The 51,844-nt window shown below is 42.3% G+C and overlaps 3 protein-coding genes across 5 annotated transcripts; 2 read left to right on the top strand and 1 right to left on the bottom strand.

Moving 5' to 3' along the window:
* The first annotated feature begins 1,320 nt into the window (after positions 1–1,320).
* LOC112570558 (WD repeat-containing protein 64-like) lies at positions 1,321–30,444 on the top strand. 2 transcript variants are annotated; one of them, XM_025249068.1, is made up of 33 exons: positions 1,321–1,832; positions 4,203–4,561; positions 9,312–9,442; positions 10,136–10,241; positions 10,377–10,483; positions 12,010–12,039; positions 12,377–12,487; positions 12,683–12,903; positions 13,121–13,163; positions 13,700–13,797; positions 14,321–14,454; positions 14,669–14,796; positions 15,296–15,380; positions 15,710–15,798; positions 15,889–15,948; positions 16,512–16,635; positions 16,940–17,103; positions 17,368–17,538; positions 17,769–17,893; positions 18,327–18,458; positions 18,873–18,996; positions 19,300–19,456; positions 19,648–19,832; positions 20,262–20,370; positions 20,740–20,801; positions 21,366–21,478; positions 21,907–22,024; positions 22,641–22,732; positions 23,027–23,123; positions 23,788–23,868; positions 23,972–24,085; positions 26,246–26,287; positions 28,180–30,444. In XM_025249068.1, the coding sequence occupies exons 2-33, from the start codon at positions 4,405–4,407 to the stop codon at positions 28,300–28,302; spliced, it is 3,633 nt and encodes a 1,210-aa protein (XP_025104853.1). In that variant the 5' UTR covers positions 1,321–1,832; positions 4,203–4,404; the 3' UTR covers positions 28,303–30,444. The 2 variants fall into 2 exon arrangements, with proteins under 2 accessions (XP_025104853.1, XP_025104854.1); XM_025249069.1 differs by lacking the exon at positions 26,246–26,287 and having other exon boundaries at positions 1,325–1,832.
* A 647-nt stretch (positions 30,445–31,091) lies between these two features.
* Positions 31,092–36,395, bottom strand: LOC112570560 (testis-specific serine/threonine-protein kinase 3-like). 2 transcript variants are annotated; one of them, XM_025249071.1, is made up of 6 exons: positions 36,106–36,395; positions 34,504–34,733; positions 34,154–34,373; positions 33,828–33,973; positions 33,503–33,726; positions 31,092–32,068 (listed from the first exon to the last, which is right to left on the bottom strand). In XM_025249071.1, exons 2-6 carry the CDS (start codon positions 34,716–34,718, stop codon positions 31,797–31,799), a joined length of 1,077 nt encoding a protein of 358 aa, XP_025104856.1. In that variant the 5' UTR covers positions 34,719–34,733; positions 36,106–36,395; the 3' UTR covers positions 31,092–31,796. The 2 variants fall into 2 exon arrangements, with proteins under 2 accessions (XP_025104856.1, XP_025104855.1); XM_025249070.1 differs by having other exon boundaries at positions 36,148–36,395.
* Positions 36,396–36,431: 36 nt separating this feature from the next.
* On the top strand, positions 36,432–39,880 carry LOC112570561 (testis-specific serine/threonine-protein kinase 1-like). Its single transcript, XM_025249072.1, has 4 exons — positions 36,432–36,896; positions 37,408–37,556; positions 38,078–38,285; positions 38,772–39,880. Exons 1-4 carry the CDS (start codon positions 36,600–36,602, stop codon positions 39,153–39,155), a joined length of 1,038 nt encoding a protein of 345 aa, XP_025104857.1. The 5' UTR covers positions 36,432–36,599; the 3' UTR covers positions 39,156–39,880.
* The last annotated feature ends 11,964 nt before the right edge of the window (positions 39,881–51,844 follow it).

Here is a 51,844-nt window from a genome sequence, read left to right as displayed (position 1 = left end):
CCAGAATGATCGACAGTTATAAAGAATTAAGCTTGGTGGTAGGGTAGAAAAGCTTGCATCCCCCGTCTTCTAAGAATACCTGGGGCCGATTGTAGCAGCATTTTGAAACTTGTCGTTTCCTGGAATACTTGTAGTTCTCTTTCTTTCGGCTGATCTGGGTTTATATCTCGTCTCGGGCACCCCAATTTTTTTATTTGCGTGTGACGCCTGTATACAGGGCTTTGACTTAACTGCTGGCTTTTCGTAAAACATTAAAACTTGCTCCCCCACCCTATCTTTTACACCCCGTCTCATACCAGTGCTTTTTTTCCTAATTAGTTATTTGATACGAAATAACAGATGCTAAACTTTTTAAGCACATATGCTCACAAAAAAGAGCTAAATGACAGATGAGTTATGAAGCAAGAGGAAGAGAGCAACACAGTACACATTTACACACAGGCAGTGATTGTACTTAGTTACATAGATATTTAGTCTCTCTGTCTCTCTCTCTGTCTCACACAACACACAGGCTCACGGACAAAAAACTCATATTATATTGACAGATATAAAAACACTTGAAAAACATGAGTACAAAGATTCAGAAATGAATATACACACAAGACGAAGAAACGCAAATGCTCACACGTAGGAACACAGACATATAGACAAACTACATACAGGATCGCAGACGCATGAACATTTAGGAGTACACGCAGGGCATTACTATCAAATAATAAAAAATAGTCGAGCTCGGACGTGTCAGGCACAAAGCAACAACAACAAGGTTGTGTTTTCTGAACAAGTCTTACAAACCGGGATTTAGGGTCAACGACGAGTGTATGACTTTTCTAAGGCACTGTGTTATTTGGGTTAGGGTAGCTCTATAAATAGGGCGATAGTAGGTACATGGATAATAGATATGTACTGACACCTACACACAGACAGCGACACAAGACATCAAGTAGGTAGATATACACACCTAGTTCATAGTTCCTATTGTCACCACTATGTCTGTGAGTTAAGACACACATCTCACAGTCAGAGACTTGAGGTAAGGTCAGATTTACGATGCACCAAGTCTGTTTTCCAGGAGAGGCTTTAATTTTATTACAACAGGTGAATGTACTTGAGCAGTCTTCAAAAATAGGTGAACAGGTGCTAATATCTTTGAAAAAAAAAATGCGAACACATGTATTGATAGTGTTTTTGCTGTGGGTGTGCACTACAGCCATTCATTGCTGTAACCTACTGTAGTTTGTAAGTCTGTGTTCAATGCTCGGTGGAGCCCGACAGGAAACTGTCTTCTGAATTGTTTTTGTACCTGCGCAAATATGCGGTCAAGGTTGTGGCTGGGCGGTCACAATATTACCTGTCCTTTCACCTTTCTCGCCTGTCGGTCGTTTCTGCCAAAAGACAGCCTCGCGTACGTTAAGGCCCGGCGGTTGCTAGGTGCGCTGTGCCACGACGTTGACAACGCGACAGCGGCTGCGCACTCGGCGACTTCCGTCGAATCAAAGCCATGCGAAAGGCTGTCGTAAACTAATCAGCCAAGGAACACTGTTAAGCCCCTGCGATGCAGGTGAGCGGCTCACACCTGTCAGGTACATCAATAACCAGCGCTTGCCCTCCTGGGCGGCGGGACTAACAGATGGCGGCGACGACGAGCAAGGAAAGGACAACAAGAAGACAACAACAGCGGAGGGTTCACAGCCGGCCATCGCCCCGTTGATTATCGAGCTTCGTGACCTCCGTCAAACCAAAACAGACCGACAGGTGGTCGTGTACCCGGGGGTGGATTCTATTGTGCGACGCTGATAAGTGAACGGGGAAGTGTTGAAGACTTGTGACAGGTAAGGCTCACAGGTGACTGCCCGCCCGTAGTGTAGGTGACACTTGCAGGTGACACGACCGACTGCCAATTGTTAGACACGTGTGTCGTGTGTCATGTATCCTGTATCCTGTGTCATGTATCCTGTATCGTGTGTCGTGTTTAGGCACAGCCATTGTCATGCACCGTTCACACCAGGTTGTATGGTGTTGTGACTATATGTTATATATAACAAATATTAATTACATGAAAAACAAGAACAATCATTTAAAAACCAACCATTTAGCCTGCCAACTACGAGGATAAGTAACGGAGCGTGGTGTAGTAGAGACCAACACCCCACGAGGCTGACATTCATGTACGGGTGCACGCAAGTGTTAGGTAAACACCCACCTCTATCCCCACCCACCTTCGAGTAGTGAGTGACAGCGGAGGCCCGTCCCCAGGTGGTACTAGTCTCCTCCCTGCTGCTGTGCGATTTCATTTCTGACACGTGATTGACAGCCCGGTGCTGTCAAAACTCGGCTCCGCCCACTGACGCTCGCAGTCGAGTTTTAAAGTGCGGGAGTGTGCTCACGCCCACCGTCAACAATGGCATGCACTCACACCGGGAAAATGAGTCCACACGTGTACACATGTCTGAGATGATATTTTCCACATTCTGTGAAATAAATGCGACCAATGTGGTAAATGTGAAAAATCTCTATTCTTCAATCTTAAAACTAGTCTGAATATATATTTTTTAAATTCTCGTCTTTGTAACTCTAAACCCTCCCACCCATAAAAGAAAAAAAAAAATACCCCTCCCAACAAACTGTCAAAGTGCTTCACTGGTGAAAGTCCACAGTCAAAGTGTTTTGTCGATCTAAGACAACAAACACAGCTGTGAACTTTTTCTGACCTCGGTATCGATCACCTCCTCTACTCTCGTCCCTCGATGAGACGGTCGTCTGTGGTCAGTCATGTCCAGTTCAAACAAATGCTCTTTGACCTTTAGGACTCATTAGTCAGATTAGTCCACGTTCCAAGGAGCCAACACTCTTGTTTCTAAGCTCGTGTGGTCTTAATGATATTAGAAGCAGCTGGTTTGGACAATTGTAATTTATTGACGAAACCAAAATTAGCAGCTGATGTCAGCTGGTGTATACATGCACGCAGCTAACAAGTCACAACTGTTTTTAATTTTTTTTTTAAAGCATCGTCTCTTAACCTGTCAAAAAGGAAGTAACCACCTCGGAATAATTTGAAGGTGTGGATTTCTCCAGTTTTTTTTATATCTAAAGAACTTTCATCGCCCGCTGGAACCTTAGGCCATCGCTCAAGATGTAATACATATCTCTATTCCTATATTACTAAGTTGAAATATGTATAAACATGTCGCATTGATGCATACATTGCACAGTGTTGCTTACTGCTGACAGTGCACATTACTACAACTTTTCTTCGATTGTTGCTCAGGTTATTGGTGGTTTATTTTACGAAAATTTCATATCACACTTGTTTTCCATGTTTCATATTCAAATTAAAATTCCGATATCCAGATATAATCACTATCACTAAGCAACCGTTGCTATGGTGATCATCCAGACTTGGCTGCAGGTTAGTCGTGTAACAGTTAGCCACCAGACTTGGCACCAGTGTTAGTCGTGTCAATCGGATGTGTGCTACAGTTTGGTACCCTGGAATAATACCGGAAGTTCTAGACAGATAAACCACCATCATCGTATTAATTGGCATTACTCAGTAACTGCTACTCCAGGTTAATATCTGTGAGTTCCACCTTGAAAAACCACCTGAGTCGCGTTAATTCCCAGTAACTGGTAATCACGGTTAATGGCTGCGACTTCGACTGAATTTCCTCTCAGTAATCGGCTTTGTGGAGCATCTGGTAATCAGGGTTAATAGCCGCGAGTTCAAGATGGACACGCCGTCACGGTCGTGCAAGGCCAGCTCGTGTGCAAAGTTTGCATGACTGCTTGCAGTGACGTCTTGCCGCAAGGCACGTAGTGGCGATAATAACCTCGTCAAACCGCCTCGTTACGGGCCGCAGTCATACGAGTTATTAACAACCTCTACTGGTAATCACCTTCGCCCCAGGATTGTGCGCTGGAACATGGTCTGCTTCCTGGGCTCAGCCGCCATATTCATAACCACACATCCTTCCTCGTGTTTAAGAAAACAGCAGCATGTTCTTTCTGCCCCTAATTTGTTGGAAAGCCTTGCTAAGGGGGGGTTAGGAGGAGGAATGGTAATTAGCGGGAGTCGATTAACGATCCTGTCTTCATTGTGCATGTTTAATTGATCCCTTCAATGTAAATTGTCGCGTTGGCCTGTCGGCAGGTACACTCTTTAATGTGCGCGCTGGCTTGTTTAATTAACGCGTCGTCTGCAGGCTCATCAACAGAGATACCTTGGAGTGATGGCGGGCCACGACAGCCACCAATATCCTTGATCACACCGTCGTCCTCGGACAAACCGCAATTTGTGCCAAGAAAACCTCTTCAGCTCTCGGCTCGCGGATCAAAGACTTTTGGGAGGGGCTTGGTAACCCCCAACCCCTTGATCGACAGAAGGTGCTGGACTAGACTTCCAACATGGAGGCCGCTCGCGAACTAACAGGGGATGACCCTCAGAGACCTTACACCATGGGTACCTTCGAGTCCAAGCTGAACCGCTTTCAAGAACTCATTCGCGACCTCACCTACCAGGACGTGGAGGCAACGCCCGAGGAACGACGTCAGTGGATAACAGGTGAAATTATTCATCATCATCATCATCATCATCATCATCATCATCATCATCATGATGTCCTCGTCGATGTTAAAATTTAACGTCTTTCCATAAGAATTGTAATCACAAAAAAAGTGTGAAAAGACTCCTCACTCCATCACACTTTGGTTTAACTTCTTCTTTCTTCTTCTTCTTCTTCCTGTTGTTCTTGTTGGTTTTTTTGTTTTGTTTTGTTTTTTTGTTGTTGTTCTTGGTGTTGTTCTTGGTGTTGTTCTTGGTGTTGTTCTTGGTGTTGTTCTTGGTGTTGTTCTTGTTGTTGTTGTTTGGGGAGGGGGTTAATGACGAGAATTGTAAATAAAGAACAGCCTAAAGCCAACGGAGACTGCCTGGAGGTGACTTTATAAAATAATTATTACATCGAAAGATGTATTAGAAATAAATAAAAACCGTTTGTAGAGAGACCGCCCCTTGAACTTCAAATAACAAGGGTTAGAGGAAGGGGATGGGTAGCACTAAACACGCGCGAGCACAAGTTGCTGATGAAAACGTAGATGATGAGTTTGAATGCAGTGGTCAGGGAGCAAAGGTCGGACTATGAGTTTGATTGATTTTCATAAGGTTGAAAGAGTGATGACGCACGTGAAATATAGCGTAAGGTAAAAGAAGTCCGGCTGCGCAACGATAAAGTACTTGTTATCAGCGACAGTTAGATGGCTATGGTTCGCATCTCGTTCCAGCCTGCTTCTTTTTTTTTTTTTTTTTTTTTTTTTTTTTTTTTTTTTTTTTTTTTGCATGCGTCACATGTTTACAAACCTTGCTGCTGTCAGCTGTGAGAATTCTCAATGTTCTTTATCAACAGACTTTCCGAGATATGGCATGCAAGGAAGGACTCTCAGAGACCGTGCACCCTGGGTACCTTCGATTAAGCACTTGTTATGCTGGATTAATATTAGGAATGAGAGCTGTTCATTAACACATCACCATACGAACACGCTATCGAAAATCAACAGACATGTATGCGTGTGAGCGTTAAAAAAAAAAAACAACAAAGAAAGTGGTTCAAAAGGCAAGGGACTAATAGAGTCGTCTTTATTTTTTGATGTGTTTATTTTCTTCCTGCGGACTCCTGGTTCAGCTCAGCATCTCGAGCCCCTCTCAGAGTCTGCCCACGGAGCGTCCTCTGCTCCGGGGTGCTTCCCCTTGTCTCGCTTCATTACCCGTACAACGGCACAATTATGAAACTTTTTCCACTCCACCGAACACGGGCGCCAGCAGACAAAGCCAATTTCAGCCCCGCACTTAAGAGAAATTGCGAATTTTAAATTCGTCTTCGTGCAGGAAAAGCAAAACACAGGCGCAGTTTCAAAAACCCCCTCTTGGAAAAATGGGAGGTAATTTTCGAATCACATTCTCCGAGACAGGGAGGGAAAGGGGATGAGGGGAAGGAAGAGAAGAAGAAAAAAATGGAAAATGCACCAGCAGACAAGAACGGTAATCCATAATTAGCAGTGTCGTTGACATGGGTTCAGCCTCCAGGGGATTTTTCAGGGGTGTGGTGGAGTGGAGGAGAGAGAGAGGGAGAATAGCGGGAGGCTGCGAGAAGACTTGGGAGGGATGGTCGGGGGAGGGGATGGAGAGAAGGGAGATGGACGAAGGTCCCAGAAGAGCGCAAGTGCTAAAGGGTAATCAGCCGCTGGACGCAGTGCCGACCGTGCGGCCTATTGTTCCGATTGCTACCTTGTCAACTCGCATGTCTGTTAATCTTCAACAGCTCGCGACACAAAGCTGAAAGTCCTCCGCCGTTATCTGGTCCCCGCAGCTTCTGCAAACGGCCGCACCACTCGCGACTCCTGCGTTCAGATGAAATCAATTACCACCGGAAACTAGAGGCTCTTTGGGGGCCTCTGATTCATTCTTCCATTTCATTAAATATTAATCCGGACGCCATTTCAGTCCGCAGCTGAGACAGTTTTGACTGCTGACTGTGTGTGTGTGCGTGTGTGTGTGGGTGTGTGTGTAGAATGAAGGGGTGTGTGTGTGTGTGGCTGGGTGGAGGGTGCGCCCGAGCGCATGCATCTGATGGTGGGAAGACATCAAATCCGAGATTGCTGCTGGAACAAATTGGGTGAAGGGGAGCGAAGTGGTCAAGATGATAGAGCGGAGCGGTGGCCGGTGGCTGCTGGTGGTGGTGGTGGTGGTGGTGGTGGTGGTGGTGGTGGTGGTGGCCGGTGGCTGGTGGTGGTGGTGGTCGTGGTGGTGGTGGTGTCCTCATTAAATGTGGGCGGAGGACGCGATAAAGACTACCATCACCGTGTTCGGAAAGTTTCTAAACGAATTTCCGGAATTAAGTTTTGCTGTTGGGAACGACGTCGGATATAACAAATCATGGAGAGATTCCCCGGTGGCTGGTCACCGCCCGCGGACCGCTCGGCTCCTCTCTCTGCAGGCCGAGACTGAACCACTGACTACTCAATGACTACCACTACGAGGTGCCTCCGCGTGCCTTAGGGTCACTACTGTACTCTCACTAGTGCTAGGAGATACCTCCGCATACCCTATTACTACGAGGTACCCTCCCCCCTGCATATCAACACGGGGTACTCGTCATATTGGTACGAGGTACCCCGACTTGTCACGTTATGACGAGATACCTCCACTTGTCACATCAGGACAACCCCACCTGCCATTTAGCTAAGAGTTATCGAACTTTTCTTATACCTACCACATGCTGTATCACTGCAGGATGTCTTCACGTGCCATATTTAACGTTTTGTGGTCTTCTATTCTCCAGAATGGGATCATTGGTGTATTTTGTCATTGTCTTAGCTACTTTTAGCTAAAATGTAAAAAAAAAAAAAAAGCGAGAAAAAAAGTATCTGTGGTTGGGATTCTTGATCAGAGGTATCGTGTCTGGTGGTTAATCTTGGCTGGAGGTATCGAATCAATGGTTAATTGTAATGGAAAGGATCTTGGTCAAAGGTGTGACACGAGTTGAAACAGAAAAAGTCGTGATGAAGACTTAATGGACATTGTCTTGATCAGAATCGCTAGTCTCGGTAATGGACAATGTCTTGGTCAGATACGATCTGTGTCCAAGTCAGATGTTCATCAGTCACAGCCGACATCAACGAGGAATCAAATGGATGATCTTTGGAGGACCGAGGCTCTCAGCTATTAAAATTCTTGGAAATTACCAAATATTTGCAGCTTACTAGCTGATATTTTCTCACCTAATTAACACGTTATTGCAAATACGGACGAGCCGAGCAATTTCCCTCTACATCGCACGTGAAGTTAACGAGATTTGTTAGCCGCTCAATTTTATCATGTTTCCTTCTCCATCCTCTGTCTCCCTCTCTTCCCCTCTCAATGCAGGGCGACAGGGGAATGGGGGCTGACCTCACTGAAGGAAACCCGAAACCCCGTACTTAGACAATCTCGGAGGGCCGGGAACCCACGTGCGCTGTCGGAGTCGCACCCGCCGTCCACGAGATTAATTAGCGCTAATCCCGCCCCGCCCCGCCGCCTGTCACCGCAAGGGGTAGGGTTACAGCACGTGCTCGCCTACCTGTCAAGATGTCTGTACCCGGGCTGGGGCTGACAGTTCCGGTGAGGGATGAGGGGGGTGAACCCGAGGTGGCATCAGCTGGGGTGGAGGCTCGGAGGCTGGGAGAGGGAAGAGGTGAGAACATTATGCTAGAATTACGAGATGCTGTGGGACAAGTGGGAGGGGTTGACAACTCACGAACGCAGTGTCGCACGTGCATGCACGCATGCAACCGCAATGGGAGGAAAGGGATGGTTACTCTCGTTTTCTCTCCTGTTCCAAATATGTTGGAAGAAACGAAAAATGCAAAGAGAACTCCGCGAAGCTTTGTCCAACAGCGCGAGATGTGGCACGCACGTGTCCTGATTACATTAGTTATTATTGATGAGACCTCTGAGTAATCATTTTTCATGCCTTTCTCCTCGACTTGACCAATCTGGTCTAATTTGTCATTTAAACAGCGGTGAGACCTCCGACTTTTCTCCTGGCCGGCCAGACTTGGCGGCGGCTAGTGGGCCTCGGGGGTATAGTTCAGTGCTCCCCCTGGTCCCGGCGCCAGACAGTTCAAAGACGATTACAAGAATCGAAGACGAGATACCGTTTCCTTCGGAATTAAGGCGAAATAGCTTGTAATTATTCCACAAGCCTTGTACTTGTGTCTGTTTTTCGCTCTTTTTCTCCTTGAATTTTGTCTTTCTGCTCGTTTTAGTCTTCGGACTGACCACTCACTCACTTTCTCACATACTTCATTCAGTCAGAGGCTGCTGCCTACAGTTTGAGACTGATTTTATTTTTAAGTAATATTCAGTATTAATCCACACCAGTTTATTTTAATAGTTGTTCTTTATCTCTCCACTCGACCTAAATAAACTTCTCACACAACTGAACTAATGAAGAAAATTGCAGCAACAAGAGTTGTCTCGATTTAAAATGTTTATTGTAACCAGATTGTTTTTACTAATATCATATAATTTCATATCATTACTAAACTATTTATTTTGTGACTAACCTTATTATAATCAATCTTCACTGAACTATCAGTTTCTATTCTGTGTTACAAGCCTCCACAAAACCAAATCACACTTAGGGGAAAGAAGTCATTCTTTTCCAAAAATATTACTGAAATATTATCAATAGTTCAAATTTTTGAAATTTTTGGTAAGCATTGTTGTCCTGATTTACCCTGTTTCGTTCTTCATAGAAACTTTTGTTTTCTTTGAACAGAGAATCTCCGCTATGAACAATTTTGTGAGAAAATTCGTGAGTTGTTTGGATCAGACATAAAAAATCAGGACCTGAAGTCTGTTTACCGGAAAATCTCCACAAACCCTGATGCCAAGGTGGACTGGAGCGAAGTTCGTATCTTGTCCCTTCCTTATTATCTTCTTGTTTAATTAACATGTCGTCAACTGTCAACTTCCTTTCTGTTTACTTTACTTAATTAAAGTCGTTTTCGGAATGTGTTGTAGATATCGGTTCCCAGTCACTTAATCCCCAGACACTTCATCCCCGACACTTCATCCCCGACACTTCATCCCCTAGACTTTTAATCCCCAGACACTTCATCCCCAGACACTTAATCCCTAAACTAAATCCTTAACTATAAAAATTATGAAGTCAGCGAAAAATTTAATTGAAATTCAAATTCAAATCATGCTATTGACTTCAACATCATTTGAACATCTACAACATTAGTTAAAGTTCATATAAGCTAGTAAATTTAATGTTCTTCAACAATATGATATGAAAATTGTTCTTGAGTGTTGGGGATGAAGTGTCGGGGATTAAGTGTCTGGGGATTAAAAGTCTAGGGGATGAAGTGTCGGGGATGAAGTGTCGGGGATGAAGTGTCTGGGGATTAAGTGACTGGACACCGTAGATATCTACAGTTCGCCACAGCAGAAAAAACTGTTGAAAAAGTGTTAACACATATTTAATTAAGTTTTCAGTTCTATCCTCGGTGTGAGATTATTATCTTAGTCATATAGAACAGTTACACACGGGTGTTGGAATAATGCAGAATCTGGGGTGGGTGATTTATTTTGCAGCTGTTCGGGTACTTTCAGTCCGGGGTAGAGGAGGAAGATATGACTGTCGGGGAAGAAGTTTCTGTCTTCATGGTGTCCAAACGTCGCAGAGTTGGCGAAGCAGCAGGTAAGATGCCAGTCTGCTACTTTCCTACCTACATGTCGAGACATAATAACTGTATATTATAAATTCAAATCTCGAGTATAGCCCAGTGGAGTAGACATTGCTAATGAGGAATGCCTCTTGTTCCCTGTGTCACAGGTGACCGGAAGCGACGTGACTCGGTGCAGACCCTGAAGTTCGTCCCTTTATTGGATTCTTACCTGGCCGCATCACAGAAAGGCGCCATCACGGTGTGGTCCAGTAAGGTCAGTCGTTCCTAACTTCTCTTATTATATTCTATCATCGTAGTAATTAATTATTTTAATCTTTGATGATCGTACGTGATCACATACACAGTGCTCATACACTTGGGTGAATTCTTGACTTTTTTACAACCGGCTTTTAGTTCCTGGGTCGGGTGCATCGGTCACCCAGGCAATGTTGTGATGAAGCATCTCACTTTAGACACAAAGTCTTATCCCTGGAGGGATGCACAGCTTGTTACTCTTGTTTCTTCTCTCTATATCTTTGTCCCCGGTTCTTTCTCTGTTCTTCTCGCACTGTGCGCGTGTTTCTCGAGCGCTCGGCCTTTCTCGTCATAATTACAGCCATTCGCTGGGCCAACACGAAAAAATAAAAACAACCTTTTGTCACCTGAAGAGAATTCATGGGGTGGAAGAATTATGTCCCCTTTAGAAATGCTGACAAAGGCGACCTAAGATCGATTACTTTTTCGGGTCCGAGCAATAATCAATAATTGATTTGCAGCCTTCGTCGGTACCCGAGGTACTCCGTGTACAAAGCCATTTCTCAGGAGTTGCTAGCGAAGGCGTCGAAAGATACGCAGTGGCTGTCACGAAGACATGACTTATACAGTGTAGGATGTTGCTGACATCATGAAAAAAATATTTTAAAATAGTAGACTATCAGACGGTTGTTCGTCAGCTAACATAATTATTTTAGGTATTAAATAGCTCAAAGTTATATGTATAACACGTAATATTTATGCTACCCAGAACGAATGTTGTTGAATTTCAGAAACAGATGACTGACATTTACAGTCCGTCCTAGTCGAGAAATTGTTTTCTTTTGAACTCTTTCGCTCTTTCTCTCTCTATCTCGAGTTCGATGACCTCAGTGTAATGTATGAGGCGCAGGCTATTGTCGCCCTTGACGATAGACCTATGCACGGTACACATCATCGTTGGTGCGACCAGTGACGTCTTGACAACGGCTGACAGGTGACAGGTTGGCGCAATAAGTTGATCATGAAGCGAGTTCACTAGGGGTTGCCGCCTTACTCCTGTGCAGACTTCCTGTCGCCTTCAATGGTGTCGTGGGGTCGCGATGACCTTTACACTCTACACGTGATAAACGTCACTGAATCTAGACTAAATTTTTTTAAAGGCACTGTGCATGACATGAAAATTACAACTACGCCGTATATAATGAAAACATTCCTCGGGTGGAATTTCTCTATGTCATCAGTTGGGGCTTCTGCCAATTAACGGATATTACCTTTTGCCAAACAAGTGTGTTCAGTCAACCATGACTACGTTTAGTTCTTTTTATTTTTGGTGCTTGGCATTTTGCCCTCTTTCACCCAATGTCATTTTTAAAATAAAATTGAAAATGTTGTTCCTAAATTATTTTAGAAATAAAAAATAGTCTAGAAAAGACTTCGTGATAGTTGATGTCCCTATTTTCCTCGCTCCTTGTGTGTCACCATTTTTATCGTGAAGCATGAGGTTCAATGATTTTTCTTTATTATTTACATGCTGTTTGTTTTCAGCTGCGGCTACAAGCTTGCGTGGATCTGAATGTGAGTTCAGTTTGTTACTACTGTCAACAATCTTTTAGCTGTTTGTTGCTAATATCAACAATTTCTGCAACTGCAGTTTGTTACTAACGTCAACAACGTTAGTAATATTAACGGTCTCTAATATGATGATTGTCATAACTGTCAACAGTCTCTCTATTGTTTGTTGTTACTGCAATGATTCTTTTTTTTCACGAGTGACTATGTAGTGTAATGACCCTCTATCTTTATCACAGAGACCTTTGTCCTACCTTTGTTTTCGCCTGTATTCTTGACGGTTATGTTTACCTGTTGAAGGGTTTTTCGTTATTTGTCAACATCACCGTTATTCAATGTACAGGAGCCGGCCTGGGTGACAGGCTGTGATTTCTTGCCCAACTTGCGCCGAGTTGCCTGCTGCACGGAGCGCAGTCTAGCGGTGTGGGACAACAGGGCAAAGGGCAACTCACAGGTAACACTCCCACACATTACATAGTGTGAAGAACATCATCTACATAGTTCACTGTGCCTGTTTCTGGAGTCTTGAGTGCATATCACATGGCCTGTTGCAATATGCAAAGAACTGCTTGTCCCCGGGATAACTGGATGGTGTGGGCGCCATTGAGAGCCGTGAGGACCATCAACAAGTTTGTTTTATTTTGTGCAGAGTGTCTTCATCCTCAAGCCGATCGAGCACTCGCCCCAGTGCATGACTTACATGCCAGGTCCTCAGTTTTCCGATGAACATGAGGACACCATTTTGTTTGGCGATGACCAGGGGTACATCAACGTCCTGAACCTCGTCGCCAAGGACCTCACGATGAAGAACTCCAAAGGAGAGGGACGCAACTCTTTCAACATGACGATAGAACCGTCCAAGCTTACCCAGTGAGTGGTTGTGAAGTTCTTGATCTCTTATGTCACCTTCTTCCCATAACAAGCTCTTGCAGGCTTTTTTGGTTGGGAGGGTTTGGAGAAATATTATTCACCTTATAGAAGTATCTGACTTTAAACATAAGCATTTCGTAATTAGAAAATATTTTTATAAAATCCGCCCTTTCAGAAAGCATGATGATGATTTGACTTATATCTGCTTTTGTGGCAGCCCAATTGTGAGGCGAAAGATTCACGGAGATTGGGTTTTAAAGGTAACTTATTGGCTGACTTGATGGGTGGATGCGTGAGTGGAATGTGTAAGTGGGATGTGTGGGGAGGATAACTTAGTGTAGCAGAATGAAGATCGGTGATGTTAGCGGGTGAGAAAGTAAAAATCTTTCAAGCCACCTTCATAGACCTAACAAATAAGAAGCAATGCCACCAAAGGGTAGGGCAAAATGACAGGTGCAAAATAAACAAGTGCAAAAAGGTCAAAGAACGAACTATTTTTAACTTCAGCTTGGGACGATGTTTTACCATTAACGAATCAGTCTAATCGATTTGCACAGATTCCTTCACAAATAGTAAAATTGACAAATCTCTTCAGAAGTTCTTTATTTTAAAAAAAGCTACGAGCTTCCTAAACTACACGAGAATACTGACCTCACTTTCTACTTTTGCTCGTTAGTTAATGGGAATGGCGAGGTACCGTGAGGTCAAAGATCATCTCAGTAGGATCTGAGTAGTAGACAGTAGAAGGCAGACCTGCAGATGGCGTTGCTAGGTGACAGGTATTTTGTCTGCGCAGGTGAAATATTTCCCAGATCTTCGCTGCTTCGCGTCTTGCTCTCCTAGCAGTCACGTGTCTTTTGTCTTGGAGGAGCCGGAAAGACTTTACGACAATGGGTACGTGAGTCTTGACAATAACACACACACACACAGAATATATGACAGCCAGCCATAGTGATATGATACAATGCAGGACCACGTGATTCACTCATACAATAAGTACACGTAGGGGCACAACAAACATTCAAACGCCACTGTTTGTGTTTTGTTTTTGTTTTGTTTTTTTGTTTGTTTTGGTTTTGGTTTCTTTTTTTTTTTTTTTGTTTACCGAAAAGACGGGGAGGTGGGACCAAGCAAGGGAGCTAATTTCAACATGTCTAATGAAACAGCTTAATGGAATTGAGAGGAGTTTAGACGCTTAACACTGGTTCCGGCAATCTGCGAGACAAACTCACATTTTTTTTTTCACATACACAAACACACATACGAACACGCACACACGCTCGCCCGCGCGCAGAGAGAGAGAGAAAAGCAATAAGTAGATGTCCAGTTTGAACGAGAGGTAGGGTAGGTAATTTCGGAGCGCTAGTTTATTGTTATCAGGACCTTCAACTTTTTTATTTATTTTGTGTTTGGGCAGGGAAGTGAGGGGTGTGTCTGTACCCAAGGGCGTCAACTGTTTCGACTACTGTGTACGCGCAAACATCATTGCGACGGGTGGGGTTGATAAAATAATCCGAGTGTGGCACCCGCATATCTTCTCCAGACCTACAGGCAAGTTCTGCTAGCATTCCTTTCTTTCTCTCTCTCTCTCTCTCTCGCTTCCCTCTCCCATCCTCCCTCTTGCTCTCTCACAGTACCCGGCTCAGCACTTGTCACTAAGCATCTGAGGATCGTAGGTAATGGATTCCGCTCTCGTGTTCGGCATGTTTTTTTTTTTTGTTTTTTTTTTTTTAGATGTAACACGTTGTTCTGTGTGTGACATCAGGAAAGCTCATGGGTCACCTGTTCACAGTGATCGACATCGTCTGCAACGAGCGAGACCAGCACATCATCAGCCTGTCCACCGCCAGGGTCTTCAGGGTCTGGGACATCCACACGCTCACCTGTCTACAGGTGTGCACGCTCCGCGTCCCTAGCAACAGCTCCTCCTTCCACTGTGTTACGTTTATATGCACTAGAACTCGCCAGATGTAAAAAGCAGAAGCTTCTCGAAGAATAAGATAATATAACAAACACAAAAACATGATGACTGTTCTCTCAAGAGTAAATTCCAAAGTCATTTTATTTGTTGTGAAATATTAACAGTAAATAACTTTAAGTACAAAAAATAAATCTCTAAAATGAGATTTTAAAAAATTTTAATTGTTTCCGGAAACTTGAGATTCGATACGAGTTAAGACTTTTATTATCTTGATCATTTTTATAGAAATGTTTTGACGTGGCAGACATCTTTCTGTCTGGGGTATGTTTTAATAAATAAGTTGTTTATTAATGTCCTCGTGGTGCTGCTGTGATATTGTGAAGAAAGGGGCTAATGGTCATTAATATTTGCTCGCACCCATGAAGAATGTGGTGTTGATATTTACCGGTTTGTCTTTGTGGTGTTTCTTAGGTTTTCACGGATAACGAGGAAAGGCCAGGAGAGAAGAGAATCTACTCCATGTTGTTCGACAACAAAAATGAGCGACTGTTGACAGGTGAAAAATCCTTGTCCGTTTTTTTTTTTTTTGGGTGGGCGAATTTGTGGATTTACTTGTTTCTTTCTTTATTTATTTCTTTTTTCTGTTTGATAGCTTTCTCTTTCTTTCTTTCTTTCTTTCTTTCTTTCTTTCTTTCTTTCTTTCTTTCTTTCTCTCTTTCTCTCTCTTTTTCTCTCTCTCTGTTTCGTTTGTTCGGCTTCAGATTTTTAAATTTAAGAAATCGTCGAGCGTAGATAGGTTTTGTTAACCATGTGTCCTTCGCTCACTATAGCTGATTAATTAACGTTCTCCGCAAAGAATGTCACGTGACAGCGTTCTTCATGCAGGTTCCAGCGTCATTGACGCGTGGCCTCTGACGCGCGCCGTGCAGGACACGATGCAGGTGCCGCACACACACGATCGCCCACTCGTGCAGGTGAGTCGAAGATGAAATTGAAAAGAGGTAGATAAGAGAGATAAGGTAGACATCGTCTCTATCTCTGTTCATGTGTTTTTCTTGCTGCAGATTCTGACCAACAAAGACCTGAACCAGATCGTGTCTGTTTGCACCGAGTCTGTCATCAAGGTAAGAATGATGTGTCCCACACGTACACGCGTAAACGTAAAACTCAGGTTTAAATTCCATTTAATAGCTGCTTTCACTAATTAGCCGCGAAAAAAGGTCATAGGGCATTCGCCGCCCCTTCACCCTACTCCACAGGAAAGAAAGAAAATGAAAAAAAAAATGGATCGCCATCAAAAGACAGATCACATGTCATCGGCAGTCAGACAAACAGTTATTATCCGAGTGAATTGGCCTCACCTGCCACTCCGCGTTTACATTTGATTATGCTTGATTGGAAAAAAGGAAATTTTAAACTTGACAGGCTATAATTAGCATTGGTCACATGACTTGCACGTTGCTGGGAGTCCACAACTTGCATTGACTTCCCATCACAGTTTCCAGAATCATCATGGAAGATCCATGCACTCGTCTCGTACAGGTGTGATGAAAACTCTCTGTTTCAATATTTTTATTTTATTTTATTTAGATAAGCACCGTGATTTTATTGTGTTTTCTTATTTTATCTATTGCTCATCTGATTATTATTGCAGACAATGTGTACTTGGTGATACTTGTATTCTCAGGTGTGGGAGATGGACACAGGTAAGCTGGTCTACTCCATCAGCGAGGCCCACGGCCCTAACGTGGAAGTGACCGCTCTGGCTTTGGACAATTCCGGGTACAGGCTGGCCAGCGGCGCCTTTGACGGTGCGTTAGTCCCGGGTACCTTTGGCAACGACAGACTTTGTCAACCAGTTAAATGAAACAAAGAGAAGACACTGTCCTTTTGTCTGGATGTTGAAATTGTAAATAACAACAAACCATGTTGGAACTGTAAACTGTCCTATTAACACATGTTTATCATTAAAATAACTTTTTTGTTAATAATTAACTAAAAACTGATAGAATAAAGTTACAGTAGGAGTAGTGTAAGAATAGAGAAGTACAGAAAAGCATTACAAGAATGAAACGAGTTGTGTTTCCTTCCTTTGTCTTCCTGTCCATCTGGCAGGCTCTCTGAAAGTCTGGGACTTCGGGGCCGGACAGTGCATCAAATGCAAGGCTGGACGTAGCACTGACGAGGATCTGAGCATCACTGGTCTCGTCTACCAACGCTTCTATGATGACCACGTCATCGTCGCTTCCGGTTGGACCAACAAGATCAAGTTGGTGTTGGTGAGTCGAGTGTGATCTCCACGGTTTAAACATGGCATCAGTACGGCTGAATGGTTGTCTGACTTGTTCACTTTTTAAACTCATTTTTCTGGAGTTTAGAATGACGACGCTGACGACGAGATGGTGGAGATGGTGAAGCAGGAGGAGGAGATCAATGAGGATGGAGGATGATGATGGAGGATGATGATGAATGAAAATTGATGATGATGATTGATGACATTGCCGGTATAACAAAGTACAAATATCGTTTGCCATTTGCCGCAGGACTCCAAAGATAACACCGACTTGACGATTTTGAGAGAATTCAATGACGTGTACTTCTGGACGAGAGAGGTCAGCATCACCTCCACAAGCTCTTCATCCTCTTCGATGGCCTCAGCGATACTGCCAGACATCGGCCAGCCCAGCAGTCCAGTGACAAGCGTCTTCAGAAAGGTTCGTCAGTGGTCGGTGCCTGGCAGATGATCACGTGATCTTAACCTTTGATAAAAAATATTCTTCACTATTGTTCCGCACGGCTTGCCAGAACTGTTTTTGTAATCATTTACCATGCCACCAATTTATTTCTTATTTTAAAAGGAAAGAGTAGAACTCAGTGTATTTCAGAGCATTCTTCCTGTGAAGTTCAACAGTTATTTTTCATAACTGCATTATGCATTATTCAGGACTTCCTCCTCACAAACCATGAGGTGACATGTATGACAGCCATCACCTCTGATGTCATGGCTACAGGATGCGGAAACGGCAACATCATCTTCTGGAACGTTGAGAGGGCGGTGGTGGAGAAGATGTAAGAGACTGACAATAGACGGCAGTCCTTCTGTCTTAATCTTTCTTTTTTTAGGTTATTTTGCTTGTTGACATATGCCGAGAGCTTGTGATAATGTGATGGCTGCTAAATACAAAATTAACAGCCCTCGAAAAAAAATGAAGACGTATGACAAAGTAACAGTCACTGTTTGTCTAAATAAAGATTGTCATCAGCATTTGTCTATTTGCAGGTTTTTTGGGGTTTTTTTAATATTTTTAAGGATCATGTAAGTCAAGGTGGTTTTTAACTATTTCCGTGGGTTTTTCAAGAGACATTATCTTGGTAAAGAATGCTAAAATCTAATATTTTGGTCCTGCGTTATCTATGACGACCATAAATTCAGTGACACAGAGAGATAGAAAGAAAGAGAGAAAGCGAAGTAAGTATTATGTTGGGTTTTTTTTTTCCAAAGCTTTCTCCTGCCACCCTCTCAAAACTCGAGCGCCAGAAGTCGACATCGAATGCGACAGGCTGGGGAGAGGAGGGTTAACTGCATGAGGGTGCTGGTTCATAGGGTTCGCCGCCTGGACCCCGCCTACATCAAGTGAGAGAACTTCATCACCATCACTGTCTGTCTGCCCATCTCACTTATCAGCCCATCCTTGTGTTGTGTATATGTTATGTAGACTGGTTGGGTTATATTAGGGTAATGTGAACATTTACTCACAGAGAGACTGGGGTAGGTGCCTCTCATCATGTCTATCTATTTTTATCTGTTGAGCCACCTTTCTTTTTTTCTTTTCATTATTTAATAAATTTGTTCTTCTTTATATTAAAACATCTTTTTCGCGGGATGATGATGAGGAGGAGGATTGATGGATGGATGATGGATGATCATTGCGATCTCGTTGTCTCTCTGCCTCTATCGCTTGTGCAGTGTCTCTCGAGAATTTTCTTGACCCTGAGAAAAATCGGTTTAGCACAGGACTTTGATGACCTAATAACATCTTGCTTACAGAAAACTGACAGGAAACTATCGTTCCGGAACTGAGGAAACCAAAGAGGACGACAACAAATCGCAGGAAACCGGGCGTCGATCTAAAAGATCAGTTGTGGCGATAGGTCAAGGTCCAGACGGTCAGGTCAGTGCCACCGATTTCGGGGTACGGGTGGATGATGTACTGGGATGGTTGGAACTAGTTCGTTCGCTGGTGGCTGTGGAATTCCGAGAACTTTTGCAAAGTGTAGATTCTTTTCATATTTAGGACAAACAGCTGTCTTGATATCATCAATCGCCATGTCACCCTATATTTGTTGAAGGAAGGCAGTAACTAATTTGCAGTCGCTCCTACAGTGCAAAGAGACTGAAAAAATTGCGTATCCCGTGACCACAGGGTGACCAGATTTACAGACCACGTGACCATGTTTGTTTATCTTTCTTACAGCTGGACGAGGACAGCAAGCGGCTGTTACGAGAGTTGTCCTCCAGTCTTGGCGGCAAAGAACAGCAAGCGCAGGACATCGTCCAGGACAGCGCAGTCCAGACAAGGTCTGAAAGTCAGGGCGAGGACAAGATTCAACAAGAAGCTTCTAACACAAATAGTATGTGTTGTTACACAGTTGCTATATTGTGACTTTTCCTGTCGATTACGTCACTATCGTTCAGACAGGTATTTTTTCCGGTAAATTTGATTCACTAGTTTTATTCTTGCTGAAAGATTTCCATATTTCATTGTGGCAAGTAGCCAGGCTCTCAGACTGAGAAATGAACTGACCATGTATTATGTTCAAAGCTGAAGAGAAACCCGACACTAAAGACGGCGAGAAGACAGATGTGAAGACAGAGGCGCATGATGATGGAACGGGAGCCTGGGGCTTAGACAGCGGTGACCCCGATGCAAAGATGATCGTGGATATATTTGACCCCATCCTGGTCACCGTTCATCACGATGCTTTTGTCCGCTTCTGGGACCTTGAGGTAAGTATAAAGAATTTGCTCATCAGGAACCATGCATTTGGTAATCTTCAGGGAACATTGTTTTCTATTCAAAACTAAACTTGAGTTTGAAAAATGAAATTTGGCTTTTTTTATTACAAGTCTGCCTACAGTCTCTATACATCACCACAAAGATGTAGGTTTGATTATGGGATAAATAATACATTAATAAGTAATAAATTCTGGAGTCAGCAGTATGATAGCTGCTGATCTTCTTCCTCCATTGATAACAGAATCCCTCTGAATGTCTGATGCCTTTTTTTCGTCCGTCATGTTATTGCTGACATCTAATCTTGTTGCTGCTGTTGTTGTTGCGGATGATGACGGTGGTGGCTGTGGTGCCGCCACCTCCGCTGCTACTGCTCTTCTTCTTGTAGTGAAATTATGTATAGTTCATTTCCTCTGTTCCAGACAGGTAAGACTTTACGAGAAATCTCGCCTATGACGAGAAGGCAGGGAGTGCCAGTGACCGCCATTTGCCATGATGCCGACGTGAACTTCCTGGTCACTGGAGACAACAGTGAGTATTCTTACTAGATTGTGATGAAGAGCTTTCAACTGTAAGACTTCTGATGTGTTTTGGAGAGAAATGCAAGCAGGGGACTGTATTTAGATTATCGCCGTCATTTTATCACGATAATAAACATTTTAGTTTCTTTAGCCATGGTTGGCTGTTTTGGAGCTGGGGTTTGGGCAAACGCGTATTTATCTTACAATTAACATTTTCGGAAGAACTTGTTCAGTTAGTATTTATTGTCAGTCTCATCATCATCGTTCATTAATCACCATCATCATCTAAAAGGTAATATCAAATGTTTGGAGAGGAACGTAACCATTCACTTGATGGTGTTTCTCTTTTGTTTCTAAAACGTTCTATTTTATTTTTCAGAGGGTTACCTCACACTATGGGATGTAAAAGCATTCATGGAAAACCCTACTTCAAAAGAAAAGGTAACAGAATAATTTTAAATCTTTTTGCAGAAAAACGCGGTTCATTTCAAACATTGAAATAAAACCAATGTGCGTCTTATTCTATGACAAACAATGAGTCCATCAATACAGTACGTTTCGATGTGTCTTTAAATTATGTTTTCTTTCTTTTGCCTGTTATTAAACTATAAAAATAAATTGAATATTAAAATTATTAAACTAGTAAGTATTATTTATAATTATAAATTTTTTTTTTTTTTCTGTTCCTCCCTAATCCATTATATTCTACTACTAAATGAAGTTCATCTTCAGTGTTCTGTATATTAGGTACGTCACTAACTGCTAATTGATCAAGATCAAAATCAAAAAATCAAATCAAAACAAACTTTATTGTCTGTCGAGGATATCAGGACAGAAAAGTTTCTTCGCTCACAAGGGCAGGCATATATATACTCAATTGATGTGTGGTAAACTATTAGTTTATTTATAGTCTTTCGTGCACAGCTCAGTGAGCTCTCCTCAATAGCAGAGAAATGTACGTGGTATTACTATTATTATTGACCAGTTCACGTGCATGTTGGTCAGGAAACTCTCAGACAAGTCGTTTCTTGGCGAGCGCATCTGACAAGAGTTGTGTCCCTTGAATACGTTGACTCGATGAAAGCCATCTTCTCCGCTTCGACAGACGGTTCAGTCCGGTAAGTTTAGTTGCTTGTTGTTGTTTTCTTTATTCCTTTTTTTCAGCATAACTGTTTCTGGTAATATTTTTCACTTAACTGTTTTTCTTTGCTATTTGTGTTTGCATGTCTGTGTGTCTTTTTTCTGTAAAGCAACTTCCCATCATCATTATTTGCGAAAGATGCATTTTTAAATATCGGTGACCTCTCAGATCAACATATATCCTATTAGATATGTTCTGCTGCAGAAACAATCACTGGCTTAACAATATTAATCATAAGTGACTGTGTTAACGATGCTTTTATATAAAACTCTGCCAGAATTGACCTGTTTAGTAATTCCATCTAGTTTCAAGTGGAATAAATTTTGTCTGAGAGTGGTATGAGAGAGAAATGTAAATAATTTTTTACTTTTTTATTATTATTATTATTCCCTGATGTTGTGCTAGAGTGTGGTGGGGAACAAAGGGAAGATTCGTTGGATTCTTCGGCCAGCATCGTAGCTTTCATTTTCCAGCCACCGATGAGACAGCGGGAACCCCCTCTCTTCCTTATGACATCACTGAGGTACGCATAGATTACCTGCAGCGTAATTTTGTGACGTCATTTTATTTTTGACGCTTAGCTGAAAGTTCTATGATATCATTTAGTTCTCTTTATGACATCACTGACATAGTATTTCAGTTTTCTTTGGAAGAAGAGTGGAGATGGAAGACATAACAAAGGACAGAGACGATTAGACTAATGAGGTTGCTCGCTCATGCACGAATGGATAAGTTACAAACGACTGCTCAGTGTCTTTTTAACGTCTTTTATCGGTGAGACGATGTTTGATTGCTACCGATCCCTAATCTATTATTTGTGCTGTCAATTATCAAGTACTAATGAGCAAATTTGGCGGCTAAAAGTACTTGAAGACAGTACTGTGTTTACTATATAGTGTGTTGGGCTTTTCTTTTATTAATTATTGATTAGTTCTGTTTCCTGTGATGCCATTGACTTTTCTGTGGATCGATTAGTCGGAATTTTCCGATCCAGGGTGATTGGTGTCGGGTGGGAAAAGGTCTGGCAGATTACTGAGATTATCTGTGAAGTTTTGCAGAACTAAACCTTCTCAGTTACAGCAACTTATCTGATTATGAAGTGTGTGGATTACCTGAACTAATCGTCTGTCTGACATCAGGGTCCACTTGCTCCAATCAAACGCAAAGGCACCAGCCAGAAGATCACAGCATCGCAGAATTTTGAATATCCTCTTATCTTCGATCAACAAAGGTAGCGACGCTAACATCTAGGCATTTCCTAATCGTGAAGTAGACTAGTACATTTTTTCAAAAAATTATATTGCTCATTGTACTCAGTTTTTGTGTGCCTCTGTCTGTATATCTGTTAATTTTTAAGCAATTCTTGCCTGTAGTTGTATGGGTGTTGACTTAAGCAAGTCTTTATCTAGTGTGTCACTGCGGTTGTATGTGTGTCACCTTAAGTTTTCTTGTCTGTATGTTCATATGTGAATCAGCTGAAGGATTACTTTTGTGTTAAAGTATTTCTTGTTGTTTTGCTGTCCAGGTGGCAGCCTTTTCGACGGTCGGCGTACATGGCTAAGAAGCACGAGGTTCTAAGGCCTGAAGACAAGAAGTTTTTCGGGGCCCTGATCAAGCCCAGGGTATGCATCTGAAGTTAATTTTTTTTCTGGGGAGGGGGAGAGTTAGGGGCTTGTCAAGCCAACAAAAGTGCATGAACTTTGTTATGGCCTTTAGTAATCTCAAAACAAGTCCTAAAGATGTTCTGATAAAGCTCAGGGTGAGTGCCTGAAGGTTCCTAAGAAATTAATCAAACCCATGTGTTTGTGTGCGCGTGCTTGCCTGCATGCATGGACACGTGCATATGTAACGGTTGCATGGTCAACTTCACAAAAGTCCTTTCTTCTGACAGGATTCTCTCTATAAATGCGCCATTAGATGAGAAGAGTTGTCGTTAGAGACGTAATAACGAAACTTCCTGTCTACAGAAAATGTTTTAATGGTTTTCCGCAGAGCGCTTGAGTCCTGTCGGTCCATTAGGCACAATTACGTTTGATTCTGAATGGAATCTTCCCTTTCTTTGAACACATTCTAACTCAGTTATTTAAACAGTCTTCGCCTAGCGTCTAACCTACTCAGCGGGCTCTTGTCACAAAGATGGAAACACACAACAACAACAAATTCGTCTTCAGTTTCAAAAATATGAAGGGACCTGATAGTGCGAAAGGCCAGTAGGTGTTGTCTCACTCATCTTAAACGTGTTTTTTCAAATAATGACGTTTAATAAATAACATTTCATTTCTGCAGGCTTACAATGATCATCTTGAAAGCTTTACAACGGGCGAAAAAACTTCTGGTGCTGTTTTCAGGGCTTTGCCAGTTTACAGGGTATGTTGTTGTTGCTGTTCTTCTTCTTCTTCTACTTGATTAGAGTAAAGAATCATTGCTTTGAGAATTTAAACCATAAAGGACTGCTTGTGTGTCATTACAGATTAAAACCCCTAAGAAGCCCAAAACGCCCGATGTGAGCTTAAAGCAAAACAACGAAGAAGAGAAAAATATGTTTGGTCCGTCCTCAATCTTTGGCATCACTCAGGCTATCAAGGTAACATTTGTTCACATTGTTTCAAGCACAGATATAGATATGCTGGTTCTGTGTTGCCTCCATTTCCCTTTTCTCTGATGCAAGTGTGGCTGGAAAACAGTCCGGATGTCTGAAAGTGTTCTCAGTTATTTCTCAGCCATTTCTTTCAAACGTGGAATAACATTAGTTTATCGAATAATAGCTTGGTTCTTATTACCTATACATGTATTTTTCTTAAATAAAAGGATGTGAAGATCAGCGGTGACATTTCCCGTTTGTCAAAAAAATTCTGAATTAAACATTCTATATTTATTTCCAAGTCTGTTGTAAGACCAACGATTTGTCAAAAAAGAATGAAAGATTCCTTCATCTAACGTGGGAGATTGTCATGATGTCATTATGTCATTATGTCAGCCTTTACCACAAGGATCCCCGTCAAATAGGAACATTGTTGTTCCCAAACTGTAAAGCATCGTATTAAATCTGGTCTGAGACAAGTCAGACGATGAATGCTAAACAAAGAGGGGAATTGTAGGGCTTTAAGGGACCTGTAATGGGTTTAAACTCGCTTTCACTCCCTGCGTCTTGTTTTCCTGCTCTGCTTACATTTGCTGTAATAATTATATTTTTTTATTATAGAGTATGTAAACATTTCATTTAGAGTCGACCAGCAACAAAACTATTACAGGTGATGTTAATAAAAATTTTGTTTCCCTTCGAAATGGACATTTAAATTATATGAATTATATACCATAAACCATATGCCATAGAATGCACAGACCATAAATTATAAACATTCATTCTTATTATTTTTTCGGAATTTTAGGTCATACGATCCTTGAACTGAACAGAAATCTTTGCTCGATCCTGAATAAAATAAACCAGGCAATAGTTTCCTTGGTAATGTTGACTTTTAAAAAAAACGAAGCCAGTAGTTTTCAGTTCTATGTCTAAGGATGGCTTCGTGCAATTAGCAACTAATATTCTGTTCATTTGTACCCTCACAACAGTTTGTACTTATCTCCGATCTGTTTATTCCTGTCTGACCATACGTCCTCTGTATTTACCTGTGGCCGTATTCATGAAGCGAGGGTTAGCTTGTTGTCTCGGGTATATCTTGTAGGTTTATGTCTGTAATTATAAGCTGACGTCTAGACTCCACGGATGCTCTGTGATAAAGTAGAATAAAGCAGTATCTGGACAGTGTATCGTATTTACGGAAATAAGACGAGGTTTGGGGATTTTTGTTAATTTCTTTATTTTGGTCCCCGGGTAAAGACTCACGCTAGCTTCATGAATACGACTTGTGACTTGCCCTTCCTGCACTCACTCCTAACACGTTGTTGCAACACGTGCTTTGCCACCAGTGCGGTTGTACTTGCCTCATGCTTCTTGCTTACATTAATTTCCCTTCTGCATCTACCATCTTTTACAACATTTCAGATCATATTCATTTTTCTTTACCTCCAATATTGTCGGGGGTCTATTTTCTCTGGTAAATGCACACCAAAGACTGATACGTCAAGCCGAGCCTATCGTTTGCACATAAGACTGACCTTTGACTCCAAACTCACAAAGGGGCGTAAAAGTACCGCGAAAAGAAAATACTGAAATAAAATCATGCATATTTACCCAGCACCCACCCCTTGGAGTCCTCCCTGTTTTCCAGACCTCTCTTGTGACTTCTCCCTCAAGTCCCGAACTGTTACTTTTTTCACTTCTGTGCTTCCTAGCGTTGACCAGTTCTATCGTCACGCCGATGTTTACCTGAAAATGATGACGTAGCACGTTGTCGCTCCTCTACTGGCTTGTGTGAGTAGGAACGCTCCTACCTGTACTGACCAGTCTCACCTGCTGCGTTCCTTTCTCTGCGTTCCTTTCTCTTGTCTGTAATTATAAGCTGGCGTCTAGACTCCACGGATGCTCTGTGATAAAGTAGAATAAAGCAGTATCTGGACAGTGTATCGTATTTACGGAAATAAGACGAGGTTTGGGGATTTTTGTTAATTTCTTTATTTTGGTCCCCGGGTAAAGACTCACGCTAGCTTCATGAATACGACTTGTGACTTGCCCTTCCTGCACTCACTCCTAACACGTTGTTGCAACACGTGCTTTGCCACCAGTGCGGTTGTACTTGCCTCATGCTTCTTGCTGTACAGTGTTTATATTATCGCTACACAGGGACTCAGGGCCTTTCGTCGCAACGTGGAGAAGTCCCGGGCAGTAAGTTGACAGCAGCACAGTAAGGTCACCGTGTGGTTGTAGTGTACGTCTGGTGACACACCATGTAGATGTCCCTTTTAGAGAAAATGTCTTCTTCTGCACGATAAAATTTATTATTCTTATTATTAGAAGTGCAGCACTTAAACACTATTAGTTTACCTTAGATTTTTTTCAGCTTTTTTATACTTTTTCACATTGACAATTATGCAGTTAATTAAACAGATCAGTGTTGCACTTTTTAACAGAAGACCCTGATTCAAGAGTTACTTCCCTTTCAGACGCAATACGCATGCGTAATTGAACATTTGTGAGCACACTTCATTGGCCGAGGAGGAAGGACATAATCATTTCGGACAAAGCTGGTCCGTAAACTGTGTCATAAAATGATAAAATGTGCCATCAAAGAAAGCATAAAATATTACAGGGACACGCCGCGCCCATTGTACACGATGCGGTGATCTTTAGAAGCTTCTGAGTAGCAGTTGCTTTGAAATGTCGTCTGTGTGGTTGATGATGGCTAGAGCATCTAGTGCACTGCTAGCCGCCACCCGTGACCGGGGGGGGGTTGATTGGAGAGGTGAGGGTGGGGGACTTCTTTCTGTTTGTTTTTAGTTTAGTGGCGTTCAGAGGTAGCACAGTAGTTCGTAGAATGAGACGATTTTTGTCTTTAGTCTGCACGTGCACGTGGATGTAGATGGTCAACCTCGTTATCGACTCTGTTTATGAATGTGTGTATAATGGGACTCAGAAATGTTCGTGTGTGTGAATGCATGTGTATGTTTGCATGCATACGTGAGTACGCGTTTGTGTGTATGGTTTTCACCCATGACTTGTTCTTCTGTAGTCTTTAAAGTTAACCTTCTGAATGACAATTTACGGTGTACTTAATAGATTAAGCTAAAGCCGTGTCTTAGCCAGAGATCCTTCCCGGTTTTGAAGTAGTTTAGGCAAAGGTCTGTTCTGAAATAAAGGCCGATCTACTTATTGACCGATGATCTAGGTATCGTGTCTTAATTTGTCCAAACCTCTAGCTGACGTTCAAAGATGGCTGCTCCGACATTTGAGAATGTTTTTCCCGACAACTTTGTGATAGTTTTTTTTTTATTTGGTGAAAAAGAAAAAAGATAGTTGACATACTTGATCTCTTTCACATACCTACTCCGATGGATGCATAGACTAGTAGACAAAAGGTTCTCAGATAACGTTAAAACATTTTTCCATAGGGAATCTAGTGTGCGACCTTTGTTAGAAAATTATGGACTTTTGGTTAATTAATAGCGAAACAGTGATCGACTATCTCTGATCGTCCCAAACAAGATCCCGGGAAGGATTCTCAGTTTTGACACGGCTCTAGGTTGCTTGGTTCGCTCATAAGTACATGGGAGTGTGTGACGATGGATGTGTGCGTGCTTCGGAGTGTGAGAGAAATAGAGAGAGAGAGTGAAAGAGGATGTGTAATCGTTACTGATCGCTGAGGTAAACATGTTTATGTTACGTTGAGGTAAGTTGAAGCCAAAAAGTGTTGATGGTGAAGCCTTCTGTCTCTTCCATTAAAAGCCTGGTCTACTTTCACATTCTTGTTAAAAAAGTTTTTAACTTCTGTGCCTTCTACATAATTCTTAAACGCAAATGCCTTTCCAAGAAAAGTATGTATTTTTAACTTGTCTGAAAATACATTTTTCTATTTCTTGTGAGATATTGCAATTGTTTGTTTATTGTTTCCAAAATTGATTGCTGACCATTCTTCTAGTTGTTTAGTGTTGGAAGCTGTCTGAATACTCGTTTCTACTTGGTTCTCGTTAAACCTTGTCCACCATTCCTCTGGCATTCATTGTAATTTAAAGCCGCTGTCACCAGTTAATTGTTATATTTCGAGTCTTTGTCCTCTGCAGGCCCCAGCCACCAAGATCACCGGGAGGAGAAGCCATCATACTAGACTTCCGGTTCTGGCCGCCAGCGCCTCGGCCCTCAACGGGACGGGACTGACCCTGTCCCCAGTGTCCAGACCCCGATGATGGAGCTTTCTTGTGTCCAGCAGCCTCTTGACAGCGTGTCCGTGAATGAAGCTATTACAGCTTGCCTCGTGAAGAGTGATGGTCGACGATTCATTAACTCGAGGGCGAAATGATAGGACGCTGGTGTGACTGAGATGTCTGTCCCTACAGATGTCCGAGGGAATAGTGGACAAGCACGAAGAAAGTGAAATTATGTGTATGATGATTGATTGATTGTTAGACATTACTCCCATTACTACTACCATCGTTCGTTCTACAACGTAAATTACTGGAAAAAGCGTCAGGAACTGATACATCCATACAGAAATGATCACAAAATGTCGTACATACATTTATACCAAGTCTTGTTTCTTCTTTTGTGGCATTTTTTTCAACTCGGATGTTTGCAGGCACACATACAGACACGCAGAAAGAGAAAGGCAGATGGAGAAAAGAAAAATAAAAGCATTTTCTGTTTGTCTTTATCTTGTACATAATCTTGCCGTATTATCTTGCCGTCTACTTTGTCTAAATTTCCTTCGATTTCCAGGGTCAAATTTTTGGTGAGGTCAAAAGGTGAAACGAAAAAATCAGCTTCAGTAATAGCAATAACTGTTTCAGCAATAACTTTAATGGAACAAACGCTTCTTTCAAATCATATTTTCTTTAAACAGACCTTATTTTGATTTTGACATTTATGACTATGACTTTCAAAACTGTCATCACGTCCATTCTTGTACTCGCATCACAAACACGGATATCTGTTTATCTACAATTGCTAGATGTATTCGCATATGAGTGTTTTCTGTGATATATGAAGACTTGCAGTGAATTTGTGATTGAAGTGTATTGTTGAGACATTTCTGGTGAAAGAATAATGGGTGCGGGAACAACATTTGCAATTAATTGTACAAAAGTAGGCATCGATGAACGGGGTAATAGTATAATTCAACAAACGAACTCTGTAACAAAAAGACTTTCATGAAATGTTCATATCGCATATGTACAGCCCGGGGGACTTCAAATCTCTGTAAATATTTTCACATTCAGCTACACTCTTACACGAACTGTTCATATACCATACGATCAGACCGTTTATACAGACTTCTGTTTGTGTTGTCTGTTTGTTTGTTTGTACTGTATGCAAACATTGTCGATTATTGTTAATGTCAATATCACAGCAGCAGGATAATAGTCTTGTATTATTTATACGAAATATGTATTATCATATGTACATAAAATTGCAAATCGTAAACGAAGGGTGATGCGTGGTGACCTGTGATATTTCGTTCTGCGATATTTTTGAAAGTCACGATAGACAAGCGAGCAGAAAACCCAATAAAAACCAAAGTTGTTGACAGTGTCTTTGAAAATGCGGGTGTGTGTACAGCGAGCCACAAATTTGTAAACGGGTGGATAACGCAACAGGGAGACAATTCAAAAGCAAAGTAGCCTAACACGTCACAATTTAAAGCACACACCAAATGTTTTCATTTAAAGAAAATTCCTTCGCTAAATACAGAAAACAACAAATTCCGAACATCAAAAATTCATCTTACACACATGGATTTTGTTTTCTACCCCCGAGGTCGAGTGGATCGCGTTGACCTGCAGGCTAATATTGTACGTACCCAGCCGAATTATCACAAACGTGCTTTTCATGCAAATCTTTATTTCACTGGAGATGATCAAAGTCGAAACTGGAAGTTTTCTAGCGAGAGAAAACAACACAAGGCACATCCATGCTGTATCAAAGACTGGACGGAAATATTAGTTCCAATGTCTCTTCTAAACTCCCGAATATATACAGGGACAATAAGAAACATCATGTAGCTAAAAAATTTTCGCGACGTCTCTAAAGCACACCATTGAAAGACATGGGTTAGCATTAAGCTCTCCGGAAATATTATTGCACGTTGTCTGTGTTTGTATCTGTGTGTGTATAATGTGGTGGGATATCTTTTTGAATAAAAGAAATACACACACACATACAAACACACTAATACAAGCCCTAGTAAACCCAGCTTGGCAAAGTTAAAAAAAAAAGGTTCTACACTGTCCTGTCAAAATCAATAACATGGATTGGTGCCTTCAAAAAATTTAAATAGTAAGCATTCATTGAAATTGCTCTTTGAACCATCACACCCCCCTCCAAAAAAAAAAGCAAATTCAGAATCAAGTGGAAGAAGTTCATGAGTGGCACACGAAAACAAATCCGTTTAAAACGGGTGGAACAGCACTGGCTATCCGAATCTATCTCCTATTTTCCCTTCTTCTGATTCAGTCCTTTTTTTTTTAAATCTCAGAGGAGCAGGAGAAGAGGAAGGACAAACTTTGCTGAAATCAGAAGCTACTTATTGTTCAGTTTTGAACCACAGGCCTACTCTTTGCTATGTGTTTAAAAGAGAAGTGTAATATTATTCCTCTGCCTTCCTCACTCCGCCCCTTCTACCCCGCCTGACTACCACCACCACCCGACTTCCCATCTCCTACCCGTGTGGAACTGTTTCCCACAAAGAAGTCACACCGGATACAACTAAATAGGTTTGCCCCTGTGAAAAACTATAGTAGGTCAGGAACAAATCTTGAGGAAATAGTTACCAAGGTGATGGCATCTTACGGTTACACATCACTGACAACTGCCACTGTGGTTCTTACACGTGAGAAATTGTTGCAGAAATCTTTTGTTGCTCAGCACGTGGTGGTGGCTGCACTAACATTAATTTCCCTTCTGCATCTACCATCTTTTACAACATTTCGGATCATATTCATTTTTCTTTACCTCCATTAGTGTCGGGGGTCTATTTTCCCTGGTAAATGCACACAGACTGTTACGTCAAGCCGAGCCTATCGTTTGCACATAAGACTGACCTTTGACTCCAAACTCACAAAGGGGCGTAAAAGTACCGCGAAAAGAAAATACTGAAATAAAATCATGCATATTTACCCAGCACCCACCCCTTGGAGTCCTCCCTGTTTTCCAGACCTCTCATGTGACTTCTCCCTCAAGTCCCGAACTGTTACTTTTTTCACTTCTGTGCTTCCTAGCGTTGACCAGTTCTATCGTCACGCCGATGTTTACCTGAAAATGATGACGTAGCACGTTGTCGCTCCTCTACTGGCTTGTGTGAGTAGGAACGCTCCTACCTGTACTGACCAGTCTCACCTGCTGCGTTCCTTTCTCTTGGTTGTCCGTGCTAACACTTCCAACCCACCACCGAGAAATCTTCTCAGATATTATTTGCTCGATTCTTCTCTTTTCTGATGTTTCTTCTTTCTTTCCTATTCATTGGTCACTTTTTCTCTTTTTTCTTTATTTTGACCGTTCTTATTACTTTTTTTTCTTTCTTTCTCTTTTTTCTTCCTCCACCGTGTGTGTTCCGGCCGGCATACTTTTCATGCAAACATTTCGGACTGAGCCGATTTCCCTAGAGTTCCTGAAGCCCGAGATAAAGTCTCCCATTCCCACCCTTTTCGCTTGCTACCCTCCGCCACCCTCTCTCCTCCCTTGTGTCCTACATGGAGTGTTGTCGACCCCCTCCACCTCCTCCGTTGTAGATTGTTCTCTCTTTCTCCCTTTCGCTTTCTCTTTCCCTTTCGCGTTCTCTCTCTCGCTCCTTCTCCTTTTCCTTCTCTCGCTCCTTCCGGTAGCGGTAGCCGTCCAGGGCGAGTTCGCGAAGGATGCTCAGGTCGTTGCGAGCAGCCTGCTTCATCCATGGTGTGGACAGCACTGCGTAGATGTCTGGCCTCAAGCGGAAGTCAAAGGTGAACAGTCGCATGACCAGATCTAAGAAACACCCAGAGAAGGGGAAGCCAACGATGAGGCGATTACTTTTTTCACTCACTCGCAACCTTCCTCACTCACTCACTTATTCGCTGGTCTTTGAAATAATTCGCTTTTGAAAATGTTTGAAGGATGCAGGGTTAACAATTCTTGTGTTTTTCATCACCACTATCCCACCCCATCACCACCACCAGTATTATTATTTTAATTATAATGTATTATTCTTATTCTTATTATTCTCATTGTTATTCTTATTATTCTCATTGTTATTCTTATTATTCTCATTGTTATTCTTATTATTCTTATTCTTATTATTATTATTCACGAAAGAGCATGCTCTCCACGCATGTATATAGGGCCCAAGGCTTGTCCTTGTCGCCAGTCTTGCATCCCAAGTAGAGATGATATGTCTTGTTCACTTGAGGAGTGATACTTTCTTCTGGTTGGCAAATGTCACTTCCCAATAAATACAGCAACAATTTTCCACGGTATTAATGCACTTTCGAGTCATTGGTGTTCTTTATTTTAACTAAATGGATAGAATAATAACAGTTTTTTGTAACAGCAACTTAAACTGTATCCCACGAAGTCTGAAATATTTTAAATGCTCAACCTTTCTGACTGAGCTATATATATATATAGTACACTGCTGATGTCAGCTTTCTTCAGCATCCGCCTGGCAGTAGGACTGCATTGCATCAGAAAAGAATGCAATAAACTCTAGATGATGTGTGAATGATGGTATAATGCTATATGATGCAATATTACATCATTCAAGGCTTATTTAGGATGTTGTTACAGTCCAACTGGATAAATTCACTCGGTGAAACATAGAACGTGAACTATGTCAAATATCTTTAAAACGGCAGCCAATAACAATTTTATGGTCATATTTGTGTTCAGCATACCAAGATAGTACAGATTAGGATTTTTTTTGATTCAGTAATAATTTCAGTGTTGTTCAGTGCAATAAATAAAGGACAAACGCAGAACACACACAGAGGAATCGGGAAGCAAACAATAAAGATGGAGTAGTTATCAGACCCTTCACACTGACAGCGGAAGTCACTTGTGCAACTATTTTCTCAACCCTGTGACAGCGACTAATGAAGCTGTAATCAGACCTATCTCCAGTGTCTTCCATCGCACCACATCTGGACTACACACGCAGCTGAACATACACCTCTAAAGGTTGACTTTTGTCCCTCCGTCAACACGAGAACACGAGAGCTGGAGACGACGATAGCGAGGACTGCGATAATAATGGTAGATGACAGTAACAGTACCGCTGCTTGTGATGTCATTGTCAAAAAGTCGTCGTCGTCCTCCATTATTCGTCAAGTCTACACGTATTGTGAGGACTAATTCAGGAAAAAAGCAAAAAGAAACAGAAAGAAGAAATAAAAAGACGAGAAGAATGGAATTGAAGCTCAGTACCTCGCTCCTCGGGGGTGACCTTTCTGTACTTTCTCCATGGAAACTCCAGGCGTCTCTGCTCCTCCAAGACTCCAGCATTGCCGCGACTTTCGTCAAAGGGCATCTTGCCGGTGATAAATATGTACAGCACCACACCGATGGCCCATGTGTCGGCCTTTTTGGGGTCGTACGGCTCGCCCAGCAGGATCTCGGGCGCCGCGTACGACTTGGAACCGCAGTACGTTCTGCCCAAAATATATACATACATACAGGGACAATAGAAAGAACTATTCCTTGCTATGTCACCTCAAAGCATGGCACACATCAGCTTGCCTCGAGGACTCACCTGCTCAGGTCAAGAGTACAGTCGCCCTTGACGAAGCCGAAGTCGCATATTTTGATGTGGAAGTTGCGGTCCAGCAGGAGGTTCTCCAGCTTGAGGTCACGATGAGTGATGTTCTGATCGTGCAGGTATCTGGCCGCGTCACATACCTGCACATTTTCCGTCTTTGTTCATCAACATACACGTCTTTATGCATTAATATATAACTCTCTTACAAAATAGTTTGTTTTACTGTGTTAATGGATGCTCGCATTCTTTCTTAATGATGCAGTGCACGGAGGTTTCGGAGGTTGCATCAAAGTGGCTCTGTGCTAAAACCAATGAAGCACCTGCCAGGTCCATCCCTGTGCCAGCGGTTCGTTGAGTGCCCCGACCTTCTGGATGTAGCGGAGGGCGTCACCGTTCTCCTGGAACTCGAGGATCATATACACCCGCCGGCCGTCATCAAACGTCTCCAGCACGCGCACGATGTTTGGGTGCCTCAGGTGCGGCCACAGCTCCAGTTCCCGCGGCAGGAATTTCGTCTGAAAGTCAGAGGGAGCGCGATTCCTGCAAGAGAAGGCTGATTGTCATGTCAGTTATAAACAATTTTAAACTATCCAAATCATCTTTTTGTTCAATCACCCCATCTTAGTGTTTAGGCAGGCTCTGGAGCTGGACACCTGTGAGGTGAACTCACCTGTCTACGATCTTGATGGCGACTGGCTCCTTGTTGCGTGCCAGTGAGATTGCCAGCTTAACCTTGGAGTAGCTGCCGTTTCCAAGGGTCTTGCGCACCAGGTAGTTGTGCTTGGCCAGCACCGCGCGGTACGTTGGGCGGTACGCTATAGACCCGTTCTCACCACGTGACATCGACGTGCGACGAGAACCCACTGGTTCTACCTCACCGCGCATGGCCTGTAACTCCTCCTGTTGACACCACCCGCCAAAAGTTCATCACCATCAGCTTACTCCACTCTACGAGACTGGTTTATTTGTGTGTTGTGGATTTTGCTGTTGTCGGGTTGAGGTTTAATTAGAAGATGTGGGTTCTGATTTGATGTTTGGCGTTTGGGAAGGAGGTTACTTATACTTACTCTATCGAAATAGTACTGACTTCCACGGCTTCCTAGACTGCCCATTAATTCTCCCAGTAATATTCTATATATATATAACTAGTATATATATAACTAGTATATATGTATATACACAGACGACAGATTGTGATACACGCAGTAGAGGTTAGCTATGGCTAAGTTAAAGCATGCTGTGTCAACAAACAATTTATCGGATCATTTTCTAATGGTGACTAAAGAAATAGAAGTATGTTCGGCAATAAATGTTGGAAACAATAAACAAACATATGCAGTGATTTAGCAGTGACGAAATCGAAAAAGGCATTCACCCCTCCCCCCCCCCACACACACAGAATTTACCATGCACCTGATCGTTGTTTAAGAATTTAAGCAGGGATTTGAACCTGCAAACTGAAAAGTATTATTTTTAAGGAGTTGCCTTGGAGATACTTTCTGCATCATTCGTTGTATTGTTTGTTGGTTGTTTTGTTTGTTTGTTTGTTTGTTTGTTTGTTTGTTTGTTTGTTTGTTTGTTTGTTTGTTTGTTTGTTTGTTTGGTTGGTTGGTTGGTTGGTTGGTTGGTTGGTTGGTTGGTTGGTTGGTTGGTTGGTTGGTTGGTTGGTTGGTTGGTTGGTTGGTTGGTTGGTTGGTTGGTTGGTTGGTTGGTTGGTTGGTTGGTTGGTTGGTTGGTTGTTTCTAGTCAATAAGAGTTAACTTCTAAACCCATTCGATCCTGACGATTGCATATTTGTGTCTTCCTACCGACTGAAGGCAAATACGAAAAAAGCTTTCGGATACAATGAAATCAAATTAAATTCAAATTATTCAAAATTAAATTCAAAACAATTTACTTCTCTATGCACTTAAGGAAAATTAACTCTATTTATAATCTAATGATACATTTGACTGAATCTGAAATGCATCTACTTTCTACCCTCATGGGCAAAAGTTAAAAACGTTTGAAGCGATCTAAGTTGGTGAGTATCTCGACTAGATTCTCCATACCACTCTCCACTCGTGCTGTGCCTGTGATACCAACACTCAGTCCGACTTTCAGATACGTTTGTTCCGCCATAACACGGGGACAGCGCTGAAATCTATTCAAACCTAAGCGTTCCAACACTAAACGTTCTCCGGGAGATATTTATTCAAAACCTCTCCTGCAACTGATTTAAAGCAACTGCAACTCAATGGCGCATTTTTGGTAGATGTGATGGCATACATACTTTGTCGGAGTGCAGCAACTATGCGAGACTGAGAGGGTTCACCTGCAATGTCGGGCGGCCATCTTCAGCCATACCAAGACGCGGCCTCTTTGCGGGAAACATAAATCTGGAGAACCAAACACTCCAGCCTCCGATCCTGCTAATGGTTGTTGTAAGTTTCTGCCTGCACCAGATCCCCTTTGGTTTTCGATCTCTACTCTTCTGCCACCGCACACGGCAGATTAGGAAACACCTTCTATTGCTTACTCCACTGTTTTCCTCAGTCGCTTGCGGTGACGTCACGGGCGGTTTGTCGTCACATGGCTGTTCATCTTTGACGTCATTAAAAGATGGAGAAAAATAAGGGAGAGGATGTTTCCTTTGAAGAGTCGCTGACGATGCTTGGAAAATATTTCTAAAAGCGCAAGAGTGGAAGTGAGCTCTCTGAGTTTCCGAGCTTATTTTCTCGCGGTTCAAGGTTCGAACTTTGCTGTACTATTAGAAACTGTCTGCGTATGATGTTAATAGATATGAGCACTACTGTCAAAGAGTTTACCTGCACTGATGATGAAGTGTACCTGAAGAAGCTTGGCTACAGTTTAGGCACCACGATCGGCGAAGGGTCGTATGCCAAGGTCAAAAGTGCCTACAGCGAGAAATTGCAGAAGAGAGTGGCGATGAAGATCATCAACCGGAAGAAGGCCCCGAAAGACTTCCGAGAAAAGTTCCTGCCGAGAGAACTGAAAGTGCTGAAGGTCGTCAGTCACCCGAACATTATCAAGCTGTACGAAATTTTAGAGTTTGAAAACAAGGTAGGTGGTCCCTCCATCTGAAACAGAAAGGCCACTCCTAAGATAACAATCCTACTTTGGTCGTGTTTTTGTGTAAGGTCTCGCCCCAATGTTACTTTTATTAATATGTATCTCCAGTGTATATTTAATACATCTCAACAACATGCTTTTTATTCTTCTAATCTCTCTCCTTTCTGTCGATCATGGTGTGTATGTAGAGAAGGCGATGTGATATGTTACATAGACTGGAGTAAGGTGCCTAAGGGGAATCCTCCTGGACATGTTTATTAGGGATATATATATATACCTTAAGTAATAAAATGTTTTTCCCCTGGCAATCCGATACTTTTTGTTTCAAGGCACAACAGAAAGTTAAAAAGTTATTGCTCATCCATTTTCCAAATTCCAGACCCTTTTTGTGCTGTTACAAACTTTTTACCTCAATTACACGTTTTGTGTGTTTCGGTATTCGTTTGTAATGTTATCCGCTTGTCCCTCCAACTCCTTGGTGACCGCTTGTCGGGTGGTGCAGATCTACATCGTGATGGAGCACGCGGGGCATGGCGACCTCCTGGAGTACATCAAGCTGCGGGGTCCGATACCCGAGGACAAGTCCCGCTTCATGTTCAAGCAGATCTGCAGTGCAGTCTCCTACCTGCACAGCAACAACATCGCCCACAGGTTTGTGTACTTACAGTCCCCCACAGACATCCCCCCAAAGAATAAAGTAGACCAGTGATTGCTGCAGGCTACTCATAATGTTGTCACCCTTGTTCAATGAAAGTAAATCCATACACCATCCCCTACCTCTCTCCCTCTTCGAATATGTATGTGTGTAATTATTATAATCACAACTTATTTATTCAGTTTTTTGAAGGTCATCTGGCCCATAGCAGCATCTAATACTAATAAGGGTTTATAGCATAATGAAACAATATTTTGGCATTGTAGACTGCGTAACCTTAAATTGTGTAGTCATGGAAGTCTTATTCTAAATCATTCTGCTATATATATATAGCAACTGATGGCTATACTACCCTTTAGGTTCTAACACAGTAGGTGAACCTTGCAGTGTTTTATTTTTATTGTGTACTGTTTGGATCCTTTTTGAAATGATCCGAAGGCCTCTTCAATAAATAAATTCAATTCCCATTCTTCATCCACTCTTTCCTCCACAATTGTGTGTGTATGTGTGTGGGCAGAGATCTCAAGTGTGAGAATCTGCTGTTGGACTACCAGAACAACATTAAGATGTCAGACTTCGGCTTCGCCCGCTTCTTCGAGGAGACGAGCATGAGCAAGACGTTCTGTGGCAGCGCCGCCTACGCAGCCCCCGAGATCCTGCAAGGGGTCAGCTACTACGTGCCGCTCCACGACATCTGGGCCATGGGCGTCATTCTCTACATTATGGTCAGTTTTGGATGCATCATCCTGATTTGAGGAATGGTTTGGTTGTTTGTTTGTTTGTTTTGTTTTGTTTTTGTTGTTGTTTGTTTTTGTTTTTGTGTTGGGTTTTTTGGTTGTTTTTTGGTTGTTGTTTTTGTTTGTTTGTTGTTGTGTGTTTGTTTGTTTTGTTGTTTTTTGTTTTTGTTTGTTTGTTGTTGTTTGTTTGTGGTTTTTTGTTTGTTTGTGGGGTTTTTTTGGTGCTTTTTTATGATTCCAGAATCAATAAAGTCTGATTTGATTTGATTACCTTGCAAGGGGAGATAACACAGCAATGGCTAAACAACTGATTAATCATCTTGCTCCAAAATGACTATGAAGATATCAAACCTTTTCTTGCAAGATCCCTTCTTCAGCTAAAGAAATCACATTGCGTGCTAAATTAATTATAGTTCCATAAGAAGTAACCGGCTGAAATTATTCTATAACAAATGATTATGGTTTACTTTCCAGGTATGCGCTTCCATGCCCTACGACGATTCCAACATCAAGAAAATGATCCGAGATCAGCTGGAACGAAAGGTCGGCTTCTCGCGGTCAAAGGTCGTCTCAAACGAGGCCAAGGACCTGATCCGCAAGATCCTGGAGGTGAACGTGAAGAAGCGGTACACGCTGCTGCAGATCATGGCCCACACGTGGATGAACCCCGCCCAACAGGACGAGAACGCGGCCACTCAGGGCAATTCTGCCTCCAATGCTGAAAACGAGGCTCAGACGCCATCACACCAAGCACAGACTAACAACGCATCGCTCATGTTGCCGGGCCAGAGGCAGACGGACCCATCCTCCCACCATCACAGCATCGCCCAAGAAGAAGTGGCGGTAGCCATGGTCTAGACAACAGTCGACCTGAGATGACCTTTGGACGCATCCGACGACAGACTTTGTGATAGATGCCCGCCAATCCTGATGCGGACTATTAAGTCTCGGGGCTACTTGGAAAGGTCCTACAAACGGTCAGTTCATGAACTCTTGCGGCTAACCTGCGGTTAGACCCTTCAGTAAACAAAGAAAAAAACAACACTCTGTGCCCACCGAGAATCAAGATGGAACTGATGCAAGGAGTTATGCTTCTATGTTCTGAGATTTTGCAGAATGACATACCATAGAGAGAAAGATCTGTTCTTGAGCCGTTCATCCCAGGTGCTTCTTGTGTTCTTGCGACTTTCATCTGAAGTGCCTCTACGTTGATTTAAAGTATAACCTTTAACGCCTTTCTCGCGTTTTACAGACGTTGGATACGGAGATCGGGTATTTTAACACATTGTGACATAAACCGTTGACTTTTGTGATGCACTAAATATTCAGGCTGCTTGGGCATACTCAGCTACGGTCCATAGCTGATAAGAGAGAGAGTTGCTACATGACTTTAACACTTTATGGCGATAAAAAGTGGTTGAGTAAGTCTCCTTTATTATTGTTTGGAAGCTTCCGGTTCATGCTACGGGATGGGATGACGTCACTTCCACTTTTCCAAATTGGGAACGGCCCTTCACTCAAGCCTGTGTAAAAATGTGTCAGTATTGTTGCTTTGTTCCGATTAAAGTTTCTTTTTTTCAAGATCTAGTCACTAATTTCTTAAAAGCCTGAAAACCGCCAGGACGATGTGACAACGAGTGGTGGCTTAAGCTGCTGTCGACATGTTTACAGTCCTACATGGGTAGGTGTGCTGGCGGTCGCCATTCATAAGAGCTCCCTCAACCGATACTGGCACTTTTTGTTTACATAACGACAAACCAAGTTTTCAATTCTGAAGGCTCTTTATTTGACGATGAACAATTCCGTTAGACTAACCGCCTCTAGAGGTAGAGAAGCAAGAGCCCAATGTCCATTCTTCCTAGATGCGGTCATGACGCCATCATGGTGACCTACACGTCTTGTCATGGTCTTTATTTCAGGTTTATTTTTCTTTCGCAATCAAGCATAGTGGAAGAAGATGTGTGTGTGTGCTCGCGCTCTAGAGAGAGAGAAAGAACGGAGGAATGAATTATCGGCCCATTTTAAAGCGTGAAGGGTTTTTCAATTCTATAAATAGATAGGCTCTTACATAATAAATAGCCAAGTATCACAAATAAACAAATGAACAAATTTTTATATTTACAAATCTGTATTACAGTAAGGTAGAAATATGTTTAAAGTAATCCCAAATAGTCCTGTCAGTCCCTACTGCCTTACATTTACATTGCATTACATTAGTTACCTGAAATACTAATAGCTTCAACAAACAGAAAAAAAGAAAAGTAAATATACAAATAGATTTTTCCTCTTGATTTTCATGATACCAAGTTTTCTTCCTATAGCCCAAAGAATCTACAAGTTATGAATTTTTAATATTTTAATTCTTGGCCAGTTTTATGGTAAAAAGAACAAAAATTAATGAAATGCTGATTTCAAATGGTAGGTACACCAACAATAAAATACTAAAGTACTAAAAAGCAACAATAAAGCATGAAAGTAGTCAATAGAGTACTAAACTAAAGTACCTAATCAAGTACTAAATAAATCACTAATCTATTAAATAAAGTAATAAAGTGCGATAATAAATTCATTAACTCTAGTAAAGTACTCCAACAAAGTACTCCAACAAAGTACTCAACAAAAATACTAGTAAAGTACTGAACAAAAGTACTAAAGTCCAACATAAAGCACTAAATAAAGTTCTTAAGAACAACAATTAAGTACTAAACTAAAGAACTAAATAAAGTACTAATGCGCGACAATAAAGAACTAGAGTACAATATTAAAGTACTACTTCCATTTTCTCTCGGAGCTTCATTTCCTCAAGTTTCTTCTATGACTGGTATGACTGTTTCATAACTTTGTGGCCGTGGTGGGGCCCTTGCTGCTGACAGAGCAACAAACTCTTACATACTACTACATACGACTTCTCCTGTTGCCTGTGGAAGACATAAAGTATTTGTCTCTTCTTGCCTGCTGCGTTCATGAGCTCTGTCTGTTCACAGCTTTGTCCAGTAAGCCACTCCGCCATTATGTTGAGTCGCATCACAAGCAGGTAACATCAATTATGCTGAGGAACAGGACTTAAAACCATTAAAGTACATCTGCCCAAAATACAAGTTCGTCGAGAACAAAAGCATCTTCAGACATCTTCAACGTTCTGCGACCTCATGACGTCATTGCCACTTGGCAGTCCCGACAGACTCTTCTACTTTATTAAATTCTATCTGGCGACGATGTTCGGAGCCAGGAATTATATCACACCAATCCAGCCGACTTAAATTTCAGCCCCCACCCGCATTATCCACACCCCTCTTCCTTCCCCAACGCCCCTCGGGCATGAAATCAAGGTCGCGCTTGGCGTCGCCCGCTTCCGCGAGAGTCCGCGAGAGTCCACGAGAGTCCGCGAGAGTCCTTCGCTGTCACTTGAGGCGCAACGACCTCCTAACCCCGTAAGCGGGCATTGAATTAGGAAAGCGGCGGCTGGGGGGCCTACGGGGGCCGATTGTTCGTGGTGTTGCCTCATTTGCTGCCTGCTGGAACTAAGCAGCCAGTTGTCCTGCCACCGGGTGCAACGGCTTTTCGCACACCCTTACCCGCTCCTACCCGTCTTTCAGTGGGACTCCGGAGAAATGTCAGTCTGTGGCTCCTGCGGTCTGGCCAAACGTATCTTGAGCGTGTGTTTACTGTGTTTGAGTCTGTTGTTTCAATAATTTGAACATTTGTCGATGTAGTTGATGATCTTACATGGAGTGTGGCCATTTATTACCGTGAGAACGTTTTTGAAGACTTCCAGATCCACCCAAACTTGAAACCGTGTCTCGACACCCGGCGCATAATCATCACTTTATGGAACAAGGATACGAGTTACATACATTCTATATTACTTGCACTTTTCGGTGAACTTAAAATAATAATCTATCTATTTAGAAAGAAATTATTTTTAAAAAAAAAACAAGATTTTTATAGCGTATACTCACACTCGTAATGGGCGTGCTCTAAGTGCTTGAGAAAAGAGCGAGGCATGGACAACATACGAAGAAGGGAAGGATAAAATAACAATACTAACGATTAATAAAAGACGAATATAAAAAAGCAATGAGAAATCGGGTAACAAGAACTGAGGGTATCGTGATCCTGCAAAGGAAGACGAGTAGGGAAGTAACAAATAGACGAAAAAAAGGGGAGTAATGCTTGAAGATGGACTAGCATTATGTGGACTGTTATTAGAAGTAATAATAGAAAGAAAGAAAGAATATTTTGAAAATGTTGCACGTACATTATCCCTCACACACATAAACTGTAAAAGACATTACAATTACAAATACATTTTCGGGAATAAATTGCTCATGATGCTACCGCCCATAAGAGAGCTCCTAAATTAATTAGTTTGTTTTTGTTTGTGTTTTGTATACCTTCCTTCTTTGTTTATGCAGGACACTACCACCATATTTTCTTCTGCGAGTGCTCAAACCAAACTGCCCGTGCTGGGAGGGGGACAGTCCATGCAGCAGGGGACCCGAGACTGGAGAGGACCGGAAACATCACACAGCAGGGGGGGACCAAGCCAGTCGCCGCAGCGCAGCATCCCCAGCTGAAAGAGGACCGCTAAGGGCGAGAAGTCACACAAGGGAAGACGATGGGAGGCTGGTGGCCATGGCAGCCCGTCTCCCGGGACGCGGGTCCGCGGGGCTTGATTAATGGTTACGTGCGCCGAGTGCATTATTGTGCATTATCAAAATTAGACGCTGGCTCGCGCGTTTTACGGGCAGCCCGGCGTAAAAAGCGCCTGTAAAGTTATTAGAAGCGCGGGCTCAAACAAACAGTTAATTTTGGCGGCCAGGGGCCCGGGGAGGAAGCGAGGAGCGCCAGCGCCTGGGCCGCTGCAGGGGGTCCCTGGAGACGTGCGACACGGCCGGCCGTGGAAGCTCTACAAGGAGAAAGGGAAGCAGGGAATTCAAGTGTCCGCTTCCTGTGCTGGGAGGGAAGACCGTTGGTGCGTGACGTGGCTGAGGGCAGTTTTCGGAAATGACGTCGTCTTCTTTTTTTTTTTTAATTCTTTTCTTTCATTTCAAACAGGTTTTGTTGAGCGAGGGTGTGGTTAACATGATATCTGAAAGTTGTTGTTGCTGTTGTGGGGGATGATGTGCTTTTGTTCTTCGTTGTTCGTTTGCTCAACTTACAAATTATTTCCATAACTGTTTGGGTACATCTGACATTTCATTACCAGGATGAGACAGAAGTAGACAAGAATGAGAGATAACTGTAGAAAATTCCGTGAATCTCAGTGACTGATTTTCTACTAGGTCTCATCGAGGGAAGAGGAGTAACCGCTTGAGTAGAGGACAGGCGTGTCAGACCAGAGGCACCACACTAGCGGTTCGACACCCGTGTGGTGCAGCTTACTTTTTCTTGTTGACCCCACTGTTGAATGAGTAACTGAAACGAAAAGCAGCGAGGGAGCTGGTACCGGCATATATATAAGACCGCACTTCTAACCATTGAAAAGTCATGGAGCTTTTTTTATTTATTTTTTTTTTTTTTTGGAGGGGGGGGGGATCTTATACAGGGACAATAGACTTTTGCTTGCTTAGAAATTCCTTCACTTTTACCAAAAGACCTTCTTTAATCAGAAACAGTGTCGCAGTCTATTGCCTTACAGTTTTCCGAATCACAAGCCACATAAAGTCAGCAGACACTTCACTAGGAACAGGTACATTATTTATTTCTTCCACCGCTTGCGACAACCTGTTTATGTGAATACTGACAGCAAAACGTTAATTGTAATTTCTTAATGATCAAATGGTCTGTTGTATGTCCTCGAGAATTGTGGTTATGTCATAGACATGTCTACATCATTCTTTCTTCCTGCTTTCCTTCCTCTCTTAGTTTCTTATTTGTCTTTCCTTCTTTTTTAAACCATAGTTTGATGCACTGTTTAAGATTTTGCTTCGCAACACTGCAACACCATTGTTTCTCGCAACAGTTGATGTTACCTAACCTTGCAGCGGAAGTCATATAAATATTTTCGCGTAATACTCTCCTTTTTCGAGTTTAATATAATACATTACATGGACTCGAACTATTTTATTTCATAAGAAATAGATACTATGCCTACAGTTTTTTAAGAAGTTATTATTGTATATTTGTTTATATGTCTGTGTATGTGGAAGCGTTATTTACCTCAGAACTAAAACTAAAACTGGAAAATGGGTGTGGAACAATTAGCTACACTGACACTGAACACTACACACTCTCATGTAGTGGTTGTCGCTGTCACAAATGTCGTCCCTGGCTCAGGCCTTGAAGCTGTCAACTGTACCTTCACTGGGACGCCGCCCTGACTGTGGCGACAACGGGTGGAAATGACGGCTGTATTTATTAATATGTCCGCGCTGTTGGCAATTATCATCACTGTCAAGCAAGACGCCCTTTTGAATTCCAGCGATGATGAAGCGCAAGACCCCGGGCCGCCGCTGGCAGCAAAAACTGTTTCCGTGGAACCGCTTGAAGGAAAGGGAGGGATGCGGTGCGTGGGGGGGAAGAGGTCGGGCCAAAATTGACAGCCCATTGATGAAGGGATATTGGCCCGGTTAAGGAAATTAAAGCGCCTCAGTGTTTAGCCACGTCCCTGGAGACGGCTTGGTCGCTAATCTTTTTCGGTAATGTTTCATTTTCGCCGAGAGTTTTCTGCGAGGGTTGTAAAGAGCAAGGACAGAGATGGAGGAAAAGGGAAGCCTTTGGGAGGAAAGATGGAAAGGGGGGGTTGTCTGGGAGGGTATTGGGGGGTCTCTTCTGCGGTGATTGGTTATGAGCTGCTCGCAAAGGTTTGCTTCTCAGTGTCAGGACCTGTCTTTGATCTAATTTTTGTCTCATTGTGTGCAAAGGAGGAGGGAGCAGGCATCAGGGACTCCGGTTGGGGGGGGAGGAGTGAAGGAGTGAGGGAGGTAGTAATGGTCGCCGCTTTGTCTCCCGGCTCTCCGCCAAACCCCCTGCTGCTCGTTCTGCCAGCGCAAAACATCTGCAGGCATTTCCCTTCCCTCGAAGCCAGCCACCATTTTCCGGTTCTTGTGAGTTGACGCCGCGCGCTGCTTCCGGACAGACGGTTCGCTGCATTGTCGCCAGAGGGCGGGCTTGTCGTTCACTTTTGTCGTCTGCTGGCATGCTGCGGGATATGGAGAGGGGGAAAAAATTGAGGATAATAACCCGCATTGTGGAATCCGCAACAAAGAGATTTTTCATCGAGATCTGGCTGACAGGATCAAATTCTGAGTACTCAGAGTATTAATGGAGGTCAGAAAAGAAAGCAGCTAGGATACATTGCTCAAAAATGGCAGGAGAAAGCGGGAAAGGACAACTGAAGCAGATGAATTTCAAACAAAAAGGCCTGAGGGATTGGGAAAAAACTTAAAATAACATTAAGTGATCCACCCATGATTTTCTTCTCCTCCTCCTTCTAATATTACTTAACAATGGGGGAAAAGGAAATAATCTCTGAGAAACGAGGATCGAGAAAGAGAGTGAGGAAGAGTGAAAAGACAGAATGAAGAAATAAAAAAGGAGGAAAGAAAAAGACAGAATAAAAAAGAAAAAAAAATGGACGAAAAAAAATGAATGAAAGAAAGGAAAAGCGTGAAATAAAAAATTTTTACTACTTGAATTTACACATTGTTAAGTATTTGTTTAGTGGCTTCAGTCCTGATTCTAGTTAAAAAATTTTCACAGTAAAGAAATACAATTAACAAAATAATAAGTTTTATTTATTTTATAAATACATAAAATAACCTTTTATTAAATTTATCAAAAGTGGCATATCGAAGGTAAGGTTCTCAGCAGGAGGGAAAGAAAGATGCGATAAACGGTCGTTCAATGTAAAAAAAAAATTTGTAAAAAAAAAAATTTTGTATAAAAAAAAATCAACAATTTTTTTTTCATGGATAGTAAGTAACTAAGGCGATTCCAGTTCACTTGCCTCCAACAAACTTGCTTTACCTCTTCTCCACCGAGTCTTCCTGTAATAATACACCATCACAACATTACTTCATCGTTAGTATTGTCTTTGTGTGTCTACTGATATATTGTTCTTTACTTTACTTGTTTAGTCTATTTTTTTTCAGTACAAGGCAGAGTACACTCTGTGCAAACATATATGTATGTGTGAGGGACAAAGAGAGGTCAACGACTTTTTCCCCCCCCCCCCCCTTTAAACTCAACTCGTGAACAGCAAAGAACGTAACGAGGAGCGGTTTGGCAGGAGTTACTTCCCTTGGACTGTAACGGACGGAGCTCAGTTTAAAGCGGGTGTTGCAATGCAGTTGTGAACGCTGGTTTCATTTCTGACTTGTAACTACTACCAGTTTCACAGTGTGGTATGAGTATTTTTGAACTTTGACATTAGAGTGGTTCTCATATTTGTACTATTAATTACTTCCCTTGGACTGTAACAGACGGCGCTCAGTTTAAAGCGGGTGTGGCGATGTAGTTCTGAACACTGTTCTTATCTCTAACTTGTAACTACTACCCGTTTCAGTCTGCTAGGTGTATGTGTGAACTTTGACATTAGAATGCTTCTCATATTCGTATATCCATTATGCACATGAAAAAAAAAATCAACTTATCTGCAAGCCGCCGCTGCTCTTACACCTCGAAAAAACACTTCATTTTATTTTTCCTACACTGAATTGCTAATCAGAAGAATGTCTGAAGGTCATAGGGGGTCATCAACTTTTAAAAGAAAGAAAAGAATGAACGAAGGTGAATATTTTGTCACGTGAGTTACCGAGGAGGTGGTGAGTGTGCGAGTGCGGACGTCAGATCGCGAGGATAGGCGACGAACCCCTAGTAGCTAGGAGACGACAGTGAGGTGCGTCAGCTCGGCCCTCCTGCTGCTCCTGTGACATCATTCGATGAGAGATGACACGGAAGCCGAGGGGAGAGGGGAGAGAGAGGAGGGTGCGCACATCCGTAGCCAAGATCCTCTGATGTCTCATCAGCTCCCGCTGCGACTCCGGCGCGGGAACCAGGTGCATGCTGGGACCCCTCACCGTGAAGCTCATGGAAGGGACGGAGTCCGCGATCCGCCATCCGCGAAGCCACTTAGTCTAAGGAAGATTCTTTATCGAGTTTACGATCTTTTTCTTTCCAGAGAATGACTGGCTCCGGACATGGCTGGTGCTTATGCGGCTATCTCGCAGCTGGAGGCATTGGCGTTACACGCGTAACACTGTAGCCAGCTTGCACGACATCGGCTTGGTAAAGGTAGGTAAGTCTGAGACCAGCTGTAATGACATCGGTTTGGTGAAGCTAGGTAAGACTGAGACCAGCTGTATGACATCGGTTTGGTGAAGCTAGGTAAGACTGAGACCAGCTGCACTACAGTCTTGTGAAGATTGCTGTCAGCTGCAGGCCGTTATTCTTGGTCAGAAGTAAACAGATGTGTCAGCAATCTTGCACGACATCGGTTTGTAGGTAAGATTGGGGCTACAATATTTTGGTCAAGTAAGACTCGGTCTCGAGGGGTACTTAGTCCCTATTATTTTTTTTTAATGTGAAAATGGATGCTTTGGTTCTTGTGGTCTGTACCTTCAGGAGACAAACAGGTATTGAAAATAAAAATTGATATTACGGTGCTTGTGATTATAATGAATAGGTAAGAGGGTAGTGTTGAGTGCAGCGAGGGCGAGAGAAGAGAAATTATGGTATCTCTCTCTCCTTCTTTCTCTCTCGCCCTCCTCTCTCTCCCTCCTCTCTCGCTTCACACACAATAAGCGTCTAAATACATTTATTTATTGCATCCACATCGTATGGGCTACTTTGGCACACTAAGGAATAAATACTTGTGGCAGTTAACCAGTATGATTCCGTAAAACTTCCTGTGTGTTTAGAAATCCTTCCGCTGTCACACAAAGGATGGACTGGGTAGAAGGTTTTAGACGAGAGCAGGATTATTTCCTGCTGTGGTGCTCTGTTTCTTACTTTCAGAGACCTCCCTGTCTTCTCTCGATCACAGTCGGTTGTCTTCATTGGAGTTGCATCCGGTTTTTTTTTTTTTTTTTTCTCTCGTCCAGTCGATAGTGTCCTTTAAGAAAAGAGATTACAGCTGTTTGTGTTGGTAAGAAACACACCCTACTCTCAGCCCCTACCCTCCATCACAAATGGATCTCTGGTATTTTATGACAGACCTGTCGTATGTCCTCCCACCCTCCCGCGTCTTAACGCGGCCGAAAAACTTTCGGAGCCATCTTTAATCAACGGTTACATCAAAGAACGGGTGGCTCCTCTGTAGATGACGTGCAGGCGCGCACTCTTACGATGCTCAATTTTTTGTTTGTTTTGTTTTTGGTTGTTGTTTCCCCATGGAAGGTATGGCTCCGCTAAAAAACTATTAGTCTGTTTAAACACTAATACCTTTTCCAGATGTTTTTTCGTTACTGTCTATACCTCTGAGACAGACGCTAATTTTTTTTTTGTTTTGTTTTTGTTTGATACATATTACATCACAGTACTTATCACATCAGAGAAAGGTACACACACGCACACGCACGTGGAAAGCATCACCTACATAGTATTACCGGAAACAGTGGGTCTGAAGGCCAGGATGTTATAAAGTATCAAGGTGTACTCGTGCGAAGAAGAAAGAGTTTCCTGCCGGTGTCAGGAAAGAAGTGTGTTATGTCAAAATCTCTTTACACTGATGGCTTCAGTGCTCTACCAGATGGTGTCACCTGTGACAAAGCCACAAAATCTTCACCACGCGCCTCAGCCTCAGATGTGATGGGAATGATTAGTCAGGTGTTTGAAAACAGCATCCAGCAGCCATACACCGAGTATACTCTTACAGTCTGTGCGTTTTACACGCCAAGATTTTTTTCAGACAGACACGTGTAGGAGAAACAGTCTGACATTTTTTATACGGACTTTTTTGTATCTCTTTTTCTTTCTTTATTTTCTTTGTTGTTGTGGGTGTTGTTGTTTGTTCGTTGTTGTTGATGTTGTTGTGGTGTTGTTGTTGTGTGGTTTGGGGAATTTTCTGTTTTGTTTTTGTTTTTTCTTTGTTTTTGTTTGTTTTAGTTGGATTTTTTTTTTGTTTTGGTTTTTTTTTTTTGTTTTTTTTTTTTTGTTTTGTTTTTTTTTTTTTTGCTGCTGTGTGGCTTGCCTAACAAATCCTAGTAAGTACACCTGTAAATAAAATGTTTTTTTTTTTAATGTTAAAATATTGGTATGTCGTAAAAAGTCCTTAGCAATTTTTTACTCCCAGGTGTTACTTGCAAATATAGCATTTATTATTTTATTATTATTATTTATTATTATTATATTATTATTATTTGCGAAATACACACCTATCAGAAATGGTCTCCACCTTCCCCTCCTTCCGCAGTTCAAAAGCAATTTTACATAAAGTCTGTTACTTTATTGCGACGCGTGATGTGGACGGGGTGTAGGAAACTGTATCAGGATGTTTGTCCTCCATGGCAAGTTTCGACATTGGGGTTGCCAGTGTAGCGAATCGAAACCTCCGGGCTTATCTAAACGTATGGGCATAGTCTGCGCATGCGCACGAAGCGAAACTTCACTACCGCCTGGTAGATTTTACTTGAAATAAAAGTAAGTACGAAACATTACAAAATATTACGAAATAAAATGGCATTGCAAAAGCTAAAAATTTATCAACTCACAATATGCTTTGGAGCTGGTCTTTTGATAAAATAAACCAAGAAAATATTTACTAATTCCATCGGATGTTTATTTATCAAAACAGCTCAAGCATATTAAGAGTTGTATAATTTTGCTTTTGCAATGCCATTTTATTTAGTTAGTCCAGTAATGTTTTCGTCCTTTACTTTTATTTCAAAGTAACTACCAGACGGTGGTAGCGTAAGTTTCGCTTCATGCGCATGCGCAGACTATACCCATAGTTAGATACGCCCGGAGGTTTCGATTCACTACACCCAGCAGCAACGGTTTGTTATGAACTGCTTTAGTCAACTGACGTTTTCGCCTTAAGGCCAGGTGTTGTGCCCATCTCAAACTGTGTGCAGATTTCATCCAACCTTCCATTCCATTGGCACACCTTGATCCCATACCTCGCCTCCTATGTGCCCTTCGTGCACTACTCCACCTTTTGTTAACGACTGAAGCATGGAGTCAGAGTCCGTACGACCGCGATTTCAATAGCCGTTGAAGTTCAAAAGGGTAACATTACTCATAATACGGTCAAGGCTCTGTGGTCCTTTAGGTGACAGTCACACTTGTGTGGTGGGCCCGTGCACATAAAATATCATAGCGCCTCTATCTCATTTATGTTGGTGGATGTATCGTGGTTCCAGGCGGCTTTAGGGCAAGCTTTGGTCTGTTTTGGCATTGTGCGAGAAATTACTTGATAGTCAGAGCCGAGGTCGAAGTGGATAGTGTAGATTCACGGGTCTGTACGAGCCTCTCTTTGCGTGCGGTAGTATGGGCCCGCCGCTCGACCTCTAGCGTCAAGTGTTATCGAAGTGCGCCATTGCGGCAAGGACAACTGCCCCTTACGCATGGCGTAATCAGACTATTGGCATGCCAGTGCTGCTCGAGTCAATGCAATTGATTCATGGATGACACAGCGAGCTGCGTCGACTTAATCTTGGCGATTTTTTAAACGCAACGTCTTAGTCCTTTTTCAGATTAGTAGGCGTAGATACCTTGGCGGCAGTCATCTTATTCTTTTGTTGAGTAGGCTCCTTGATAAACGACATGTGGCTAAGTGACCCCATAGTGACATTTAATTTGTTTTGCGGTTTGCGGGTATCCTCCCAGGCTGAGTGTAGACTTGTGTGTCTTCTGGAAAAAAATGCAAAGGTCTTATTGTCATGTCTTTAAAAATTAGTTTTTAAATTAGTCGACGTTTTGATTAATTGTCGTATATGACAGACAAGAGTTGTTTGTGCAACAAAATTATTTGTTTTATATTATTAGTTACAGAGGTCAATAAGCTTGATTTTCATAGAGGTGCTTTCTATTGATCGTCACTCGACATCTCATGGCGAACTTCATGAAAAGGCACAAACTGCAGCTGTTATGCTTGAGCTTTGTTTACTTTCAAGTTCAAGACTACATAACAATACCTCAATTCATGGGTAGATTGTGGAGAAGCCAAGTGATACGTAGGAGACACGTGATTTATGGTAAGAAGCGCTTTCGACTCGACTGTGATCGCCGCTTTAAGGAAGACTAATCGAAACCCTATTTTACGGTTTTTAACGGTTTGTAAGATATACATTGACACTAGTGAGATAAAATATGTAAAATACTTTTTCAATTGAAGTATTTACCCCGAAGAAGGTTGATCAATAAGCTTTCACAGGGCCTCTCCTCAACCGTTCTGTAAGGGTCCCAGGCATGTCCTTGTCAGTCGTTCAATATAATTCTGTTAATACGTATGCTTGACGAACACGCAATCTGTTGCTCTCTTTTCTCCGGTCCTGCAAAGATATTCGAGCACATGCAAAATATAAGGATATTCGTATTAACTTTTGTGATTGCACTTGTTAGTATTCGCTCAGTGACTCTCGTACCAGAGACGTCTGCGGTGC

This window comes from Pomacea canaliculata, linkage group LG8 (assembly GCF_003073045.1).
Source record: "Pomacea canaliculata isolate SZHN2017 linkage group LG8, ASM307304v1, whole genome shotgun sequence".
NCBI classification, from domain to species: domain Eukaryota; kingdom Metazoa; phylum Mollusca; class Gastropoda; order Architaenioglossa; family Ampullariidae; genus Pomacea; species Pomacea canaliculata.
Note: the sequence above shows the minus strand (reverse complement) of the source record. Positions and strands in the feature narration are given on the sequence as shown.

Bases quoted from the DNA above. Each gene is read 5' to 3' on its own strand.
- LOC112570558 (XM_025249068.1), top strand. From the start codon at position 4,405: ATGGAGGCCGCTCGCGAACTAACAGGGGATGACCCTCAGAGACCTTAC. The intron at 4,562-9,311 runs GTGAAATTATTC...TTCTTTGAACAG, and splicing joins ACGACGTCAGTGGATAACAG to AGAATCTCCGCTATGAACAA. The intron at 15,381-15,709 runs GTGAAAAATCCT...TTCTTCATGCAG, and splicing joins AAATGAGCGACTGTTGACAG to GTTCCAGCGTCATTGACGCG.
- LOC112570561 (XM_025249072.1), top strand. From the start codon at position 36,600: ATGATGTTAATAGATATGAGCACTACTGTCAAAGAGTTTACCTGCACT. The intron at 36,897-37,407 runs GTAGGTGGTCCC...CGGGTGGTGCAG, and splicing joins TTTTAGAGTTTGAAAACAAG to ATCTACATCGTGATGGAGCA. The intron at 37,557-38,077 runs GTTTGTGTACTT...GTGTGTGGGCAG, and splicing joins AGCAACAACATCGCCCACAG to AGATCTCAAGTGTGAGAATC.
- LOC112570560 (XM_025249070.1), bottom strand. From the start codon at position 36,207: ATGTTTCCCGCAAAGAGGCCGCGTCTTGGTATGGCTGAAGATGGCCGC. The intron at 34,734-36,147 runs GTGAACCCTCTC...TGGTGTCAACAG, and splicing joins ATGGCCGCCCGACATTGCAG to GAGGAGTTACAGGCCATGCG. The intron at 34,374-34,503 runs GTGAGTTCACCT...CTTCTCTTGCAG, and splicing joins GCCATCAAGATCGTAGACAG to GAATCGCGCTCCCTCTGACT.